A 72,089-nucleotide genomic window follows, 5' to 3' on the forward strand; every position below is an offset into this window, starting at 1 on the left:
ACCTAAAGAAATGTTCAACATCTTTAGGCATAAGGGAAATGCAAATCAAAACAACCCTGAGATTTCACCTCACACCAGTGAGAATGGCTAAGATCAAAAACTCAGGTGACAGCAAATGCTGGCGAGGATGTGGAGAAAGAGGAACACTCCTTCATTGTTGGTGGGATTGCAGACTGGTACAACCATTCTGGAAATCAGTCTGGAGGTTCCTCAGAAAAGTGGACATTGAACTACCTGAGTATCCAGCTATACCTCTCTTGGGCATATACCCAAAAGATGCCCCAACATATAAAAAAAACACGTGCTCCACTATGTTCATAGCAGCCTTATTTATAATAGCCAGAAACTGGAAAGAACCCAGATGCACTTCAACAGAGGAATGGATACAGAAAATGTGGTACATCTACACAATGGTATATTACTCAGCTATCAAAAACAACGAGTTTATGAAATTCGTAGGCAAATGGTTGGAACTGGAAAATATCATCCTGAGTGAGGTAACCCAATCACAGAAAAACACACATGGCATGCACTCATTGATAAGTGGCTATTAGCCCAAATGCTTGAATTACCCTAGATCCCTAGAACAAAGGAAACTCAAGACGGATGATCAAAATGTGAATGCTTCACTCCTTCTTTAAATGAGGAAAAAGAATACCCTTGGCAGGGAAGGGAGAGGCAAAGATTAAAACAGAGACTGAAGTAACACCCATTCAGAGCCTGCCCCACATGTGGCCCATACATATACAGCCACCCAATTAGACAAGATGGATGAAGCAAAGAAGTGCAGACCAACAGGAGCCGGATGTAGATCGCTCCTGAGAGACACAGCCAGAATACAGCAAATACAGAGGCGAATGCCAGCAGCAGACCACTGAACTGAGAATAGGTCCCCCGTTGAAGGAATCAGCGAAAGAACTGGAAGAGCTTGAAGGTGCTCGAGACCCCAAAAGTACAACAATGTCAAGCAACCAGAGCTTCCAGGGACTAAGCCACTACCTAAAGACTATACATGGACTGACCCTGGACTCTGACCCCATAGGTAGCAATGAATATCCTAGTAAGAGCACCAGTGGAAGGGGAAGCCCTGGGTCCTGCTAAGACTGAACCCCCAGTGAACTAGACTATGGGGGGAGGGTGGCAATGGGGGGAGGTTTGGGAGGGGAACACCCATAAGGAAGGGGAGGGGGGAGGGTGATGTTTGTCCGGAAACCGGGAAAGGGAATAACACTTGAAATGTATATAAGAAATACTCAAGTTAATAAAAAAAAAAAAAAGAAATATAAAAAAAAAATAGACATTCTAACAAAATTAATTAAAAGGCATAAGAAAGGACACTTCAGACTAAACAAAAGAAAAATTCACCAAGATATCATCTCAATTTTGAACCTTTATAATCCAAATGCAAGGGTATCTATATTCAAAAACAAAACAAAACAAAAACAAACCAAGAAACGAAAAACAAAAACAAAGAAAAAAACACTAGCAAAGCCTAAATCATACTTCGAGCTCCACACATAATCATTAGGGAGTTTTCAGTACCTTCAACCCACCAATGGGCAGGTAATTGAGACAGAAATTAAACAGAAATATAATGAAACTAATACAAGTTAGGAATCAAGTGTACCTAAGAGACATCTGAATATATTTTACCTAAACACAGAAGATTATACTTCCTTCTCAGTACCTCATAAAACATTTTCAGTTATTGACCATGCACCCAGTCACAAAGCAAATCTCAGAAGGTACAAGAAGATTGAAATAACAACTTACATGATATCATATCACCATGGATTAAAATTGGAATTGAACAAATACAGGAAAAGAGAGCCTTCAAACTCATGTAAACTGAAATTCTCTCTGCTCAATGACCACTGGTTCAAAGAAGAAAGAAAATCAACAACTTTTTAGAATTTAATGAAAATGAAGGCACAACGTACCCTGCCAACATTTGTCAAGTATTATGATTACATTTGTGCAGTGCATTGCCACACTTGGGTCGCTCTTTTATTGACTATAGTTGTATTAATTTTAATGATTTTGGCCTGTCCTTTTCTTTGTAATACATGCTAAAGCAGACAGAAGAAAACCCATGTGGTAGCAAATAAAGAACTTTATTTACTTAGTTACTTGTTATACAAGTAACTAAGAAATCCTGAAAACTGAATAGTGTTCTCAGAAAAGAGTAATTGGCTATCCAGTACCAAATAGCCATGAAAAAATACGTAGCATATTCAGATTGAACATTTCTATTTAAGAATATATAAGTATATACATATGCACATGTGAATGTCACAAAAATTATCCGAAAGTGTAGGCCATGAACTTTATAAAGAATAGACCTGGAATTATAAGATGATTTCAATGGTGTAAAAAATTATATAATTTTATTATAATTTCAAACTCTCACTCAATTGTCAATATATCATTTTACTTTTGATTTCTTTTTATTCTATAAATTACTAATAATATCTTTCTATGAGTTGTAATGTTTTTATCAGTAGCTCATTATAAATGTCAGGCAAAGAAAGGCATAAAAATTGATTCCACAGAAGTTCTTTTCAATTATAATTTAATTTTTTATTTGCAAAATCATATAAAAATTATACTACACCTAGGATATGTAAAACCTAAGACAATTTAAATTTTTTTAACTTGAGTATTTCTTTTTTTTTTTTATTAACTTGAGTATTTCTTATATACAATTCAAGTGTTATTCCCTTTCCCGGTTTCCGGACAAACATCACCCTCCCCCCTCCCCTTCCTTATGGGTGTTCCCCTCCCAAACCTCCCCCCATTGCCACCCTCCCCCCATAGTCTAGTTCACTGGGGATTCAGTCTTAGCAGGACCCAGGGCTTCCCCTTCCACTGGTGCTCTTACTAGGATATTCATTGCTACCTCTGAGGTCAGAGTCCAGGGTCAGTCCATGTATAGTCTTTAGGTAGTGGCTTAGTCCCTGGAAGCTCTGGGTGCTTGCCATTGTTGTACATATGGGGTCTCGAGCCCCTTCAAGCTCTTCCAGTTCTTTCTCTGATTCCTTCAACGGGGATCCTATTCTCAATTCAGTGGTTTGCTGCTTAGCTTTCGCCTCTGTATTTGCTGTATTCTGGCTGTGTCTCTCAGGAGCGATCTACATCCGGCTCCTGTCGGCCTGCACTTCTTTGCTTCATCCATCTTGTCTAATTGGATGGCTGTATATATATGGGCCACATGTGGGGCAGGCTCTGAATGGGTGTTCCTTCTGTCTCTGTTTTAATCTTTGCCTCTCTATTCCCTGCCAGTCCAGGATCTTCTGGCCTTCATAGTTTCTGGCGAAAAGTCTGGTGTGATTCTGATAGGTCTGCCTTTATATGTTACTTGACCTTTTTCCCTTACTGCTTTTAATATTCTTTCTTTATTTTGTGAGTTTGGTGTTTTGACTATTATGTGACAGGATGTGTTTCTTTTCTGGTCCAATCTATTTGGAGTTCTGTAGGCTTCTTGTATGCCTACGGGTATCTCTTTTTTTAGGTTAGGGAAGTTTTCTTCTATGATTTTGTTGAAGATATTTACTGGTCCTCTGAATGGGAGTCTTCACTCTCGTCTATACCTATTATTCTTAGGTTTGATCTTCTCATTGAGTCCTGGATTTCCTGTATGTTTTGGACCAGTAGCTTTTTCTGCTTTACATTATCTTTGACAGCTGAGTCAATGATTTCTATGGAATCTTCTGCTTCTGATATTCTCTCTTCCATCTCTTGTATTCTGTTGGTGAAGCTTGTATCTACAGCTCCTTGTCTCTTCTTTTGGTTTTCTATATCCAGGGTTGTTTCCATGTGTTCTTTCTTGATTGCTTCTATTTCCATTTTTAATTCCTTCAACTGTTTAATTGTGTTTTCCTGGAATTCTTTCAGGGATTTTTGTGACTCCTCTCTATGGGCTTCTACTTGTTTATTTATGATTTCCTGGAATTCTTTCAGGGATTTTTGTGATTACTCTATGTACGCTTCTACTTGTTCTCTAAGGGAGTTCTTCCCGTCTTTCATGAAGTCCTCCAGCATCATGATCAAATATGATTTTGAAACTAGATCTTGCTTTTCTGGTGTGTTTGGACATTCCATGTTTGTTTTGGTGGGAGAATTGGGCTCCGATGATACCATGTAGTCTTGGTTTCTGTTGCTTGGGTTCCTGCGCTTGCCTCTCGCCATCAGATTATCTCTAGTGTTACTTTGTTCTGCTATTTCTGACAGTGGCTAGACTGTCCCTATAAGCCTGTGTGTCAGGACTGCTGTAGACCTGTTTTCCTGTTTTCTTTCAGCCAGTTATGGGGAGAGAGTGTTCTGCTTTCGGGCGTGTAGTTTTTCCTCTCTACAGGTCTTCAGCTGTTCCTGTGGGCCTGTGTCTTGAGTTCACCAGGCAGGTCACTTGCAGCATACAAGTTGGTCTTACCTGTAGTCCCGAGGCTCAAGTTCGCTCATGGGGTGCTGTCCACGGGCTCTCTGCAGCGGCAGCAACCAGGAAGACCTGTGCCATCCCTTCTGGGAGCTTCAGTGTACCTGGGTTCCAGATGGCCTTTGGTGTTTTCCTCTGGCGTCCGAGATGTGTGTGCAGAGAGCAGTCTCTTCTGGTTTCCCAGGCTTGTCTGCCTCTCTTAAGGTTTAGCTCTCCCTCCCACGGGATTTGGGTGAAGAGAACTGTTTATCCGGTCTGTTTCCTTCAGGTTCCAGCGGTGTCTCAGGCAGGGGTCCTGCCGCTCCTGGGCCCTCCCCCACGGGAGCCCAGAGGCCTTATACAGTTTCCTCTTGGGCCAGGGATGTGGGCAGGGGTGGGCAGTGTTGGTGGTCTCTTCCGCTCTGCAGCCTCAGGAGTGCCCACCTGACCAGGCAGTGAGGTCTCTCACTTTGGATTTTGTCTTTAAGATCCTCATTCTAGCTGCTCAGAAGTCAATATTCTGCTAGAGGCCTTCCAATAAGGATGTAGAACTTTCAACTCCATGTGCACCATGCTTGTCTTGATGTTGCCATATTCTTGTCTTGATAATGGGTGGAATCTTTGAACCTCTAAACCCCAATTAAATGGTGTCCTTATAATAGTTGCCCTGATTATGGTGTCTGTTCACAACAGTAAAACTCTAAGACAGCCATGTAACTTATAAAGTCAGACATAACAGAATTATACCCAATTTCTCATGTTAAACTCTAAAATCAATAAAAGCCTGGGCAGAGGTCTTTTAGACCCTAAGGGACCACAGATGTCAGCCCATAATACTATACACAGCAAAACTTTCAACTAAAATTGATGGAGAAACCAAGATATTCCATAACAAAATCAAGTTCAAATAATACCTCTCCACTAAACCAGACATACAGATGATACAAGAAGAAAAACTCCGACCCAATCAATATATATGTATATGTATGTATGAATGTATATACATACACATATATATATACATATACATATATATATGAATTTGCACCATTAAAATCAATAGAAGACAAACATACACATGTACACACACACACAAACACACACACATTACTAACATCAAGATAACAGGACTTAACAATAATTGGTCATTAATATCTCTTTACATCAGTGTTTTTAATTCCCTAGTAAAAAGCCACAGGTTAACAGAATGGATTCATAAACAGAACCCATCATTCTTCTGTATACAAGAAATATATCTCAGCAATAAAGATAAGCATTATCTCAGTATAAAGGGTTATAAAAATGTTTTCCAAGCAAATGACACCAAGAAACAAGCTGAAGAAGTTATTCTAATATCTAGTAAAATAAAATTTGAACTGAAGTTAATCAAAAGAGACAGAGAAAGACACTTCATACTCATCAAAGGAAAAATATACCAAGAAGTCATCTCAATTCTGAGCATCTATGTTCCAAATCAAAGGAACCCACATTTGTAAAGGAAACATCATTAAAGATTAAATTACACATCAAACCCCACACATTAACAGTGGGATATTTCAACACCCCTATCTCAAGATGATTGAAACAGAAGCTAAACAAGTAAATAATGAAACATAGTTTATTACAATGAACTTAACAGATATCTATAGAACATTCACCCAAACACAAAAGACTACACCTTCTTCCCAGCACCTCACAAAACCTTCTCCAAAATTAACCATATAATGGGCACAAAAAATGAAATAATCCTATGCTTTTTATTAGATCAATGTGGATTAAAAGTGGACTTCAACAACAGGAACAACAGAAAGCCTACATATTAATGTAAACCGATCATCACTCTACTCAATTATGAATGGATCAGGGACAAAATAAAGAAAGAAATTAAAGAATTTTTGGAATTCAATGAAAATGAGGGCACTACATACCCAAACTTAGGGCATATAATAAAAACCATGCTAGGAGGAAAATTCATGGAATTAAGTATCCCCATGAAGAAATTGGGGCATTCTCATACTAACTATTTTAAAGTACATCTGAAGGTTCTAGAAAAAAAAGAAAGAAACATACCTAGGAGGAGTAGAAAACAGGAAATAATCAAACTCAGTGCTGAAATCAACCAATTAAAAAGAAAGAGACCAACACAAAGAATCAATGAAACCAAGAGCTGGTTCTTTGAGAAAATCAACAAGGTAGAAAAATACTTTGCCAAACTATCTAAAATACAGAGAGACAGTATAGTATACTAATTAACAAAATCAGATATGAAAAAGGAGACATAACAAAAGATATTGAAGAAATTCAAAGAGTTATTAAATCCTGTACTTCAGGAGTCCTTCAAAAGCCTGTTCTCCACAAAGATAACCTAAATAATATGGATGACTTTTCTAGACAGATACTAATAATCAAACCTAAGTCAAGTTCATGAATACCATCGGAATAGTCCTATTACCCCTAAGGAAATAGAAGCAGTCATTAAAAATCTTCAAACCAAAAAGGCCTGAGCCACATGATTTTAATGCAGAATTCGACCAGGATTTCAAAGAAAACTAATGCTAATACTCCTCAATCCACTCCAGAAAACAGAAACAAAATGAACTCTGCTGTACTTTTTATGAGGCCACAGTCATGTAGACACCTAAACCACACAAAGACTCAACAAGAAATGATAATTTCAGAACAATTTCCTTTATGACCATTGATGCAAAAATACTTAATAAAATGCTTGCAAACAGAATCAAAGAGCACATCAAAGAGAGCATTTACCATGATCGAGTGCGATTCATTAAAATGATGTGGTAGTGGTTCAATGTCAGATAATCAATCAGTATATTCTACCACATAAACAAATAGAAAGCAATAGAATACCTCTCAGTAGATGCTGAAAAATGGTTGACAAAATCCAACACTCCTTCATGATAAAAGTCTTGGAGAGAGCAGAGATACAAGTTGTATAACCAAACACAGTAAAGGGAATATACAGCAAGCCCATAGCTATCATGACATAAAATGGAGAGAAACTTAAAAGCATTTCCCCTACAATCTGGGACAAGACAAGGTGGCACTCTCCCCATATCTCTTTAACCTAGTACTTGAATTTCTGGCTAGATCAATAAGAAAACTTAAGGAGATCAAGGGAATACAAATTGGGAAAGAAGAAGTGAAGGTATCACTACTTGCAGATAATAGGGTAATACATCTAAGTGACACCAAAAATTCTACCAGAGAACTCCTACAGCAGACAAGTACCTTCAGAAAAGTGGTAGGATACAAAATTAACTCAAAGAAATCAGTAGTCTTTCTTTACTCAAGTGATAAACAAGCTGAGACAGAAGTTAGAGAAACAGTACCCATCACAATAGCCACAAATAACATAAAATACCTTGGCGTAACTCTAACCAAGCATTACCAATAGGATATGACCTTAAAGTACCAAAAAAAAAAAAAAAGAAAGGAAGGAAGATATCAGAAGATGGAAAGACCCCTTGCTCATGGATCGGTAGAATTGACAGTGAAAATGGCCATCTTACTGAAAAAAAAAATCAGTAGATTCAACATAATTCCAACAAAATTCCAACATAATTCTCCACAGATATTGAAAGAACAGTTCTCAACTTCCTATAGAAAATCAAAAACCCAGGACAGTCAAAATGATACTGAACAATAAGAAAACTTCTCAGTTATCACAATCCCTGACTTAAAGCTATACAACAATAAAAGAAACTGCATGGTATTGGTACAGAAACAGACAGGTGATCAATGTAATTGAATCAAAGACACAGAAATAAACCTACACATCTATGGACACTTGATGTTTGATGAAGAAGCCAAAACCATACAATGGAGAAATTTTCAAAAAATGGCTCTGGACTAATTGGATATCTGCATGTAGAAGAAAGCAAGTAGATCCATTTTTATCACCTGACACAAAACTCAAATCCAAATGGATCAAGACATCAACATAAAACCAGACTCACTGAATCTAATAGAAGAAAAAGTGGGAAAGATCATTGAATGCATTGGCACCGGTGAAAATGTCTTGATTACAACTCCAACAACTATGGCACTTCAATAGGACAGAATGGAAGCCTACAGATTGGGAAGAGATCTTCACTAACCCTTCACCCAAAAGAATGCTAATATGCAAAATATATAAATAACTCATGAAGATAGACTCCAAAAACCAAAAACCATACTAAACCAAACCAAACAAACAAAAGCTAAATAACACAACTTAAAAAGAAAACAGAGTACAGAACTAAAGAGATAATTCTCAAGAGAGGAATCTTGAATGGTCTAGAATCATGTAAAGAAAGGTTTAACATCTTTAATCTTTAGGGAAAGGCAACTCAAAACAACACTGGGGTTCTACCTTACCAATCAGAATGGCTAAGATCCAAAACTCAAGAGACAGCACATGCTGGCAAGGATGTGGAGTAACATTCCTCCATTGCTGGTGGGACTTCAAAATAGTCAAATGACTCAGGAAATCAATCTGGAGTTTCTCAGAAAATTGGAAATGGTTCTAGCTGAAGATCAAGCTATACCACTCCTGGGCATATCCCCAAAAGATGCTCCTCCAACCCCCAGAAAATGTGCTCCAGAAATGAGAAGCAAACTAGATCCCTCATTTGAAGAATGGATACAGAAAAGGTAGTTCATTTGCATAATGGAATACTATTTATCAAAAACAGCAAGTCATGAATTTTAAAAGTAAATATATGGAACTAGAGTGAGGTAACTGAGACCCAAAAGTACATGTATGATATGTATTCCCTGATAGGTAGATATTAGCTAAAAATTCAGAATACCCATGAAACACCACGCAGAAGGAAGGCCCAAGGGAGGGTGCTTGAATCTCACTTAGAAAGACAAGTGAAATAATTACTGGAGGCAGAGAGATGGTGGAGATTGAGTGGGAGAGGGTAGGGTGAGGGGAATATGAGAGCCAAATCAGGCATGTAGAGGGACAGGAAAGAGTTCCAGAGGTCAGGAAAATTAATGTAAATATGCAGCTGTAAGGGATGGGTATGTGTGTGTGTTCTGTAGGAAGTCCCAGAGTCCCAGGTTGAAGGAGCCAATGTAGGTGACTGTAGCCTAAAGGCAAAGCACAGGGCATATGGAACCCAAAGAGACCACCTCCAGTAGCCAGATATGACACTGGCTGAGGAATGGGGACACCAACCCTCCTAAAAAATATTTGACCCCAAATTGGCCCTGTCTAAAAGAAATGCAGGGACAAAGATGGAACAGAGACTGAAGGAAATGTCGACCAGTGACCAGCTCATTTTGTGACACATCCCATGGGTAGACACCAATCTGTCATACTATTAATGATGTTATGTTGTGCTTGCAGACAGGAGCCTAGCATAGTGGTCCTCTGAGAGGCTCGACTAAACAGCTCACTGAGACAGGTGCAAATACCTACAAACATTTGACAGTAGTCAGGACCCCTATAGACGAGATAAATGAAGGATTAAAGGCCCTCAAGGAGACTGGCAGTCCCACACAAGACCAACAGTATCAACCAACCTGGACCCTTGCAAGATATCAGATACAGCCATGAACCAAAGAGCATACATGGGCTAATCCAAAGCTCAGGGCACAAATATAGCAGAAGGCTGCCATGTCTGGCCTCAATGGGAGAACATAAGTCTAATTCTGTAAAGAACTGATGCCACAAAATGACAAGAAAATGGAGGCGTGGGTAGTGACTCCTCAGAAGCAAAGGATATGTGACTTGGGGGAGGAACTCTGAGATGGAGGACCAGACAGCATTTGGGATGTAAACAAACAAAATAACAAACTATACATGACTGTTCAAAAAATAAAAAGAAAAATTTCAAGTAAGAAATATTATTTCAAAAAGTGTTCAATGTTCACCATGCTTAACTGCTAGAATGTTGCAAAATAAAACTACATTTGAGATTGTACCTCACATCAGTCAGAAAGGCTAACATCAAGAAATTCAATGAAACCAAATGCTGGTAAAGATGGGAGAAAAGGAGAATTATTTTTTTCAATTGATAGGGGTGTAAATTAGTTTAACCAATTTGAAAATCAGTATATGGAGTTTTTACAAAGCTGTATGGAAACCCACAGAGCTAACTAAAAGCCAAAATTAAAAAGTGTTTGTAGGACTATATTCTGCATACTCTTCTTGGAAGCCATGGAAAACTTAAAAATGTCCTGTATAGGTTATGTTCCTATATTGGTCAAGCAGGCCCAAAGGACTCCAAAAGAAAACTGGCTATTGCCTTTCATCATGACTAGCAGAATTATATAATAATCTTGTCTTGATGAATAAGCTAAAACTTTGATTTGAAGATTAGATAAATCAAGCTAAAGGTGAAAATGTTCTCTTTACTGGCTAGATTCCATTGGCTAAAAGGGTTATATGTAGGTTCTTAAGAAAGAAAGCTGCTAACCACATAAGTTACAATAGCAACCTGGCAGTCAAGATATGGCCATTCATGCATGGCAACACTACTGTGACATGGGCAATCAACTACTTTCCAAATGTATTTGAAGCCTGTTCTACAGAAGGAATTTATAACACATAACTGGTAAAATCATATGCCCTAGGGAGAAGTATGTTATTATATTTTGATAACTGAACATGGTATTCTACCAAATAATTTTGTGTTTAAACTCACAGATTTGTGCTGCTTTCAAACTTTTTCTGAAACTTTTTCTCCTAGAAACATTAATTAGTGCAGATAGTGATAAACTGTTAAAGTATCAATAGCAAGTGATTTTTGAGAACTTAGGGAAAAGGTATAAAGGAACATCACAGAAGAAAGTGGAGAAAAAATATCAAAGCCTGGAAGTAGTACTGTGAAATATTATTTTCTTGATACTACGTGGGTATTGCATTTGTGAATTTACAGCTGTGGTGGTTTAACTGTATTAGACCTGCACAGGATTAGGCTCATGAAAGTTCCTATATGGGTTGGAAAGGGATTACAAAGTCCTACCAGTTCATGAAGAGCTATAGGCAGTTATTGTTTTCTGAGGGAGATGAGTCAATCACGTAAATACCCTTTTTTAAAACAGAAAATCTAAACTGAATTTACTTTGATATAAGCATAAATTTAGAGAACAAATTGAAGTGAATTGTGATTAATATATACATATTTGAATTAAGACTTTGAAGATTAGCTGATATATTCCCAAAATGTTCTAACGATAGGCCAAAATTAAATAAACTAATAATGAATTTGTTGCTTAATTACTGAAATATTTCAATGAAGAAATTATAACTAAGTCCACTATCTTATAATAGAAGAGAACACACTACATGTGCTACGTTGCTTTCTGTTGCTGTGGTAAACACAATGACCACAAGCAACATGGGGAATAAGTGGTTTATTTCACCTTCAAAGTTGCACTGAGCCAGCAACTTGTAAGCATACATTTTTTGCAACCTATATTTATAAGGGTTCAACTTCTTCTCTAGCCCACCATCCAGCAGAGGTGGCAGAAGAGATGTTATTACAGTATGGGGGAAGTGAACCTGTTCAACCACAGTTCTTTGGGGGCAAGCTTGGTCTTCTTTGACTGCAGTTCAGTCCCATAGCGAGAACCAAATATGCTTCAGCAGCTGCAGACCAGTCCTCTGGGCAGACAGACATCAGGCATGAACCAGTAGCTACAGTCCAGTCTTTTCAGCAAGCAGATGCCAGGTATCTCTAAGTCAATCCTGCTGAAACTTCCAAGCTTGTCGAGGCCTGATGCGAGACCACAGAAGCTGCAAGCTGTTACAGGATGCTCAAAAATAATACTTACATGGGTTCTTTCAATGAGAGCATCACCACAAGTTGAGCTCAAAAAGAATGTAAGGCAGATGAATACTCATGTGTCTTTAGCAATGAATAGTGAGGCAGACCAAACCAAACCAATGCTCAGTGCTCCTTTCCCACTGTCTGTCTGGTCATATTTATACTCCTTCATTACATGTCCTTCTTTGTGTTTGCTATATGAAAATGTTTTTGCCCTGTGTCTGCTTCAGGAAAACAGACTTTTACATGTTTGCTATAGCAAGATATCCCTTCATCTGTATACCCCAGCAAAACATCATTTAACATAACTAACTTTTAAAAGAACTAGAAAATTCTGCTTAAGAAACTGAAGTGGGAACTGGATGCAGGAATGGAAGCAGAGACTACAGAGGATCACTAATCACTGATTTATGTCCCTAGCTTACTCCACTATTTTTTAATACACACACACACACACACACACACACACACACACACACACACTTAGGGATGTCACTGTTCACAAATGGCTAAGCCCTCCTACATCAACTATCAATTTTTTAAAAAAAAGTTCACAGACATGTAATGGTTCTTTTGAGGTTCCCTCTTTTCAAGTGACTCCAATTTGTGTCAAATTGGCAAAACATAAAGAGTCCACTGGGCAATTAAAATAGAAAACAAATTTATTTTTTTATTTTTATTTTTTAGAATTCTAGAAGCTGACTAGCCAATATCACCAAAGCACCAACTTGGGAGAGGACTCTTAATATGGTATTATTTGGTGAAGGACAAGGCATGGAGAAAAAAATGCATAATCAAGAATGTATCTGGCATCAGTTGCATGATAAAATGAGAGAGAAATACTTTTATAGCAAAGTTCCCAAACTAAGCTTCTGTAGTAATAATGTCATTAAGTCATTCACCAGTTAGAATAAGACATTTTGAGACATTTTGCTATAACTCTGATCTATTTCATACCAACTTTTGTCTCCTTTAGTCAATACTGATAAACTATATTTGCAGTAGTAATTTTAAGCCTCCACATTTGAATACAAGGAAGCTTTTTAAATACTTAACCACTCATTTTATTTCTAGAGTTTAAAAAGTGTTGAGAGTTTTTGTCAACACAAAGTGAGTATTACCAAACTAAATGCTGCCGCTTGTAAACTTTAAACAGTGAAATTCCAAATAAAAAAGCAATATCAATATATAACATGCCCCAGATACACAAGTAAAATACAATTATGGAATTTTATGCCAGAGCATAATATAATGTTCTTTCTCCTTTCTGTCTAAAAATAGATTTTCTAATGGTTATGCTTTATCCAGGAACCTGCTGTTATATTTCCAAAATCATTTTCTTTAAAAAGCTATAATCCAGCTTGTGCACATATTTCCAATGTGGAAACATTACAGTATAGATGTTTACAATGATAAAATAATAGATCTAAGCTAACATTCTTGCAACTTTCCAACATCCACGGATACACGAAAATGGGAATGAGTTTAATAGTAATGAAATAGGCAAAAATCAATGTTGATATTATGGGTATGAATTCTTAAAGTTTGAGAAATAATCAACAATATATTCTTAAAATTAAATAATCTTTTCATGTTGTCTAAAAGGAACTGTTTTGTATCATTGTGATTACTTTTAATTGCTTTTGTCATTTAAACAGTTTTGTAATGCAAAATGTTCGTGTGTACTCATGTTTCAGTAACAATACTAACATTTACATCCCCGAAACATTGCAGTTGTACTATAATTAAAATATTCTATAAGAAAAGTATAATGGAACTGGTTGAGCCCAGGTAGAAAATCTGACTCTATTCATGGCAACATATCCTGATTATTTTCCAACAACTTCTTGTTAAGCTTCAATATGAGATGCTGACAAAGGTTATATCGAGGATATCTGATAGTCTACAGGTATTTTCAGACTCGAGTTACTGGTATATATCATGGTTATCCCAAATCTTTTTCAAGTGTACTCACTAATACAATAAGTAAACGTACTGCTTTTGGAGAGAAAGTCAGAAAAGATTCCTGTTTCATGTCTCTAGTGTTATCAAACCATTTGTTGTTTTTCTGTTTTTTGAGGTAGGATCTTTTAAAGTCAGACTCTTCATTTCTGAATGGTAACTATAACGGGAGGGACTTGGTTCAGAGGCTCAGTGTCTCAATGAGTAAAACGAAATGTGCTATACCTACCTAGCAAGGAACTTTTTCTCCTTTAAAGGAAAGTCAACTGTAAAACAAAATTTCATTTTTTCCTGCCAGGCTCTATGAAGTAAGGAAAAGAAGAAATGCCTGTGTGAATGGAGGTAAAAGTGGGAAACATGATAGTTTTCAACATCATGATGGGTGCTATGGCAGTCAAACCACAATGCTATCCTCTTGTACATGGATAGTAACAAGCCTTTGTTAATGATAATTTGAAATGTCCTCCTTGGCCTACTCAATGATCAATTTCTCCAGTTTTATATGCCAAGGAACAGTATCAGTATAGCTGTATCACCAGGTAGAACTATTTCTGAAAAACTGTCAGACTGATTTCCAGAGTGGTTGTACCAGTTTGCAATCCCACCAGAAATGAAGGAGTGTTTCTTTTTCTCCACGTCCTTACCAACATGGGCTGTTCCTTGAGTTTTTATCTTAGCCATTCTGATTCGTGTTAGGTAGACCCTCCTCTCATAGGAGAAGGAGAGGAGGGAAAGGGAAGGTAATTTTTAGGCAGACTGGGGACAGTGTTCAATGTAAATAGGTAAATATCATAAAACAATGAAAAAAAGGTGCAGATTTTTTCAGTTTAACCCATGATCGAAATTCCTGACCTACTCACGGTTAACCTTGTCTAGCCAGATCTACTCTCTGAATTTCTTAACAGGATTTCCAAAGTTTACTCTCCTCAGGTCTATGTATTTATATGGCTATATACGGGATATAATCTGAACCTCATTATAATGAGCAAATCCAAGACTCTTGTAAGTATTGCTCTCATATAGATCATCTTAAAGGTAATCATCCTCTTTTATTTTTACTGATATTAAAAGGACACTTCTCTGCTTGCTTTGATACAAATAGTTCTCTCGGTTATCTTTGAAGTAGATGCCATGAACACGGACCAGATGAGTGGTTTGATTGACAGGCAAGAGCAACAATTCTACCTTATCTTTGGCTACCTAAGTATGTTTATTTGACTTTAGATCTCCTCTATCAAGCTTTTTCATGTTTTAGTGATATGCTTTACATAATAAAATCTTTTAAAGATAAGATGAAGACACATGTTACTTATGAAAAGTGACTTTTCATCATTTAAAGCATGTTCTATGTGTCAAGCTTGAACATGTTAACAAAGAGATGTGATGCCCTTGTAAACTTGTCTATCTCCATTGTCAGTCACTGCCTTTGATGGAGTTGATGGCATAGGTATCTTGTAAAAATGGGTCCTTTTGTGAGAAATCTTGCCTCCAGGAGTGCTGACACACCTGAGAGCACAGGTAGGACCAACAATTCTGCTCTGAGGGACTTGCCCGGAGCCCTCAGGACACAGGGACCCAGGACCAGTCTGGGACTAGAAACCTCTGGTTTCCTCCTGTGGTCAGAGCTGACCCTGTGCCACAATTCTCTGTACCCAGGTCTCTTGAAGAAAGAGCTGGGTCCTCAGAAGTACTGACAATCCTGAGAGCACAGGTGAGACCACCACTTCTGTTCACATTCCTTGCCCAAGAGGAACCCACCTGGAGCCCTCTGGACACAAGAACAGAGGAACAGTCTGGGAGAGGATCCTCCTGGCTTCTGCATGTACCCGGAGCTGACCCTGTGACACAGCACTCTGTATAAAAATCCCCTTGGAAGAAAGCTGGTCTTCAGGAATGCTGACACACAGGCTTAAGGGAGGGGCAAGTCACTGTCAGAGACAGCAAGACCAGCTAACACCAAAGATAAGCAGATGCCTAGAGGCAAGGACAAGAACCTAAGCAAACCAAGGCCACTTGGCATCATAAAAAACGTAGTTCCCTCAACACAGCAAACCCTAGATACCCCAATGCGCTGGGAAAGCAAGATTTTGATTTAAAATCACAACTCACGATGATCTTGGAGGACTTTAAGAAGAACATTCCCTTAAAGAAATACAAGACAGCACAGGTAAACAAGTAAAAGCCGTTAAAGAGGAAACACAAAAATTCCTTAAAGAATTACAGTGAAACACAAAAGATTAGGTAAAGTAATTGAACAAAACCACCCAGGATTTAAAAATCAAAGTAGAAACAATTAAAAGATCACAAAGGGAAACAACCCTAGAGGTAGAAAACCTAGGAAGGAGATCAGGAGTCATAGATGCAAGCACTACAAAGAGAATACAAGACTTAGACAAGAGAACTTCAGGGGCAGAAGATACCTTAGAAAACATTGACATCAAAGAAAATGCAAAACACAAAAAGCTTCTAACCCAAAACATCCAGTAAATTCAGTGGACAATGAGAAGATCAAACCTAAGGATAATAGGTATAGAAGAGAGCAAAGATTCCCAACTTAAAGAGCCAGTAAATATCTTCATTAACATTATAGAAGAAAACTTCCTTAAGCTAAAGAAAGAGATGCCCATAAACATATGAGAAGTCTAAAGAACTCCAAACATATTGGATCAGAAAAGAAATTCCTCTAGCCTCATAATAGTCAAAACACCAAATGTATAAAATAAGGAAAGAGTATTAAAAAGCAGTAAGGAAAAAGTCAAGAAACATGTAAAGACAGACCTATCAGAGTTACACGAGACCTCTCACGAGAAACAATGAAAATAAAATCATCCTTTATAAAGGTCATAAAGACACTAAAAGAACACACATGACAGCCCAGGTTACTATATCCAGCAAAACTCTCAAATAACTTAGATGGAGAAACCAAGGTATTCCATAACAAAACCAAATTTACACAATATCTTTTCAAAAATCCAGTTCTACAATGAATAATAGATGGAAAAGTCCAACAAAGCGAAGGAACTACAACCTAGAAGAAACAATAAAGTAATCTAACTTCAACTAACCCAAAAGAAAATAGCCACACAAATCAAATTCTACTTCTAACAACAAAAATAACAGAAAAGAACAATCATTACTCCCTAATATCTCTCAACATTAATGGACTCAACTTCCCAATAAAAAACAGACTATAAGACTGGATACAACTCCCAGCATATTACTTCATAGAGGAAACACAGCTCAGTGACAAAGATAGACACTATCTCAGAGTAAAAGCCTGGAAAACAATTTTCTAAGCAAATGGTCCCAAGAAACAAGCTGGAGTAGTCATTCTAACATTAAATAAAATTGACTTTCAACCAAAAATTATCAAAAAAGGTAAGGAAGGACACTTCATATTCCTCAAAGGAAAAATCCACCAAGTTGAACTCTCAATCCTAAATATCTAAGCTCCAAATGCAAAGGCACCTACATTCATAAAAGAAACCTTAATAAAACTGAAAGTAAACATTGCACCACACACAATAATAGTGGCAGACTTTAACACCACCCTCTCTCTCATCAATGGACAGAACATGGAAACAGAAACTAAACAGAGACACAAAGAAACTAACAAATCAAATGAATTTAACAGATATCTATAGAACATTTCATCTTAAAACAAAAGAATATACCTCTTCGTAGCACCTCAAGGTACCTTATCCAAAACTGACCATATAATATGTCATAAAACACACCCCAACATATACGAGAAGATGGAAATAATCCCATGCATCCCATCAGATCACCATGAACTAGGGCTGGTCTTCCCTAACAACAAATACTACAATAAGCACATAAAACCATGGAAGCTGAACAATGTTCTACTCAATGATAACTTTGTAAAGGAAGAAATAAAGAAAGAAATTAAAGACGTTTTAAAAATTTAATTGAAGTGAAAGCACAACATAACCAAACTTATGGGACACAATGAAAGCAGTGCTAAGGGGACACTCATAGCTCTGAGTGACTCCAAAAAGGAACTGGATAGAGCATATTCTAGCAGCTTGAGATTATACATAAAGACTCTAGCACAAAAAGAAGCAAATACACTCAAGAGGAATAGAAGGCAGGACATAGTCAAAATCAGAGCTGAAATCAAGCAAGTAGAAAAAAAGGAACTATAGAAAGAAACAACAAAAGCAAGAGCTGGTTCTTTGAGATAATCAACAAGATAAATAAACCCTTAGCCAGAATAACCATGGGGCACAGAAAGAGTATCCAAATTAACAGAATCAGAAATGAAAAGGGAGACACAACAACAGAATCTGAGAATATTCAAAAAAAATCATCAGATCCTACTACAAAGGCTATGCTCAAAACAACTTGATAATTGGTATGAAATGGACAATTTTCTAGACAGTTACTAGGTATCATTGCTGATCAGGATCAGATAAACCATCTAAACAGTTGCATAACACCTAAAAAATAGAAAAAGTCTGTCTCCCAACCAAAAATAGCCCAGGACCAGATGGATTTACTGCACAATTGTATCAGCCCTTCATAGAAGACCTAATACCAATACTGTCCAAATTATTCCCCAAAATAGAAACAGAAGTAACACTACCTAATTTGTTCTATGAAGCCACAATTATGCTTATACCTAAACCACACAAAGGCCCAACAAAGAAAGAGAACTTCACACAAATTTCCCTTATTAATAGAGATGCAAAAATTCTCAATAATATTCTCTCAAATCAAATCAAAGAACACATCAAAACAATCATTCTTCATGATCAAGTAAGCTTCATCTCAGGGGAGTAGGCATGGATCAACATATGGAAATCCATAAATGTAATCTACTATATAAAAAACTCAAAGAAAAATAACGCATGATCATCTCATTCAATGATGAGAAAGTATTTGACAAAATTCATCAAACCTGAATGATAAAGGTCTTGGAAAGATCAGGATTTCAAGACCCATACCTAAATATACTAAAACCAATAAAGAACAAACCAGTATCAAGCATCAAACTAAATGGAGAGAAACTTGAAGCAATCCCACTAAAACCAGGGACTAGATAATGCTGCCCACTCTCTTGATACCTATTCAATATACTACTCAATGTCCTAGCTAGAGCAGTCAGAAAACAGAAGGATGTCAAAGGGATACGAATTGGAATGGAAGACGTCAATATATCACTATTTGCAGATGACAGCACAATATAGTTAAGTGACTCATAAAGTTCTGCGAGAGAACACGTATAGCTGTTAAACAACATCAGCAATGTGTGTGAATATATAATTAACACAAACAAATCAGTAGCCTTCTATTAAAAGGATAAACAGGCTGAGAAAGAAATTAGGGAAATGACATCTACACAATAGTCCCAAATAATATAAAATACCTCAGCATGACTCTAACCAAGGAAGTAAAAGATCTGTATGGCAAGATCTTTCATCTCTGAAGAAAGAAATTGAAGATCTCAGAAGATAAAAATGTCTCACATGCTCATGGATTGGCAGGATTAATATGGTAAAAATGGCCATTTTACCAACAGCAATCTACAGATTTATTGCAATCCCCATGAAATACCAATTCGATTCTTCATAGAATTAGAAAGAGCAATTTGAAAATTCATAAGACATAACAAAAACCCCAGAAAATCGAAAACTATTCTCAACAATAAAAATCGTCTTGGGGAATCATCATTCTTCACATTAAGCTATACTACAGAGCAGTTATGACAAAAACTACATGATATTTGTACAGAGACAGGCAGGTAGAACAATACAATAAAATTGGATATGCAGAAATGAACTCACACACTTATGGTCATTTGATCTTTGACAAAGGTGCTAAAACCATCCAGTGGGAAAAAAAAATGATAGCATTTTCAACAATTGTTGCTTGTTCAGCTGGAGATAAGCATGTAGAACAATGCAAATTGATCCATTCTTATTGCTCTGTAGAAAGCTCAATTCCAAGTAGATCAAGGACCTCCACATAAAACCAGATACCTTCAAACTAAAAGAAGAATTAGTGGGGAAAAGCCTCAAACACATGGGCCCTGGGGAAATTTTCCTGAACAGAACCAAATTGGTTTATGCTCTAAGATCAATAATTGACAAATGGGACTTCATAAAATTGCAAGGTTGTGTAAGGCAAAGGACACTGTCATTAGGACAAAATGGCAACCAACAGATTGAGAAAAGTTCTTTACTTATCCTACATCTGATAGAGGGCTAATATCCAATATATAGAATGGACTCAAGATGTTAGACTCCAGAAAATCAAATAACCCTATTAATAATTGTGGTACAGATCTAAACAAAGAATTCCCAACTGAGAAATTTTGCATGGCTGAGAAGCACCTAAAGAAATGTTCAACATCCTTAGTAATGAGGGAAATGCAAATCAAATAAACCCCTGAAATTCTACCTAAAACCAGTCAGAATAGTTAAGATCAAAAACTTATGTGTCAAGAGATGCTGGCAAATATGTGGAGAAAGAGGAGCTCTCCTCCATTTTTGGTGGGATTGCAAGCTGTTACAACCACTGTGAAAATCTGTCTTGATGCTCCTCAGAAAATTGGACATATTACTATCTGAGGACCCAGCTACACCAATTCTGGGCATACATCCAAAAGATGCTCCAACATATAACAAGGACACATGCTTCACTCTGTTCATAGCAGCCTTATTTATAATATCCAGAAGCTGGAAAAACCAGATTTCCCTCAACAGAGGAATGGATACTCAATTTATACAATGGAGTACTACTCAGCTATTAAAATCAATGAGTTCATGAAACTCATAGGCAAATGGATAGAACTAGAAAATATAATTCTGAGTGAAATAGCCCATTCTTTCTCTCTCTCTCTCTCTCTCTCTCTCTCTCTCTCTCTCTCTCACACACACACACACACACACACACACACACACTTACACACATAATATGCACTCACTAATAAGTCGATATTTGCCCAAAGCTTGGATTACCCAAGATATAATCCATAGACCACATGAAGGTCAAGAAGAATGATGACCAAAGTATGGATGCATCAGTCCTTCTTAGAAGGAGGAACACAAATATTCATAGGAGGAGATATTGAGACAAAGTTTGGAGCAGAGACTGAAGGAATGGCCATCCAGAAACTACCCCACATGAGGATCCAGCCCATATACATACAGCCTCCAAACACAGACAGTATTGCTGATGCCAAGGAGTACATGATGATAGGAGCCAGATATAGCTGTCTCCTAAGAGGCTTTGCCAGATCGTGACAAATACTGAGGTGGATGCTAGCTGCCATCCATTGAACTGAGACTGGTGTCCCCATTAGAGGAGTTAGAGAAAGGATTGAATGTGCTGAAAGGGGTTGAAACCCCATAAGAACAACAATACCAATCATCCAGAGTTCCCAGGGAGTAAACCACCATCCAAAGATTACAAGTGGATAGACTCAATGTTGAACCCTACCTTGGGGTGTTTCCCTTCCCCCTCCCTGAGCCTTTTAGCCCTGCTGTAGCAAGAAGTTGTTTACACCCTTGGCAGATGCTCTTGGCCCCTGATTTGGGGCTGGAACTTTCCATGGCACCCTTCCTCCACACAGAGCCTTCCAGCTTGTTGTTGTTAAGAAGTTGTTTATGCCCCTGATTGGTCCCGGAACTTTCCACCACACAGACTTTTCCTGTCTTCCTGGTTGGGGATTTTTACCTGCCTTGTTGTTTTTCCATGGCTTTTGCCTCAGGTATATAAGGAGATCTCAGTAAAGCCTTGGTGGCACTCTTTGAAAATGGGTGACCCATGTACGTTTTTTCTTTCAATGCTGCAGACCTATGCCTGATATTCACACACTGGAAGTGCAGGCGGCATCATTTGGAGGTTTCACCGAGGGAAAGAGAGGACAACCTGACGGGATCATTCCAAGAGGCCGACCAGCAAGGAAGGGGAATGTATTGGGAACATCAGCAACTATATGGCAAAACAGGAAGTAGCGCTACAAATGTTTTGTCTTAGCCATGGGAACTACAAGTTCTTCATTATTGGTCATAGATCAGCTTGTACGTTTATTCAAACAACAAGGGACTGCTACTAAGGTAAAGACAGCCAAAGATTTTGTTAAAACTATAGAACAAGTCAGTCCTTGGTTTATAGCTAATGGTGGTTTGAATATTCCAGATTGGAAACAGGTCAAATGTGATTTACAAAAGGCCCTCCAAGATGGGGGATCAGAGAGCATTCCAATTGCTACCTTTTCCTTATGGAGGTTAGTGAAGGATGCTTTACTTAGTGAAGATGCGAGGGTCAAAGAACAGATGATGGAAGTTGAAAGGACATTTGGAACTGCACAGGATGAACATGCTAAATAGTCAGTTGTAGGGACAGCAGTGACTCTGATTCAACTTACTATGAGTCTGATGCAGATGGGGAGATAACATTGGAAAGGGAGATTGAGAAATTGGGAGAAAATGTGCCAGGAAAGGCCCCAGTAAGTAGAAGTCAGAAGGACTGCCGGAATTGAAACCATGTGCAAAGAAAAATAAAGATTTGGGGTAATGGTGAGTAAACCTTGTAAAAAGGGACAAGGTAATAATGATAAAATGTTTTTGTATATTTGTTCTTTTAGAGTTATACTAAAATCTAGAGAAGCAAAGTTAATTCTCATAGATGTTTTTAGTCTTTGGATCCTGACTAGAGAACTGTTTACACCCTAGACAAGAGAGAGAATTGGGTTGAGAAAAACAGTCCTCCAGGACTCTCCACAGATGCTTAGGCTAGAGAAGGAAAATGAGCTTAAGCTTTTTAAGAGCTCTCCAAGGGACAGAAGGAAGGCAGGAGACGGTCCTGCCCCCTTGCTGGAGAAGTGCTTATTTCTGGTTCTGGGTCCTTTAGGTAGGATATCTGGGTCCCTTTGGTGGGACACCATCTAGTTTTTTCCCTGTATGTCTATTGTCTGTCTTTGGTGCACCAAGCTGTCCATGTAGGCCAATTTATGTCTGGGTTTTGCTTCTCATTGCTTGAATGTTTTGTGTTTCATGCTTAAAAGGAAAAAAATGGTTAAAACATATCTGGCATCAATGGAAAGGGAGGCACTTGGTCCTGTGGAGAGTTAATATCCCAGCATAGGAGAATGATAGAGAGGTAAGGCAGGAGTGGGATGGGTGGGTAGAAGAGTACCCTCTTAAAGGTCAGGGGGAGGGGGAATGGTATAGGGAGCTGTCAGAAGGGAGACCTGGAAAGGGGACAACATTTGTAATGCAAATAAATAAAATAATTAATAAAATAATGTAAAAAAAAAAGAAAACTTTGAATGCTGGTTGATTCACCCCTTGATGTAGTTTTAACTCCTTTCAAGAAAGGAACAAATAAATAAAAAGCAGTTTCAATTGGCTTTTGGAGCCCTGCATCTGTAGCTAGGAGCCTAGGTCTATTGTGGAAGCTCCCCAGGAGGCTGGCTAAATGTTTCACACTAGTCAATCCTAAAGGTGCCAGGAGCTTCACAGCTTCTATGATAATGGAACTGATGGCTGTTTCTCTTACAAAAATCTTTGACTGTGATTATTGGATTCAACAGGTGACAAGGTGCTTCTCTTAAAATTACAGTTAGAAAAGGTAAAAATTGTGTTTGATCTAAATAATAAAGATATGTGTAGTCACTTCATTTTTTGTTACTGATTAGTTTTAAATGTATAATACGCTCTATATGTCTTGGTTATAGTTTACTGACTTTTAAGTTATTGGGTATGGTTAAAAATTTGTAACATTGGCAACAGAAAGTTGACTTAAAATTGGAGTCATTCTAGACACTCAAGGTTCCAGGTGCATAGGTAGCAGATGGCCTTGTTGGACATCAATGGGAGAAGAAACCCTTGGTCCTCCCAAGGCTAGATCCCGCAGTGTAGGTCTAGGAATGTCAAGGCAGGGAAGCAAGAAGGGCTGGGTGGTTGAGTACAGGAACACCCTCATAGAAGAAGGGGACTGGAGATGGGATAGGATGTTTATGGATGGGAAGCCAGGAAAAGGGATAACATTTGAAATGTAAATTTAAAAATATCCAATATAAAAAGAAATAGAAAAAGAAAAGTACAATTTTGAGCTAGATAACACCAAAAACCGAGGGAAACAAAAGGTTCCTTTCATCTCTTCATTGACCATGGCCCTAAGCAAGTAGATGCTCATAGATAACAACAATATTTTAGGATGGCATATTGTTATATTTTACAACATGTATAATCTAAATTTTAGAGTTGTTTCAAAAGAAATTATTTATAGTTCTTGTAATTTTTGACTTCTCTTTAAGGATTCTCTTTAGATTCCAATACTTGTGATTTGGTATTGAATAATTCAGATATATATGTGCACTGTACCCATTACTATTCTTTTGTGATAAGATACTATGACAACTTAATAGAAGAGAGTGTTTGAGTTCATAATTTCAGAGGAATAAAAGTCTGTCAAGGCAGTTAAGCTTGGTAGCAAGTGGCAAGCATGGCTACAGGAACACAGATGGGTAAATTCACATCTTCAAATGCAAGCACAAAGGAGAGAGAGAAAACTGGAAATGGTGTAAACATTTGTGACTGTAAAGCTCATCCTCAGTGATGTACTTCCTGCAGCAATATATTACCACCTTAATCTTCCCATAGAACAATATCAACTAGGAACCAGATATTCAAATACTAGAGTCTGTTGGGGTACATTTCCCATTTCAATCACCACATGCATTAGACACTCTAGAAGAGCAAGAAAACCATAAAATTCAAACACCCAAAGCATAAGACGTAACAAAATGGTAAAATGTTAGAAAATTCATTTCAAATTAATGAATTAATTAAAAGTTAAAGAAACTTTGCTATGTAATAAAACTTTGAATATTAATAAGTAAAATATGTATACAACAGATATTTTAATGAAGAAATCCAATCCAACTAATATTGGGAGAAAATGAATAGTGTAATAAGAAAACAAAAACATTTAAAAGATTGTATTTTGTGCATTCCGTTAATAAAAGAAGAAACACAGAGCATACTGTTCAAAGCAGGTAGCATTTCCTACAGATGGGCAAAGAGTAGAAAATGGGCAAAAATGAAACATTGTTTAAAGCATACTTTAAGGAGAGAATTTTCAAAGAACATTATTTATCTCACCTTCTCCAGTAAAGAGATCACTGTCCTGATTTACATTTTAAGAAGAATTTATTCTGGTTCTTAAGCCCCACAAACAGACAGATCTCATTAGTGATATTTTCCTGTCCAAGTGATTGACAGGCCCATCTGGATTCAACTTGTATTAAAAAAAACCATCACCACCACCACCACTGACAAAAAGAAGAAGACAATGTTATGCTTTTGTGGTTTATCAGAGAGCTCCTGCTATGCAGTAAACAAATACAGTTTGCACCCCTAGTAACAGTTATGAACTAACATCCTCTGAGTAGTTTTGATATCATGCTTCTCCTATAAGGAACATACAGATAGATAAGACATACCTCTAAAACAGTACAATACAGCAGTTCGAATCGCTGGGTCTGTAAGTTCTTAATTATAAGGAAGAGGTCCAGCTCAGATATCCCCTGCTTTTACTAGTATCTGTTTACTTAACAATGTGAGGAACTGAGAATATGTGTGGAATTAAAAAGAAATTCTTGTTTCCTGGTTGCTGCCCCCGAGGAGAGCTCATAAGCAACACCCCATGAACAAACTTGAGCCTCGGGACCACAGGTAAGTCAAACCTTCCTGCTCCAAGCGACCTACCTGGTGAACTCAGGACACACAGAGGCAAAATTCCTCTAGGACCCAGACACTTCTGGTTTTTAGCGGGATTCCCAAAGCCACGGATCCCTGCCCACAGCAGCTCACTGCTCCCAAACCCCTTGGGAGAGAGAGCTCACCACCCAGACAGATGGGCACTCCTGAGACTGCAGAGCGGAAAAGACCACCAACACTGCCCACCCCTGCCCACATCCCTGGCCCAAGAGGAAACTGTATACAGGCTCTGGGTTCCTGGAGATAAGGGCACAGGAGCAGCAGGTCCACTGCATCTGAGACACCACCAGAACCTGAAGGGACCGACCAGATAAACAGTTCTCTGCACCCAAATCCCGTGGGAGAGAGAGCTAAACCTTCAGAGAGGCAGACACGCCTGGGAAACCAGAAGAGACTACATTCTGCCCACATTACTGATTCCAGAGGAAAACACCAAACGCCATCTGGAACCCTGGTGCACAGAAGCTCCCGGAAAGGACGACGCAGATCTTCCTGGTTACTGCCCCCGCGGAGAGCTCATAAGCAACACCCCACGAGCAAACTTGAGCCTCAGGACCACAGGTAAGACAAACCTTCCTGCTTCAAGCGACCTGCCTGGTGAACTTAAGACACAGGCCCACAGGAACAGCTGAAGACCTGTACATAGGAAAAACTACACGCCCAAAAGCAGAACACTCGAGACACCGCCGGAACCTGAAGGGACCGACCAGATAAACAGTTCTCTGCACCCAAATCCCGTGGGAGGGAGAGCTAAACCTTCAGAGAGGCAGACATGCCTCGGAAACGAGAAGAGACTGCACTCTGCACACATTACTGATTCCAGAAGAAAACACCAAACACTATCTGGAACCCTGGTGCATGGAAGCTTCTGGAAAGGGCAGCGCAGATCTTCCTGGTGGCTGCCACCACAGAGAGCTCATAAGCAACAACCCACAAGCAAACTTCAGCCTCGGGACCACAGGTAAGACCAACTTTTCTGCTGCAAGTGACCTGAGTGGTGAACTCAAGACACAGGCCCACAGGAACAGCTGAAGACCTGTAGAGAGGAAAAACTACACGCCCGAAAGCAGAACACTCTGTCCCCATAACTGGCTGAAAGAAAACAGGAAAACAGGTCTACAACAGTCCTGACACACAGGCTTATAGGACAGTCTAGCAAAGGTCAGAAATAGCAGAACAAAGTAACACTAGAGATAATCTGATGGCGAGAGGCAAGCACAGGAAACCAAGCAACAGAAACCAAGACTACATGGCATCATCGGAGCCCAATTCTCCCACCAAAGCAAACACGGAATATCCAAATACACCAGAAAAGGAAGACCTAGATTTAAAATCATATTTGATCATGATGCTGGAGGACTTCAAGAAAGACGTGAAGAACTCCCTTAGAGAAATACAGGAAAACATTAATAAACAAGTAGAAGCCTACAGAGAGGAATCGCAAAAATCCCTAAAACAATTCCAGGAAAACATGAATAAACAAGTAGAAGCCCATAGAGAGGAGTCACAAAAATCCCTGAAAGAATTCCAGGAAAACACAATCAAACAGTTGAAGGAATTAAAAATGGAAATAGAAGCAATCAAGAAAGAACAAATGGAAACAACCCTGGATATAGAAAACCAAAAGAGACAAGGAGCTGTAGATACGAGCTTCACCAACAGAATACAAGAGATGGAAGAGAGAATCTCAGGAGCAGAAGAGTCCATAGAAATCATCGACACAACTGTCAAAGATAATGTAAAGCAGAAAAAGCTACTGGTCCAAAACATACAGGAAATCCAGGACTCAATGAGAAGATCAAACCTAAGGATAATAGGTATAGAAGAGAGTGAAGACTCCCAGCTCAAAGAACCAGTAAATATCTTCAACAAAATCAAAGAAGAAAACTTCCCTTACCTAAAAAAAGAGATACCCATAAGCATACAAGAAGCCTACAGAACTCCAAATAGATTGGACCAGAAAAGAAATTCCTCCCATCACATAATAGTCCAAACACCAAACGCACAAAATAAAGAAAGAATATTAAAAGCAGTAAGGGAAAAAGGTCAAGTAACATATAAAGGCAGACCTATCAGAATCACACCAGACTTTTCGCCAGAAACTATGAAAGCCAGAAGATCCTGGACAGATGTCATACAGACACTAAGAGAACACAAATGCCAGCCCAGGTTACTGTATCCTGCAAAACTCTCAATTAACATAGATGGAGAAACCAAGATATTCCATGACAAAACCAAATTTACACAATATCTTTCTACAAATCCAGCACTACAAAGGATAATAAATGATAAAGCCCAACGTAAGGAGGCAACCTACACCCTAGAAGAAGCAAGAAACTGATCGTCTTGGCAACAAATAAAGAGAAGAAAAGCACACAAACTTAACCTCATATCCAAATATGAATATAACAGGAAGCAATAATCACTATTCCTTAATATCTCTCAACATCAATGGCCTCAACTCCCCAATAAAAAGACATAGATTAACAAACTGGATACACAACGAGGACCCTGCATTCTGCTGCCTACAGGAAACACACCTCAGAGAGAAAGACAGACACTACCTCAGAGTGAAAGGCTGGAAAAGAACATTCCAAGCAAATTTTCGGAAGAAGCAAGCTGGAGTAGCCACTCTCATATCAAATAAAAACAATTTTCAACTAAAAGTCATCAAAAAAGATAAGGAAGGACACTTTATATTCATCAAAGGAAAAATCCACCAAGATTAACTCTCAATGCTAAATATCTATGCCCCAAATAAAAGGGCAACTACATACGTAAAAGAAACCTTACTAAAGTTCAAAACTCACATTGCACCTCACACAGTAATAGTAGGAGATTTCAACACCTCACTCTCAACAATGGACAGATCATGGAAACAGAAATTAAACAGAGACGTAGACAAACTAAGAGATGTCATGAGCCAAATGGACTTAACGGATATTTATAGAACATTCTATCCTAAAGCAAAAGGATATACATTCTTCTCAGCTCCTCATGGTACTTTTTACATAATTGACCATATAATTGGTCAAAAAAACGGGCCTCAACAGGTACAGAAAGATAGAAATAATCCGATGGGTGCTATCAGACCACCACGTCTTAAAGCTGGTCTTCAATAAAAATAAGGGAAGAACGCCCACATATATGTGGAAGTTGAACAATGTTCTACACAACAATAACCTGGTCAAGGAAGAAATAAAGAAAGAAATCAAAGACTTTTTAGAATTTAATGAAAATTAAGGTACAACATACACAAACTTATGGGACACCATGAAAGCTGTGCTAAGAGGAAAACTCATAGCTCTGAGTGCCAACAGAAAGAAACAGGAAAGAGCATATGTCAGCAGCTTGACAGCACACCTAAAAGCTCTAGAACAAAAAGAAGCAAATACACGCAGGAGGAGTAGAAGGCAGGAAATAATCAAACTCAGAGCTGAAATCAACCAAGTAGAAACAAAAAGGACCAAAGAAAGAATCAACAGAACCAAAAGTTGGTTCTTTGAGAAAATCAACAAGATAGATAAACCCTTAGCCAGACTAACGAGAGGACACAGAGAGTGTGTCCAAATTAACAAAATCAGAAATGAAAAGGGAGACATAACTACAGAATCAGAAGAAATTAAAAAAATCATCAAATCTTACTATAAAAGCCTATATTCAACAAAACTTGAAAATCTGCAGGAAATGGACAATTTCCTAGACAGATACCAGGTACCGAAGTTAAATCAGGAACAAAGAAACCAGTTAAACAACCCCATAACTCCTAAGGAAATAGACGAAGTCATTAAAGGTCTCCTAACCAAAAACAGCCCAGGTCCAGACAGGTTTAGTGCAGAATTCTATCAGACCTTCATAGAAGACCTCATACCAATACTATCCATACTATTCTACAAAATTGAAACAGATGGAGCACTACCGAATTCCTTCTATGAAGCCACAATTACTCTTATACCTAAACCACACAAAGATCCAACAAAGAAAGAGAACTTCAGACCAATTTCCCTTATGAATATCGACGCAAAAATACTCAATAAAATTCTGGCAAACCGAATCCAAGAGCACATCAAAACAATCATCCACCATGATCAAGTAGGCTTCATCCCAGGCATGCAGGGATGGTTTAATATATGGAAAACCATCAAGGTGATTCTGTATAAAAACAAACTGAAAGAACAAAACCACATGATCATTTCATTAGATGCTGAGAAAACATTTGATAAAATTCAACACCCCTTCATGATAGAAGTCCTTTAAAGAATAGGAATTCAAGGCCCATACCTAAACTTAGTAAAAGCCATATACAGCAAACCAGTTGCTAACATTTAACTAAATGGAGAGAAACTTGATGCAATCCCACTAAAATCAGGGACTAGACAAGGCTGCCCACTCTCTCCCTACTTATTCAATATAGATCTTGAAGTTCTAGCGAGGACAATCAGACAACAAAATGAGATCAAGGGGATACAGATTGGAAAAGAAGAAGTCAAAATATCACTATTTCCAGATGATATGATAATATATTTAAGTGATCCCAATAGTTCCACCAGAGAACTACTAAAGCTGATAAACAATTTCAGCAAAGTGACTGGGTATAAAATTAAGTCAAATAAATCAGTAGCCTTCCTCTACACAAATGAGAAAAGAGCTGAGAAAGAAATTAGGGAAACGACACACTTCATAATAGACCAAAATAATATAAAGTACTTCACTGTGACTTTAACCAAGCAAGTAAAAGATCTGTACAATAAGAACTTCAAGACTCTGAAGAAAGAAATTGAAGAAGACCCCAGAAGATGGAAAGATCTCCCATGCTCATGGATTGGCAGGATTAATATAGTAAAAATGGCCATTTTACCAAAAGCGATCTACAGATTCAATGCAATCCCCATCAAAATATCAGTCCATTTCTTCAAAGAGTTAGACAGAACAATTTGCAAATTCATCTGGAATAACAACAACAACAAAAAAAAAAAACCAGGATAGTTAAAACTATCCTCAACAATAAACGGACTTCTGGGGGAATCACTATCCCTGAACTCAAGCAGTATTACAGAGCAATAGTGATAAAAACTGCATGGTATTGGTACAGAGACAGACAGATAGACCAATGCAACAGAATTGAAGACCCAGAAATGAACCCACACACCTATGGGCACTTGATTTTTGACAAAGGAACCAAAACCATCCAATGGAAAAAAGATAGCATTTTCAGCAAATGGTGCTGGTTCAGCTGGAGGTCAACATGTAGAAGAATGCAGATCGATCCATGGTTATCACCCTGTACAAAGCTTAAGTCCAAGTGGATCAAGGACCTCCACATCAAACCAGATACACTCAAACTAATAGAAGAAAAACTAGGGCAACATCTGGAACACATGGGCACTGGAAAAAATTTCCTGAACAAAACACCAATGGCTTATGCTCTAAGATCTAGAATTGACAAATGGGATCTCATAAAACTGCAAAGCTTCTGTAAGGCAAAGGACACTGTGGTTAGGACAAAATGGCAACCAACAGATTGGGAAAAGATCTTTACCAATCCTACAACAGATAGAGGCCTTATATTTAAAATATACAAAGAACTCAAGAAGTTAGATCGCAGGGAGACAAATAACCCTATTAAACAATAGGGTTCAGAGCTAAACAAAGAATTCACAGCTGAGGAATGCCGAATGGCTGAGAAACACTTAAGAAATGTTCAACATCTTTAGTCATAAGGGAAATGCAAATCAAAACAACCCTGAGATTTCACCTCACACCAGTGAGAGTCGCTAAGATCAAAAAACTCAGGTGACAGCAGATGCTGGTGAGGATGTGGAGAAAGAGGAACACTCCTCCATTGTTTGTGGGATTGCAGACTGGTACAACCATTCTGGAAATCAGTCTGGAGGTTCCTCAGAAAATTGGACTTTGAACTGCCTGAGGATCCAGCTATACCTCTCTTGGGCATATACCCAAAAGATGCCCCAACATATAAAAAAGACACGTGCTCCACTATGTTCATAGCAGCCTTATTTATAATAGCCAGAAGCTGGAAAGAACCCAGATGCCCTTCAACAGAGGAATGGATACAGAAAATGTGGTTCATCTACACAATGGAATATTACTCAGCTATCAAAAACAATGCCTTTATGAAATTCATAGGCAAATGGTTGGAATTGGAAAATATCATCCTGAGTGAGGTAACCCAATCACAGAAAAACACACATGGTATGCATTCACTGGTAAGTGGCTATTAGCCCAAATGCTTGAATTACCCTAGATGCCTAGAACAAATGAAACTCAAGACGGATGATCAAAATGTGAATGCTTCACTCCTTCTTTAAAAGGGGAACAAGAATACCCTTGGCAGGGAATAGAGAGGAAAAGATTAAAACAGACACAGGAGGAACATCCATTCAGAGCCTGCCACACATGTGGCCCATACATATACAGCCATCCAATTAGACAAGATGGATGGAGCAAAGAAGGACAGGCTGAGAGGAACCGGATGTACATCTCTCCTGAGAGACACAGCCAGAATACAGAAAATACAGAGGCGAATGCCAGCAGCAAACCACTGAACTGAGGACAGGACCCCCGTTGAAGGAATCAGAGAAAGAATTGGAAGAGCTTGAAGGGGCTCGAGGCCCCGTATGAACAACAATGCCAAGCAACCAGAGCTTCCAGGGACTAAGCCACTACCTAAAGAGTATATACATGGCCTGACCCTGGACTCTGACCTCATAGGTAGCAATGAATATCCTAGTAAGAGCACCAGTGTAAGGGGAAGCCCTGGGTCCTGCTAGGACTGAACCCCCAGTGAATGTGATTTTTCGGGGGGAGGGCGGCAATGGGGGGAGGATGGGGAGGGTTACACCCATAAAGTAGGGGAGAGGGACGGGTTAGGGGAATGTTGGCCCGGAAACCGGGAAAGGGAATAACACTCGAAATGTAAATAAGAAATACTCAAGTTAATAAAAAAAAATAAAGATAACAAAAAAAGAAATTCTCATTCTTTAAAATAAACAGCATAATGACATGTTAAAATGAGTACTTGAATGGGAGACAGAATGCGTAACACATTCATAAAACTCAATTTTTGTTCTTCATCTTTCTCAACTACATTAGTAACTTTATTATACTTTAATTTTTCAGTAAGCACTGTTACACTTAAAAGAAATCAAAGTTACTTATTGACCAGGGGGAGTGGGGAATGGGAACGGGAAACTGGGAGAGCAGATAACATTTGAAATTTAAATACATAAACTACCCACCCCCAAAAGAACCCGAACTATTTTGTCATTTTAAAAACTGTGCACTTGACAACAGTATTCCTCATGATGGGAGGCAAGTTTAGATATTTTGCTACACCTCAACTGTTGAGATCTTTCATGCTTGTCTCTATTGAGCAATGGAAAAAAATGTTAGATATTATTCTGAAAAGTTGAAAGCCGAATGTGTTTCTTTCCTAACAGTAGCTCTTACTAATAAGAGCCCTGTATTCTATTCATAGCAAGTACAATTCCTATTCCTGATAGTTTGGATATCCCACCTCCCCTTTCTCTATGCTACTTTTTCTTCATAACATATGGTAGTAAACAAGATATAAACAAAATTCATTGTTTTCATGTTTGCTAACAATTTCTTATCCCATTCAAAGGCATTCTTCTTGGATGAGGAGTAGCGAAGTCAACTATAAGCAAATAGATATTCATTGATTTCTAATCTTTGCTTTTCCATTCTTTTCTTTTTTAAAAAAAGTGTCTACTAAGTTGGACCCTGGAGCCTTTCAGGGACTAAAGTACCAAGCAAAGGGCATACACTGGCTGGACCTAGCCCTCCCTGCTCATATGTAGCAGATATGCAGCTTGGTCTTTATGTGGTCCCTGAAAAACCTGAACTGGGGCTATCCCCAAAACTTTTGCCTGTCTGTGAGATATGTTCTTCTGGCTGCGCTGCCTTATGTAGCCACATTGGAAGAGTATGTGCCTAGCCCTTCATTGATGTGCCAGGGTGAGGAGATGAGTGGGTGGGGTGCTCCTCAGTCTCTGAGGAGATGTGGAGAGAAGATGAACTCTAGAAGGGAAGGTCTGTGAGTGGGCTGTAAAGTGAATAAAAAAAGTGAGAATATAGGATACAATGTATAAAAATGATAAGTCAGAAAACAATTTCAAAGTGTAATACGGCTTTTTCCTTGAACCTCTAAAGTGTTTGGAATCAGAATTCTGACATAAATCTAGTAGCAAATTAGGTTTGAAAGCCTTTGATTTGCTGTAGTTTGGACAGAATGAGGCCTTCCTCTGTATCTAATTCATTCAATGTTTACACTTTCTGAGATGACAAGCATACAGGGTAGCATGAAAATGTCATAATCAATAATAAAATATTAACAAGAAAGTAGACATTTTAAAATGAAAGATGAAAAATAATGTGAAGAAGTATACCTGTCAGAAATTCACACTCTGGATAATAGTCTTAGATTTTTCTCTGAGTAAAGAAACAATTCATTTCATTCAAACCCTGTTTTTACTAACATTTAGTCTTTTAATACATTAAACTTTTGCTAATGTACTTTATGAATGAAAACCCTTACAAACAGTGCTTGGCCGGGCTGCATTTTTATTTTTATTTTATTTATTTATTTTTTTTTCAGAGTTGAGGACCGAACCCAGAGCCTTGAGCTTGCTAGGCAAGCGCTCTACCACTGAGCTAAATCCCCAACCCAGGGCTGCATTTTTAACTTGACACTGGATGTGAAAAATACTTTTGCTAAAAGTTTGAGAAACTTTTGAGGGGAATATAGTTTAACATAGTGTAACAGGACATTCCAACTTTTTGACATTGCAAAATGATGTCATCTTCTTTAGATGTATCAAGCTTTCTTTATAACTATCCTGGAGATACGTGGTTCATAAGCCCCAGGATTGATAGGACTGGGAGAATTATTATTTTTAACAACTCAAAAGTGTAAAGGTTTATAATTATAGGAGTACTGATTAATTTAAAATGAGCTTTTATTTTGTTTTGTTTTATTTTTAAGACTATGGTATAACATGCAACTAAAGAATGCTGAGACCCAGGTAAGATGAAACCAACTGGTGGCTATGTAGTACAAATTACTTTTTACTGCTTAGCTGAAAAAAACTTGACAGAACCCCCCACCTCTTACTTACTTGAAATTTGGAATATCTTAGTTTTTATTCAGGCAAAATTGTTCCCTAATTACATTCTAGTAACTTAATATTTTCATTGTGTAGAGAAGCAGAAACTTTCCATTCTAGAATTTTATCACTTCCAACTAAACAAAGTACTGAAATCCTGGTAAGCACTGTTGTTATATTCGCCAATAAGTTATCAAACACTATGATAGTGTACTGGTTAGTTTTCTGTCAACTTACCACAAGCTAGAGTCATTTAGAAAGAGACAGATTCAACTGAGGGAATGCCTCCATCTGATTGACTGTAAGCAAATCTGTGGGCATTTCTTTGATTAATGATTGATATGTGAAGGGTCACTCCTGGGCAGGTGGTCCTGGGTTATTTAAGAAAGCAAACTGAACAAGTTGCCATGAGGAACAAGCCTGTTAGCAGCATACAATATCTATGTGTGCCACTAGATTTCTGATTCTGTTACCCTGACTTCCTTCTAAAATGGCTGTGATTAGAAACATGTAAGCCAAATAAATACCTTCTTGAGTTTTTTTTGGGCATGGTCTTTATTACAGCAGTATAAAGCAAACTAATTTAGTTACTCTAATAAAGACTCCAAGAGGTCCTGATAAGTTCAGTTTTCTGTACTTAAAATGTTAGATGTGGGTTAAATGAAGAAATATTAGGCTAATATTTTTATTATATTAGACCAAATATTTATATGTATTTAACCAATTTATACACTGGCTGTTAAAAACAATGTTACCTGATATTTATTGAGAATTATTTCTTGGGCATTTTGAAGTTATTGTAGGTGTTATTACCATTTCAATATACATAATAAAAAAGTATGGTATTATTTTTACTTATATTTTATAATAAGAAAATACATGAACTGAAAAAGTTAACAATAGAAAATTATTTATTGTATATATAAACTTCATTGGCTGGTGAAATATTCAGGTATTTTATCAAATATTATTTTGCATGTTCCAAGAGGGGAAGGACTACTGCAAAAATAAAATTACCTTCTCATAGGGATGAGTTCCTCATTATTTGTTCACTGAAAAGTGATTAATCTTAAAACTAATACAGCAACAAGAAAAGTAGTGAAAACAGTTTATATTCACATATGTTTGTGGATGTACACATACACAGAAATATTTGTAACAACTCTAATGTAAAAATGATGTTATCAACTTAATAATGATGGTGGGCATGGGAAGGGAGTAAGAGAACATATTTGGCAGGACAGGAAGGAAGAAAAAGGAAGAAGAAAAAGTGATATACTTTTATTTGAAGTAAAAATACTACAATAAATTTAATTTAATCAATAAAATTAGCATTTAATTCAGAGTACTAATAAATTAATGTTCTTTTTAAACTCTATGGGCCCAGCTCAATCATTTTAAAGTCTGAATAGAACAAAATATTGAACTTGCACTAAATAAGGAAATATTATTCTGTCTCACAGTGTTTAGAGTGGAGTATCTCTAATTTTGCAATCAAATTTGACTCAAATTTGGATATGGGTTCTGAAATTTTGTCATTGTTCTGTTTCTGTAAGGACATACTCTAGTTTTTATTGTCTTCTTATCTATTGATCAATCTATCTATCAGTTTACCTACTTATTTATCAATCATCAATAAGGGTATATGTATATGTCCAAATATGTGTTTATTGCCCTGGAGAAGTTTCATACACCTCATATCAAACAGTGCATAAAGAAGATTGACAAAGAATATACACAGATTGGATCTAGGCCTCCTTGCACATATGCAGTAGATATGCAGCTTGGTCTTCATGTGGGTCCCAAACAACTGGAACAGGAGCTATCCCAAAAGCTGTTGTCTGTGCATTGGATATGTTCTAGTTCCACTGCCTTGTCTGGCCTCAGTGGGAGAGGAAGTGCCTATCCTCTCAGATACTTGATGTGCTAAAGTGTGTGTTGGGGGGGATATCCAGGGAGGCCTCCACTCTATCAGAAAAGGAAGGAGGCTGTGGGGGAAGAAGGATTGTGGGAGAGTGTGACTGGGAGGGGGGTAGAGAGTGGGATATAAAGTGAATAAATAAAAATAAATAAATAAATGGATACAATGAAGTTTAAAGACAAAAAAGAAGGTTGAAATTAAAATTTAAGGTGCAGGTTTACTTTCTTAGACCTTCCATTATATTATTTTGTAAATATGCAAAATAAGTTTATTTCAATATCATTTAATTGACTGTTAGATTCTTATAGCGATCATATTGTACATCTTTTTCCAATGAGAATATAGGGGAATCTGATTTGTATTCTGCTTTCTCAGAGGACTACGAAACCCTCTTACCCAGAAGAGATGTTTGACAATTTTACACTGGTTATATAAAACTATAAATAACATTATATCTTACACATTATATGTTATTTAATGCAGACATTCCTATTAAGCTTAATTTTAAATTAACTTGTAAACTAGATGGAGTATGAGTTTAATATCATAGAATATAAAATAGACATATTATGGCATGTTGAATAAAGATGGTATGAATACAACTTACTTTTCTTTCAAGAACTTTTCCTGCATTGTATTCACCTTTTTTCACTTGTGCTGCCATGTAATACAAAGCCTTGGTTGACAATAGGTAAGTACAATTGTGATAAGCAGAACACAGGTAAAAACAGTAATTCATCCCCCTCCTTTTTCTTGCATGAACATACCTATATGTACACTTTCATATTAAGTCTTGATACCCATTATAGATTGAGCCACATTCATACATTAAAGCTCTAAGTCACAAATTGAATGAATTTCAAGTTCAGTCTTTGAAGAGAATAAATACATAACTATATACAAAGTCAAAAGCATAGAGTCCTATTTCAGAATAATGACCTAAGGAAATCACTTCAGATATCTCTTTTTACTCAAGGGATATACATAAAAAAAAGAACAAGTGAAAACATAGTAAGTTAGTTGTCTGCAAAATAGGAAGAAAAGATCATCAGAGACTATCACTGTCATTTAGAATGGAGTCCACTACTTGAAAACCAAACTGTCAGGAGGCTCAGGAGGTTGGATGGGGAATTCCAGGTCAACTTGAGCCACATCATAGGACTTTAATGTCCAAAATAAAGGAAATAAAGCTTTCACAGACATTTATGGCGTACATGAAAAGAGTGGAAAACAAAGTTTATCTTACTGATAATATTTCAATACAAACTATTATTTCACAAATCAATATTGCAACCATTTACATTCTTAGACATATTTTCAAAAATATGTAAAACCAAAGTTTGAGAATTTTTAATAGTCATGAAAAATGTATACCTTAGGTATTGAAAATGATGCAAACACCAATTATATTGCACAAAAATTGGAAAACAGTGCTGCTTGAAAAGACAGCTAGATTATTAAGAATATTGATTGATCTTGCAGAATATCCATGTCCTATTCTATTCCTAGTACCAATATGGCAGTTCACAATTGTCTGTAAATTTAGTTTTTGAGGAGTTGCCTTCCCTTCTGATCTCTTTGGGCACTACACTGAAATGTTGCACAGATATGCATGTAGGCAAAAGCACTCACACATAATATAAAAATAAATCTTTTTAAAAGATAAAATTAGAAAACAATAATTCTAAAAATCTTAAATAGTGAGACATAATAGTAAAAGGAGAAAAATGACAAGAAATGATGTGAATCACTGTTCTATAGGATGTGAAGAGCTCAAGAGTTAACATTATGACTATATGAAAGGTGATCTTCACTACTTAAAATACCCTTTAGGAAAGGAGGCAGTTGGTTGGGGAGGGGAACACCCTTATAGAAGAAGGGGAATGGAATGGGATAGGGGGCTTATGTCCAGGAAATCAGGAAAGAGAATAACATTTGAAATGTAAATTTAAAAATATCCAGTAAAAAAAAATAGAAATGAAATACTAAATGAATAGGACAAAATTATCTTAAGCAATTTAAATAAATATGAATATATAATTAAACGTTATACCTGACCTAATATTATTGTGACTATTTATTAAAACTCTTGAAGGTTTGTGGGGCAAATACTTGTAGAGGGATTTTAATCCAGTGACGTGGCTACTCTGGCTGGCATACAGACATTCCCTTAGTACTCAAATTTAATCCCTCTGGTTGGAATAGCTATACACCCTTACTACATACCTTTAATATTAAATGAGGAAGGTAAAGTTAGTTTGTAAAAGGAAGCATCCATGTTGGAAAGTAATGGCTAACTGAATGGTAGACAAACTGATGAATCAGAGAAAGATTTGCTAGAATGGGTGCACTAAGGAGAGGAGGCGGTTTTTCTGGGAGAATTTTATAATGACAAGGGTTGAATAGAGAACAAGGGAGACACACGTAAGACACAATGAACCAGAGAATGAGAATGATCCAAAATATGAGAGCATATTGCAAGAGTTAGTTTGAGGCCAAGCAGAGTAATTCAGTCAGAAGCTAAGAGAACAAATTTGAGTCAGTCGGCTTAGAGAGGAATTTGAAGCAGAACAGCTAAATTGAACCATTCAGCCACAGATCAGAAAAAAAAAAAACTAAGAAGGGTAAGCTTATTCATTCTAGGCCTATATTAGATTTTATAGTGGCTAGAAGCTTAGGTTAACCCAAATAAAGACAGGCAGTAAGGCTTCCTTCCTGATGATAGTCACACAAAGTGAATAAAAGATATTTTCACAAATACTGGCCTTAAGTCTGAACAAAATAAACTACTAGAGTCTGCAAACAGAGAATAACCAAGATACATGATAATAACTGAACACTAAAATATTTCTCCATTTTTTAAGGGACAACCCATCTAATAGTTTCTGTGATTTTTAATTGAGTATTGAGCTATAGATTTTATTGTTCTTAACCAAAATATGCCTTAAATCATTTTATTTTGGAAAATATAAGTAGTTAAGATAATTTGAATATATGTTTCTAAATTTTTAAGTTCTTATTTTACATTAAAAGGGACAGACTGTGTTTAACTGTGCTAAAATAGTGTACCAGAATTAACTTTCATAATCATTAAGTATTATTGTGGATTTGGTCTAATGCTCCATGTATTATGTTAACTTGGTTCCCAAAGTTGCAGGTGAATACACACATCTGCATTTAAAATGCTGAAGTATCCTGTCCCCAGTTGATTTTGATTGATAAATAAAATTGCCAGCAGCTAATGGCTGGGCAGGGAGACAGAGGCAGGATTTTATGATTCCCAGGCAATGAGCTGAGGAAGGAGCAGGAAAGGAGATATCCACCATGCCAAGAAAAGAAGTAGAAGCCATGATTGAGATATGCTAGCTGTGAGATATGAGAAAACATAGCTGCCATGTAGATGCCAGGGAGCTCTGCCTGTATTGTGTATTGATAAAATTAGATCTATAAGCTCAATAATAAACATTCTTTATTCTAGAATTAATGCAAAACCAGGTGAAAATAAACCTTAGTTAAAATTAATTGCATATATTAGTAATAAGAATATAAAAGGAGATATGTATGTAATATTCTAATAAGCCATGTCATTACTATCATGAGCTTAAATAGAGGCTAGTCACTGTAAATACCCTAAGGAAAGATGATTAATATGTTTAAAAATATCTTCCTTCTAATCTTCATTTCATCATTATTCACAACTGACAACCTACCTGTTTCAAAAATAAGGAGAATGTGTTGTATATGTACACTTCAGTGTTCAATCCTTTAAGATGAACAAAATCCTGTCATCTTGAACATGATTGAATCTGTGGACAGAGTAATATGTTAAGAGGCCAGGGACATAAATGTAATTACCATATTACCATACTTACATATACTCATAGAAGCATTAGTATTTTGAACATCAGAGATTATCAAGTATTACTGAGGAGTAAAATAGGTACAAAGGAGGGTTTGGAATGAGAAGACGTGAGAGGATTTGGACAGAGGAAAGGGGGAGAGTGACATAATTCTATCTTAATTTAAAAAAATGAATATAAAAACTAATTTATGAAAAAACAAAATTAGACATTGTAAATCTTCTTTAAAATTTTAATTTCTTGAACTCTCAATTTGAAGCATCCTCTTATGTTCACTTTTATATAGCTAATTAATTTTCAAGAAATAAATAGCTATATTTACAGTACAAAAACAGAGCTACATTTATTGTTTCTAATCAACAGTATTATATAAAAGAAAACCAGAACTTTGTGGTAAAATGCTGGCATATAACATAATAACAAACATAAGTTTCACTAGCTTCCATATATTTGTTAAATTTTCTTACGATTAAGTTATTCCCCAGTCTAGGAAGAAATAAAGTTGTTCTCTATATTAACAGATTTATTTATTTCTTAATCAATTTTGAGGGAGTAACTAAACACATTTTGAAAGCATTTTAAAATCAACTGACTGTAGTGGTACATACCTACAACGGCCCTATTTTGGAAGTAGAGCTAAAGGATCATATCTTTAAATCCAGCTTCAGCTATACAAACTTGGGATCATAAAGGTCCTTGCTCTCACAGATAAGCACTAAGGAAACCAGGAATGTTAAATGTGTAGGATTATCTGTTTCAAAGAAAGATGTTTAACCTGCTTTTTTCACAAAATGAGATGGTTAATAGCATGCTTATTTGTTCCTATCTCTAAGGCCAGGCCATAACAAGATTACACAAGCAGGACTGGAGGTGGCGAATAGTCCCAGTGACCTCTACATTATCAGTATGGCCAGTGACTACCCCAATCTCCCACAACTAGGACCAAAGGTGGCTAATAGCCCAAATGACCTCTACACTATCTGCATATCCTAGACCACACTAGTTTCTCCACTAGGCCGTTTAGATCATACATGTAGCCTATCTATAAAAACCATTTTCATGGAGAAAGTAGCATATATGTTGAGAAGTTCTTTGATGTAATTATTCAACCTGGTCCACAGGGGATTTTTTTTATGCTGGGGAACTTTCTTCCAAATTGTACTTACTTTACTTAAATATTTCTATACTTGTTAAGGTTCAAGAAATTGCTGTACAAAACATAGGTACACCAATCTCAGTTAGCAAGAGTAGTTTATTGAATGCATAACATTGAACATACAGAACCATAAAAATGGACTGCAGGCCTAGTCTGCTCTCAGGGTAGGCTTTTTAAAGGGAAAAAAAGGTTTTAAAGTTTAAAGGGCAAGGAGGGAGCAATTGGCTTACTAGGAAAAGTATTATCAGCTAACCTTTAAGCTGATTGGTCCTGAGTAAGGTAAATGGGTTGGTGGATGAGTGGTGAACAGAAGAATTTTAGAACATTGAGATAACAGAGTATGAATACTATAATCATAAGTTTTTGACGTATTAGTAGCTATCATCAGTGTCAGCCACAAAAAATACAGTGAGTTCATATGTATGTACAGGAAGGACTGCCTGCTGTTCAGCTCTGATGCAAGATCTATTAGACAAAACCATTCATATTGACCTTTGATTTCATGGGTCCTAAGTATAGCTTTGAGGAATTTCTTAAGATTAGGAAACACCACACAGAAACATTCAGAACAAAACATGGTATATTGTCACCATGTCCTTGAGCCAAGTCACTTCTCTGAGTCAATGACTGGCAGGCATATTATAGGAACAATATGAAATAGCTAGCAAAGATTGAACAAAATGGCTATGGCTATAGTGGCATGGAAGGTGTTAGACCATAAACAGCCCAGTGTCAGACTCTAGAGATCTGAACCAACAATGGCTAAATCATGTTGAAACAGATTTCTTTCTTCCCTCATATGGATCATTTTTCTGTTGGCCCTGGTTTTGGCAGAGACCCATTAAAAAACAAAATAACCCTGTTTCAAAAATCCCTTAGTAAGAAAATAAACTACACCCGTCCAGACATTATCTGAGTGACAGTTCTTCCAAGTGTACCTTAAATTTTTTCATGTCCTTTTCAATGAAAGAAGCATCTACTATCTCATGTACTCACCTTATTCTAAAAAAGCTAGTCCTTTTCCCCAAGATTAAGGAAAATTATGTAAAAAAGGATGAGCATAAAAAAATCCATTCTAATAGTTCATTCTACATCAGTGAGATAGTAAGTTCTAAAGCAAGGATTAAAATTGCTTTGACCACATCATTGAATAAATAAAATATCTTTTCCCTATTTTCAGATGTTTTTGTTTTGTTTTGTTTTAGCTACTTTACATCATAGTAGCTATTTTAATAACAATTCCCTGCTGTTTTATCTATGGCAAGTTCTTGGTTTGTAACAATTTTGAATGACTCATCTTTAGATTTCTACATACATAGGGTATGCATAACCTCACAAACTTTTAAACACACATAAAGATTGATGAAAGATTGCAACAATTTATAAAATAAAAAATAGATAGCACTTATGATATAAATTACTATTGAAAAAAATGATTTTTACTTTGACTACCTTTGAAAGCCTAAAAACAGCAAAGCTAAGAAAAATAAAATTAATTTTGTAGTTATCAAAATGCTCAGAAAAACAACACATGCAAAAGATATGCCTACCAGCTAAATACTCTTATTTACATTTTAAATTCTTTTTATAGGAAGCCCATTATAAGAAAGGACTAAACTGATAAATCAGAATTAAATGAACAGATTTTTTTTTACTTTACTATTAATTATATACATAAAAATTGGGGAATATTAAATTTTTTCTTGATTTCAAATTCATCTCTAAAGAAAGGATTATGCTTAAGGAATTTCTGATTCCTTAGAGCCCTAAAATTAAAAATACTTTGTATTAAAGTTACAAAATTTTTGAAAATTCCTTGTGGTTACAAGCTGAATTAAATATCAGTTGAAGCACTGAAGCTCCCGGAAGGGGCGGCACAGGTCTTCCTGGTTGCTGCCGCTGCAGAGAGCCCCTGGACAGCACCCCACGAGCGAACCTGAGCCTCGGGACCACAGGTAAGACCAAATTTTCTGCTGCAAGAAAGCTGCCTGGTGAGCTTGGGACACACAGAAGCAGAATTTCTCTAGGACCGGGCACGTTCTGTGTTTACCGGAAGTCCCACACCCGCGGATCCCAGCCATCAGCAGCTCTCTGCTCCCAGACACGGTGAGAGAGAAACCCAACCGCCCGGTCACGTGGGCACTCCTGAGGCTGCAGAGCAGAAGAGACCACCAACACTGCTCACCCCTGCCCACATCCCTGGCCCAAGAGGAAACTGTATAAGGCCTCTGGGCTCCCGTGGGGGAGTGCCCAGGAGCCGCAGGACACCTGCCTGAGACACCGCTGGAACCTGAAAGAAACAGACCAGATAAACAGTTCTCTGCACCCAAATCCCGTGGGAGGGAGAGCTAAACCTTCAGAGAGGCAGACAAGCCTGGGAAACCAGAAGAGACTGCTCTCTGCACACACATCTCGGACGCCGGAGGAAAACACCAAAGGCCATCTGGAACCCTGGTACACTGAAGCTCCCGGAAGGGGCAGCACAGGTCTTCCTGGTTGCTGCCGCCACAGAGAGCCTGTGGGCAGCACCCCGCGAGCAAACTTAAGCCTCGGGACCACAGGTAAAACCAAATTTTCTGCTGCAAGAAAGCTGCCTGGTGAACTCAAGACACAGGCCCACAGGAACAGCTGAAGACCTGTAGAGAGGAAAAACTACACGCCCGAAAGCAGAACACTCTGTCCCCATAACTGACTGAAAGAGAGGAAAACAGGTCTACAGCACTCCTGACACACAGGCTTATAGGACAGTCTAGCCACTGTCAGAAATAGCAGAACAAAGTAACACTAGAGATAATCTGATGGCGAGAGGCAAGGGCAGGAACCCAAGCAACAGAAACCAAGACTACATGCCATCATCGGAGCCCAATTCTCCCACCAAAACAAACATGGAATATCCAAACACACCAGAAAAGCAAGATCTAGTTTCAAAATCACATTTGATCATGATGCTGGAGGACTTCAAGAAAGACATGAACACACTTAGGGAAACACAGGAAGACATTAATAAACAAGTAGAAGCCTACAGAGAGGAATCGCAAAAATCCCTGAAAGAATTCCAGGAAAACACAATCAAACAGTTGAAGGAATTAAAAATGGAAATAGAAGCAATCAAGAAAGAACACATGGAAACAACCCTGGATATAGAAAACCAAAAGAAGAGACAAGGAGCTGTAGATACAAGCTTCACCAACAGAATACAAGAGATGAAAGAGAGAATCTCAGGAGCAGAAGATTCCATAGAAATCATTGACTCAGCTGTCAAAGATAATGTAAAGCGGAAAAAGCTACTGGTCCAAAACATACAGGAAATCCAGGACTCAATGAGAAGATCAAACCTAAGGATAATAGGTATAGAAGAGAGTAAAGACTCCCAGCTCAAAGGACCAGTAAATATCTTCAACAAAATCATAGAAGAAAACTTCCCTAATCTAAAAAAAGAGATACCCATAGACAGACAAGAAGCCTACAGAACTCCAAATAGATTGGACCAGAAAAGAAACACCTCCCGTCACATAATAGTCAAAACACCAAACGCACAAAATAAAGAAAGAATATTAAAAGCAGTAAGGGAAAAAGGTCAAGTAACATATAAAGGGAGACCTATCAGAATCACACCAGACTTCTCGCCAGAAACAATGAAGGCCAGAAGATCCTGGACTGATGTCATACAGACCCTAAGAGAACACAAATGCCAGCCCAGGTTACTGTATCCGGCAAAACTCTCAATTAACATTGATGGAGAAACCAAGATATTCCATGACAAAACCAAATTTACACAATATCTTTCTACAAATCCAGCACTACAAAGGATAATAAACGGTAAAGCCCAACATAAGGAGGCAAGCTATACCCTAGAAGAAGCAGGAAACTAATCATCTTGGCAACAAAACGAAGAGAATGAAAGCACACAAACATAACCTCACATCCAAATATGAATATAAAGGGAAACAATAATCACTATTCCTTAATATCTCTCAATATCAATGGCCTCAACTCCCCAATAAAAAGACATAGATTAACAAACTGGATACGCAAAGAGGACCCTGCATTCTGCTGCCTACAGGAAACACACCTCAGAGACAAAGATAGACACTACCTCAGAGTGAAAGGCTGGAAAACAACTTTCCAAGCAAATGGTCAGAAGAAGCAAGCTGGAGTAGCCATTCTAATATCAAATAAAATCAATTTCCAACTAAAAGTCATCAAAAAAGATAAGGAATGACACTTCACATACATCAAAGGAAAAATCCACCAAGATGAACTCTCAATCCTAAATATCTATGCCCCAAATACAAGGGAACCTACATATGTAAAAGAAACCTTACTAAAGCTTAAAACACACATTGCACCTCACACAAAAATAGTGGGAGATTTCAACATCCCACTCTCATCAATGGACAGATCATGGAAACAGAAATTAAACAGTGATGTCGACAGACTAAGAGAAGTCATGAGCCAAATGGACTTAACGGATATTTATAGAACATTCTATCCTAAAGCAAAAGGATATACCTTCTTCTCAGCTCCTCATGGTACTTTCTCCAAAATTGACCATATAATTGGTCAAAATCAGGCCTCAACAGGTACAGAAAGATAGAAATAATCCCATGCGTGCTATCGGACCACCACGGCCTAAAACTGGTCTTCAATAACAATAAGGGAAGAATGCCCATATATACATGGAAATTGAACAATGCTCTACTCAATGATAACCTGGTCAAGGAAGAAATAAAGAAAGAAATTAAAAACTTTTTAGAATTTAATGAAAATGAAGATACAACATACTCAAACTTATGGGACACACTGAAAGCTGTGCTAAGAGGAAAACTCATAGCGCTGAGTGCCTGCAGAAAGAAACAGGAAAGAGCATATGTCAGCAGCTTGACAGCACACCTAAAAGCTCTAGAACAAAAAGAAGCAAATACACCCAGGAGGAGCAGAAGGCAAGAAATAATCAAACTCAGAGATGAAATCAACCAAGTAGAAACAAAAAGGACCATAGAAAGAATCAACAGAACCAAAAGTTGGTTCTTTGAGAAAATCAACAAGATAGATAAACCCTTAGCCAGACTAACGAGAGGACACAGAGAGTGCGTCCAAATTAACAAAATCAGAAATGAAAAGGGAGACATAACTACAGATTCAGAGGAAATTCAAAAAATCATCAGATCTTACCAGAAAAACCTATATTCAACAAAATTTGAAAATCTTCAGGAAATGGACAATTTCCTTGACAGATACCAGGTATCGAAGTTAAATCAGGAACAGATAAACCAGTTAAACAACCCCATAACTCCTAAGGAAATAGAAGCAGTCATTAAAGGTCTCCCAACCAAAAAGAGTCCAGGTCCAGACGGGTTTAGTGCAGAATTCTATCAAACCTTCATAGAAGACCTCATACCAATATTATCCAAACTATTCCACAAAATTGAAACAGATGGAGCACTACCGAATTCCTTCTACGAAGCCACAATTACTCTTATACCTAAACCACACAAAGACACAACAAAGAAAGAGAACTTCAGACCAATTTCCCTTATGAATATCGACGCAAAAATACTCAATAAAATTCTGGCAAACCGAATTCAAGAGCACATCAAAACAATCATCCACCATGATCAAGTAGGCTTCATCCCAGGCATGCAGGGATGGTTTAATATACGGAAAACCATCAACGTGATCCATTATATAAACAAACTGAAAGAACAGAACCACATGATCATTTCATTAGATGCTGAGAAAGCATTTGACAAAATTCAACACCCCTTCATGATAAAAGTCCTGGAAAGAATAGGAATTCAAGGCCCATACCTAAACATAGTAAAAGCCATATACAGCAAACCAGTTGCTAACATTAAACTAAATGGAGAGAAACTTGAAGCAGTCCCACTAAAATCAGGGACTAGACAAGGCTGCCCACTCTCTCCCTACTTATTCAATATAGTTCTTGAAGTTCTAGCCAGAGCAATCAGACAACAAAAGTAGATCAAAGGGATACAGATCGGAAAATAAGAGGTCAAAATATCACTATTTGCAGATGACATGATAGTATATTTAAGTGATCCCAAAAGTTCCACCAGAGAACTACTAAAGCTGATAAACAACTTCAGCAAAGTGGCTGGGTATAAAATTAACTCAAATAAATCAGTTGCCTTCCTCTATACAAAAGAGAAACAAGCTGAGAAAGAAATTAGGGAAACGACACCCTTCATAATAGACCCAAATAATATAAAGTACCTCGGTGTGACTTTAACCAAGCAAGTAAAAGATCTGTACAATAAGAACTTCAAGACACTGAGGAAAGAAATTGAAGAAGACCTCAGAAGATGGAAAGATCTCCCATGCTCATGGATTGGCAGGATTAATATAGTAAAAATGGCCATTTTACCAAAAGCAATCTACAGATTCAATGCAATCCCCATCAAAATACCAATCCAATTCTTCAAAGAGTTAGACAGAACAATTTGCAAATTCATCTGGAATAACAAAAAACCCAGGATAGCTAAAGCTATCCTCAACAATGAAAGGACTTCAGGGGGAATCACTATCCCTGAACTCAAGCAGTATTACAGAGCAATAGTGATAAAAACTGCATGGTATTGGTACAGAGACAGACAGATAGACCAATGGAATAGAATTGAAGACCCAGAAATGAACCCACAGACCTATGGTCACTTGATTTTTGACAAAGGAGCCAAAACCATCCAATGGAAAAAAGATAGCATTTTCAGCCAATGGTGCTGGTTCAACTGGAGGGCAACATGTAGAAGAATGCAGATCGATCCATGCTTATCACCCTGTACAAAGCTTAAGTCCAAGTGGATCAAGGACCTCCACATCAAACCAGACACACTCAAACTAATAGAAGAAAAACTAGGGAAGCATCTGGAACACATGGGCACTGGAAAAAATTTCCTGAACAAAACACCAATGGCTTATGCTCTAAGATCAAGAATCGACAAATGGGATCTCATAAAACTGCAAAGCTTCTGTAAGGCAAAGGACACTGTGGTTAGGACAAAACGACAACCAACCGATTGGGAAAAGATCTTTACCAATCCTACAACAGATAGAGGCCTTATATCCAAAATATACAAAGAACTCAAGAAGTTAGACCGCAGGGAAAAAAATAACCCTATTAAAAAATGGGGTTCAGAGCTAAACAAAGAATTCACAGCTGAGGAATGCCGAATGGCTGAGAAACACCTAAAGAAATGTTCAACATCTTTAGTCATAAGGGAAATGCAAATCAAAACAACCCTGAGATGTCACCTCACACAAGTGCGATTGGCTAAGATCAAAAACTCAGGTGACAGCAGATGCTGGCTAGGATGTGGAGAAAGAGGAACACTCCTCCATTGTTGGTGGGATTGCAGACTGGTAAAACCATTCTGGAAATCAGTCTGGAGGTTCCTCAGAAAATTGGACATTGAACTGCCTGAGGATCCAGCTATACCTCTCTTGGGCATATACCCAAAAGATGCCTCAACATATAAAAGAGACACGTGCTCCACTATGTTCATCGCAGCCTTATTTATAATAGCCAGAAAATGGAAAGAACCCAGATGCCCTTCAACAGAGGAATGGATACAGAAAATGTGGTACATCTACACAATGGAATATTACTCAGCTATCAAAAACAACGAGTTTATGAAATTCGTAGGCAAATGGTTGGAACTGGAAAATATCATCCTGAGTGAGCTAACCCACTCACAGAAAGACATACATGGTATGCACTCATTGATAAGTGGCTATTAGCCCAAATGCTTGAATTACCCTAGATCCCTAGAACAAAGGAAACTCAAGACGGATGATCAAAATGTGAATGCTTCACTCCTTCTTTAAATGAGGAAAAAGAATACCCTTGGCAGGGAAGGGAGAGGCAAAGATTAAAACAGACACAGAAGGAACACCCATTCAGAGCCTGCCCCACATGTGGCCCATACATATACAGCCACCCAATTAGACAAGATGGATGAAGCAAAGAAGTTCAGACCGACAGAAGCCGGATGTAGATCGCTCCCGAGAGACACAGCCAGAATACAGCAAATACAGAGGCGAATGCCAGCAGCAAACCACTGAACTGAGAATAGGTCCCCTATTGAAGGAATCAGAGAAAGAACTGGAAGAGCTTGAAGGGGCTCGAGACCCCAAAAGTACAACAATGCCAAGCAACCAGAGCTTCCAGGGACTAAGCTACTACCTAAAGACTATACATGCACTGACCCTGGACTCTGACCCCACAGGTAGCCATGAATATCCTAGTAAGAGCACCAGTGGAAGGGGAAGCCCTGGGTCCTGCTATGACTGAACCCCCAGTGAACTAGATTGTTGGGGGGAGGGCGGCAATGGGGGGAGGATGGGGAGGGGAACACCCATAAGGAAGGGGAGGGGGGAGGGGGATGTTTGCCCGGAAACCAGGAAAGGGAATAACACTCGAAATATATATAAGAAATACTCAAGTTAATAAAAAAAAATAAGAAATACCCAAGTTAATAAAGATGGAGGAAAAAAAAATATCAGTTGAATCAGTTGCAGGCCAGGAGTTGTGGTACACACTTTTAATCCCATTAGCTAGACCAAAGGAAATATATCTCCATGAATTTGAGGAAATCTTGGGCAAACTAATAAGACTATGTCTCAAAAACAAATAAAAGCGACAAACTTACATCAATAGCAGAAAGCAGGTGTGAAAAATATTACCATACAAAAATATTAATTCAATTATTCAGTTATAAATCACATAAATTAAGAAAAATATTTTTTCTTAGAACTCAGTGAATAATATATTTAATTTTTAAAATATGAAATCAAAGTATACAAAGCAAATTGCATTAAAATATTGCATTTTTAGGCTCATATATTACAGTTATTTGTGACTACTACCTTGTATGAATAAAACATATGACATACTTATGTTAATCATTGAATATAAAAAATTGTATTATATAAATGCATTAAATAAATATTGCTAGAGTTTTAAATAATTACAATGTTGATCAAGTGATATGCTATTTATTTTCAGTCCTTCAAAGCTGTTAATTATAAAATTAAAACTCATTTTCCCACAAGAACTCAGGTCATTTTATACAAAAGTGCTAAATTAAGTCCAAAAAAAATCTTAAATATTTATCTTAAATAAATATCTTAACTAAAATATTACACCAACAACTTTAAAAATAGCCTAAGTAAATTCAATTAAACCAATTTATTTCTAATAATTTATTTTAAATTTATTTTTTTATGTTCATTCACACTACATGTATACATTTAGAGAAAGTCTGGCTATTAAATAGATTTTAAATAGTTTCAATACATTACTTTGAATCACTTCCTAATTTCCATTTTGCACCATTTCTTTCTTTTTGCTTCACAAAGTGAAAAAAAAATTGAAGTAATGAAATAATATTCTTGGCTCTCACAAACTTCACACAGAGACTTTATGTTAGGCCACTGCCGATAGAGATCCCTAGACACATTTCTACCTCAAGGACACTGTGTCCAGAGAATAAATTGCTAGCCACACTGCTATATGCAAAATAGTTCATAGTCAGGTAGCAAAGAACAGTTTATGACTGCTAACTTTGAGTATGGAAGAACTTCAGCTGACATTTATAGAAAATGAGCAATGAGAAAATCGTTTTCTCTTGGTAGGAGGAAAAAATATGAGAAAATAAAAAGCAATGTTTTAAACATCTATCTTCTGGTATGCAATTTTTGTATGGTGAGGTATGCCCTGTACTTGGCGAAATAATGGCATTGGTTATCTGCATAAAAAATGTTCAGGTAGAAAAAAATATAAAATATAAAGTTTTCTTGAATTAATTTTTACTTGATTTCAGATAAAATAACATTACTTTCATGTATTAAAACTATTGAGTACACTAATGTTAAAAAAATACGAGGATAATCAATCAGATTTACAAATGAATACTTCATTGTACATTATTGTCATGTTTTCCTGTGCTCTTAGTAAGAACATTTTATCACAAAGTGGGTAAATTTTTTAACTTCATATATGGATCCAAGAATACCAGCTCCTGAGAAAAATTTGTGTGTGTGTATATATAGTTATTAATATTTATTAATATAAAAGAGCAAGATCTTATTTTCTTCTAGCAAATGTTATTTTTATTGGATATTTTATTTATTTACATTTTAAATATTATCCCCTTTCCCAGTTTCCCCTCTGAAAACTCACTATCCTATGCCCCCTTCCCTTGCTTCTGTGAGGGTGCTCCCCAACCCACCTACCCTCTCCCACCAGATACCGAGCCTTCACAGGACCAAGGGTTTCTCCTCCTAGATAAATGTCATTTTTATACTTTTATGTCTTTTAAAATCCATGAGTTTCTTGAAAGTAAACTGGACTACTAATCATCTTGATTATTCCAGAGTCAGATATGGTAATATATATTACACACACACACACACATATATATATATATATAATATGTAATATGTAATTACATATTTTATAAATAACAAATAATAAATTAATATATTCACATTCATGTGAAGTAAGGAGATTTTTAAAAATAAGGCAGAGATATATCAATCAATACTATAGTTATCTACTATTAAAGATGCTGCTTTTCTATATTAATTTGGTATTGAAATATTTTAACTGAATTATTGATGTTTCTAACTAGATAATTTTCTTTGAAGTTTGGTTTAGAAATTAAAATTTATAAATCATTTTTAAAATTAATCTTCATGATCAGTTCTGTTATTCATTTTAGGGCATGGGAATGTTTGAACTTCATACGTGGTCTAAAACTCATCTTTGCAAACATATTAAATGCATAAGAAAAATCATTTTTGCAGGTTTCTGATCAAAACAAGTTATATGTTGTCATATTAATTTTGTTTTGATTTTTATATAGGATAATAGTAGGCAACTCATAATCTGAACAGATCAACCTATCATTTTTATTTTCAGTACAGTTCAAATTACTTTTCTTTGGCTGAGAACGTAAAGGTTTGTACAAGACAAGCTACCAATTACTTTATAACTGAGCAGATCATGAAAGAAGATTCAAATGCTGATTACAAACACTTCCTTTTATTACTAAGCACAAATTATAAATCTTTTGTATGGGAAAAGAAAACCCCATTTTTATGTAAGCTTTGTAACACTTATTAAATATAAATATGTAATATTTATACACAAATATAATATTAAATTAACATTTATATACCAATACATTTTCAAATTATAAGGTATCTTGACTTTGATATTACATTCATGAAATAAACAGAAGTGTTTTCTCAAGTTAAAATGTGAAAAATATGAAATGTTTATCATAAGAAATGTTTCAACAGACTTTTCAAGAAACTTAAATAAGTTTTGTTTCAAAACAAAAGTGATCTTCAGTGTCTAAGTAGAAAAAATACGTTCAACAAATTTACAGTAACAGCAGAAATTATTAATATCAGTTCATTCCTAATTTAATGCTTCTGACTACTTCTGCTTGAGTTGAATTTGATGCACAAAATTTTAAATTTTTAAAATATTCATTACTCATTAATCTATGAATATTATTAAGAGTGACCTATATAGTACGGTGTTTGTTCATATACAATTAGAAAGAGATCTTACAGCACATTTGATAGATCAAAATTCAAAAAGTTCTTACTTTCATGGAAATTTCAATATATTTCAAAATGCATTTTAACTTTTTGAAATATATTTTTAATGAATATTTGATGTATTATTTGTGCTAGCAAATGCAATTCAGATGACATTTCTTTGGCAGTGACAAAAAATGTCTGTACAAACCTCAATTTGAATTGCATTAATTTGACTTTTTTCTATCCAGTCATCTGATTATCTACATGTAAATTCTGTCATTTAGCCTGTTCATATTCGGTTTCCAGACATCCACATTATGGTATTAGCCACTGTGCTGGGCACTAGGGATTCAAAGGTGAGGGTTAATCATGTTCATTTAGAATCATATTATCTTGGGAGATATGAGAACAAATAAAACAGAAAGTGTATGTATCATAAAATGAAAGCTCAGAAGAGAAGGAGTCCAAAAATGGTCCTCTGAAAGTGGCTCTGGAACTGTAAGCAGGAAACTTGTAAATGAGAGGTGTGAAGGTAGTAACATACTAAGATCAAATAAATGAACTTTGCTTAGGTCATATATATTTAGGTGAAGAAATTAACTTGAAAATGGAAATTGTTTTCTAGACATGCCAGAGACTGATTTTATTGTGAACTAAACTTGAAGCTTCTGAGACAGGAGACTTAAAATTGGTGTTCAAGTTTTTAATTTAAAAACTAAAATATCCTGGCAATTTCTTTGTTTGTTCATTTAAGACAAGGTGTCCCACCTGAGCTTTGGCTGGCCTGATACTATATAGCTTAGGCAGGCCTCAAACCTGTGGCTTACTTAAGAGTTTTGCAGGAAATGAATGGAATATTGTTTCAATCAGTATGTAACTTAGAAGAAATGGCATTCTCAAAGGGTTAGTGAAAGGTAGTTAATTATACTTTAACTCAGAATGTATTTACAACCAGTCTAATCAAGGAGCCTATTGCAAAGGTCCTGGTGCAGATATATATGAAGTTAAGTGAACAGGACCCACTTGATGATCTCTTAGGTTCTTCAGACCAGTGCTACTCATTTTGGTATTTTTTTTTTCCCTATAAAAATCAGTATAATGGTAAGATACCAGAAAAACATTACTACACCTTAGTGAATGACAGTAAATGCTAATAATAAATGTTTTATAAAAAGTTTAAGTACCTGGAACTTTAATATTAAAACACTGAAAGAGAGTGAAATAAAATAATTTTTATTGACTAGAATTGTATGTTATTTCTTGGACATAGTGGTTCATATTTTTGCCTCAGCGCTAAGAAAGTTAGGTAGAGTTTTCATGAGTTAAAGACCAGCATAGGCCACTTATTTTGCAATCCAGGCCAATTATGGTTCAACGAGAGGCCCCGTCTCAAGGAGAACCAGAGGGGGGGAAATTCTTTTTATAGAAAAACATGAAATCAATGTGCAATCTTTTGCTTGTTTTTGTTTTGTTCTTGTTCCGTACAAAGTCTCACCGTGTAGCTCAGTGTGACCAGGGTCTTATGAACCTCCAACTTTGGCTGTCTTTGCTGTGGTCATAGGCTTGAACCATTCAGGAAAGGCCTGACATTCCTATCCCGTTATAATAAATAATATACTGCTGTCTGTGTCTAGTATTAATAATTCCTGTTATTTTTATTGAGATAAGGGTTCACTCTATTGAACAGGTAGACCTTGAACTTACAGACAGCAACCTATCTCTGCCTCTAAAATGGGTGTGTCAGAATAAGCAGTGTAATAACTCTTCAGGTAAACTCCTTATACACAAAGATAATCCAGCTCAGTGTCCAGCTTGAATCCTAAACCAAAAACCTTGCACTGAGACCATACAATCAAAATACAAGATATTTCCATTCACACAGTTCGTCTGTCCCTAGCTCCTACAAAGTAATAATTTCTCCTCCATTTCTAAAATTTTCTCCTGTTAATAACATTATAGGAATCAAATCACTCATTATATATTACTGTTGAACTCTTTTTATTCTATTTCATAATGTGGAGAACAATAGCATGTCCCAATGGATTAAGTGGAATTCTTTTTTGAGAATAATATTCTAATGAGAAATATGTACAGATTATTTAGATTTTTAAAAAGAGTTCCTAACAAGATATCTTAGCTAACATAAATAAGCTATTTTCAAGCTATTTTCTAGAGTGGTTGTATCTTTTACATTCTCACCAAGAAATGTATAAGGGATCGTGATTCTCCACAGCCTAACTTTTCTATAGTAGTGTTACAATATTTCATTTAAATTAGTTGGATAGTTGTATAGGGAAATTTTGTTGTGGTCTTCATTGTCATTTCCCTACTTGCTCACAAATTTGAACACTTTTCACATGCTTATGGAGTAAGCATCATCTTAGGGAGTAAGAGGACATCTAATATGATTGAACAAAGATTTGAATGTGCAATGACCTCTGTAGGCTCTTGTATCTGAATACTTGGTCCCTGTTTGGTGATCCTGTTTGGGGAAGCCCTTTTGTCAAGTGGAGGCTTCCTGGAGAAAAAATAAATAAATGTCCCTGTGGGTAGTGAGTTAAAGTTAGCAGGCAAGAATGATGCTGATAACATAGCTAAGAGAGTTACATGATCTACTGGCAAAACAAAGAGAGACAAAGAGACAGAGAGAGAGAAAGAAAGACAGACATAGGGACAGAGCTCTTGAGAGACAGAGAGACAATAGTTCTGTCTTACTGACAATTGATCGTTTCATGCTGCTGTTTAAGATGGGATCTTTTAGCTTTCTGCTGCTGCCATGTCTCACTCCACTCCTGCCGTGACATGTGGATTCTTCTGCATCCATATTTCAGAATAACCTCTTTCCTCCTTAAATTGCTTGTTGTCATGGTTCTATTACAACAATAGAAAAGCAATTAATACACAGTGCCTAGCCTCTTATGTGGGTATTTTTGTTCACTGTCAATTTAATTTTGTGGTTTCATTTTTTGTTAGTTTGTTTTATTTGATCTACTTAGATTGTCTGGTATCTGTTTATTCTTACATTCATCCCACACAATTCTGTCTTCCATTTGCAAACAGATTCACTGGGTAAAAAAAAAATGTACATGTAAGTAGGGGAGAGGAATTTCTAACCCACATTGTAGAAAAGTGTTTATTATCCTATGAACTTGTTTGGGGATTTCCTTTTTTGAAAACAAACTGCTTTTAACAGTGGTTTGCTTTGGAGTAGGGATTTTCTTTGCCCATGTAACATGTCATCTTAGCTATTGTTCTACTGTTCTGAAAAGACAACATGACCAAAGCATCTTATAAAAGGATGCATTTAGTTGTGTAATTTCTTACAGTTTCAAAGGTTTTGTACATTATCATCATGGTAGGAATTGGTAGCAGTCAAGCATTATGTTGGAGACAATGCTATGAACTTTACATCTTTATCTACAGGCAACAGAGGGGAGAGAGAGAGAGAGAGAGAGAGAGAGAGAGAGAGAGAGAGAGAGAGAGAGAGAGATTGACAGATAGAGATAGCTTCACATAGGCTTCTTAAATTTCAAAGCCCATTTCCAGAAATATGCCTATTCCAACAAGGCCAGACAGCCTTCACCAAAGCCTTATCTAGTCCAATAAGACTAAACCTCCTAATTAGTTATAAACAATTCAGCATTCAGGTTACTAAGCATTCAAATAAAATGAGCTCATGAAGGCCATTCTTATTCAAACCACCTCATTTGTCAAGTTTCCCCTCATCATTCCATTGCTAGGGAAAGTGGTATGCCAGAAACAGTGATGAAGATGATAATAATAGTTGTCTTGGTTACTGCTTTATTGCTATGAAGAGGTTCTATGACCAGGGAAACTCATAGGAAAACAGAAACAAAACCACCACCACCACCACCACCACCACCACCACCACCAACAACAACAACAACAACAACAACAACAAATATTTAATTGGGGGACCTACTTACAATTTCAGGTTTGTCCATGGTCTTCATGTTGGGAAGTATGGCAGAAGGCAGGCATGGCACTAGAACTGGGAATGGCTTGGACTTTTGAAATAACACAGCTCACCTTCAGTCATTCTTGTACAAGGCCATATGCCTAATCCTTCCCAAAATCAATCCTACCAACTACTATCAAACATTCAAATATATGATCCTATGGGAAGTATTCTCACTTAAACCAACAGCACAGTGAGGAAAGGACTGCTCTTGGTGAGAGTCCTATTCTGATGATCAATTCATCAGAGTGGTCTTCTCTTGTGCTGTTTGGTGTCTTGAAGTTCTGATACATGTAGTATTCTTTGCTGGCTATATAAAGTAGTTGCTGAATGTTAGGATCAAAGAAGGTCCCAAAAATGGCAGTGCTGCTGGCAATGTCCTAATGGCAGTTGAACCTAGCTTCTACACTACTATGACTAGGGAAACCAAAGAACTAAAGGTGAATAAAAACATAAACTCAACATTCCTCAGAAACCTGGTGAAGTGGGCTTCTGTGAGGAAAAATCATTTCATTGCTGAGGTAGCTCAAGCAAAAACCTTTAATTCCTAATTAATCCAAACAGCCTGTGGTGGAACTAGGAGGCGCTTTAGATAAAACCACATTGTGCAACAGGTCTCACCTGGGAGGTTTATTCAGAGGGAGGGGCAAAGGTGACACAGAGGAGGGGCCTGGAATAATGTGGCTTTTTTATAGGGACTGCAGTGCATGAGCATGTGGACACATGACAGGGGTAACATTGTGTCATCTCTGGGCAAATAATGGTGACATGTTTTGTTGGCACTTGGTTGTCTGACAGCCCCATCATCACAATGTGGGGCTAGCTGCAGAGTTGGTCCAATTGCTAGCTGGTATAAGTTCAAAGATTTCTTCCTCTGTCGACTATCAGGTAAAATCTGCTTGCTTTCCTGCCAAGCTGCTGACCTTTATTCTCTGAGGCAGACTGGCAGTTTATTCCTATAAACATTTCTTTCTATCCATGGAGTGGTCCAGTTCAGTAGTTTCACTGCCCATTCATTTACAACTAAGTCATTTCCTTTGAGTAGCCTTTCAGTATATTATGTCCTATCCAGTTAATCTTTCTCTTACCAATGGTCTGAGATTGAAAAGCTCTCAGGGAGAACTTTCCCTCGGGATGGAGATCCTCTAACTCCAAAGACCAGACCGAGACACCACAGGATGCAATCAGCAAGAGGATTTGGTTTATTGTTGGGATACACAGGCACAGGCACCTGCGGGCGCTTCAGTCACTCGGGGGACTGGCGCGCCCCACGGAACCAAGGATGGGCTTTTATAGGATTTTGGGGAGCAGAAGCAAGCATACAGAAGCAGATGCATGGTTACAGGGATATAATTGGTGGATTCTAATATGGCAAGGGTTTAGCCCGGGGGCAAGTTTCCTAGCTACCTTCCTGAAACATAAGGACTGACTCGGCCCCCCCACCAGGGTGTGGGACCTCTCTCGGGGCTTTTTTTTCATTGTCAGGTGCTCAACCGAAGTCGTCCTGTTGCCAGGCCTTCAACCAAACACATCCTGCTTGGCAGCCGCTGTGTACTCAGTGTTCTAACCTTTCCCTGAACCAGTCATCTTAAGTACAGCCTTGCAAAATGGCGTTACTGCTGCTAAGCTGGGGTCTTTCATTCCCCCATTTTTTTTTGTTAACTTTGAGTGAAATCTTTCACTCGACTTGGTCAAGAAATTTCTGTCTGGTGGGGGCTTATTCCCCCACTGACTCTAGGCCACAAAAGGGCTAGGAGGAGCCACGTAGGAGTTTTAACTTTAAGGGGTTTGGAGTGCGCTGAACTCTCCATGTCTGGGGTGTAGTGTTGTGATTAGTCAATTCCTCAGACCGGACTGCCTTGACGTGTGGTGCGTGGATCTAAGCCGAGACTCCGTCTATCTTTAGGGCGGTCGGGGTAGTCAGGAGGACGGTGTAGGGTCCTTTCCACCGTGGCTCGAGATTCTTGGTCTGGTGTCTGCGCACCCACACGGTGTCTCCAATCTGGAACGGGTGTGGCACCACCGGATGTTCAAGCTTGTCCTGGTAAGCAGCGGCCAAAGGTCTCCAGACGTCTCTCTGCACAATCTGTAGGGCCTATAAATGGGCCCTCAGAGAAGCGCTGTCAGCAAAATCAGCAATGTTTGAATCAAAGAAATGGACAAATGGGGGTGGTGCTCCATATATTATTTCAAAAGGAGTTAGACCATGGGGGCCCGGGGTATTCCGGGCCCGATATAGAACTAGGGGAAGGAGGGCCACCCAATCCTTTGAGCCAGTTGCAAGCGTTAGTTTGGATAAAGTCTCCTTAATTGTTCTATTTATGTGTTCTACCTGACCTGAACTCTGGGGTCTATAGGCACAATGTAATTTTTAATCAATCCCCAGCAATTTGGCCACCAACTGACTTACTTGGGAGACGAAAGCGGGCCCGTTGTCCGACCCCAACGCTTGAGGCATGTCATACCTGGGAAAGATTTTCTCGAGGAGCTTCTTGGTGACCATTTTTGTAGTCTCGTGTTTCGTGGGGAAGGCTTTGACCCATCCTGAGAAGGTGTCTACAAACACTAGGAGATACTTGTATCCATATATACCTGGTTTAATTTCAGTAAAATCAATTTCTCAATGGATGTCGGGACGGTGTCCCCTAGGACGAACTCCTTGTCTAATCATGGTCCTTTCCGGGTTAACCTGAGCGCACGCTTTGTAACTCTCAGTCACCTTTTGTATCGCTTTGTCCCGATTTTAAAAAAAAAAACACAGATTTATCTCTTCCCGATCTAGTAAGGTTTTTATCTTCTTAAACCCCAAATGGGTTAATTTATGTAAAAAGGAGATCAATTAGACCCACTGTTTTAGTTGAGGGTGGTAGATGGCCCCCATTTTTTCTAGGAGCTCTATGTCCTCATGGGCATAAACCCAACTGGTTTGTCCCACTGGTGGGGGCGTGGGTTGGTCTGGGCTATTTAAGGGCAAGATTTGTTTGCTCATGGCCGCTTTTCATGCCGTGGCATCGGCCAGCCGGTTTCTTCGTGCCTCTGGGTTGTGCCCTTTCTGGTGTCCTGGACAATACATAATATTCAGTCTTTTGGGCAAGAATAGGGCTTCTAAGAGGGCCAGAATTTTAGCCTTATTTTTAATATCTTTACCCTTAGATGTGAGCAGCTCCCGCCTCCGGTAGATCTCCCCGTGGATGTGTGCCGTGGCAAAGGCATAACGGCTGTCTGTATATATATTTAGCCTCTTACCTTTTGTCATCTTGAACGCCTGAGTCAAGGCGATGAGTTTAGCCCGTTGTGCGGAGGTACCAGCAGGCAGGGCTTTCGCCCAAATCACTTTGTCCTCCGTAGTGACCGCAGCTCCAGCCTTTCGCTCTCCCTCTGCCAAGAAGCTGTTGTCATCCGTGTAGGCAGTCATGCTGTTTTGTCTCCTCTGGTAGAGGAAGCAAGGTGGCAGGATTGAGGGCGACTACGGGCCCAAACTGAACCCGTTCTGCATCCAGTAACAAGGCTTGGTGTGAGAATTAGAGAGCCAGCGGTCTGGGGGCTGCTTTACCAAGGCCTCCACTGCGTGGGGTGCTAGGATGGTGAGTGGCTGTCCCAAAGTCAATTTTCCAGCGTCCTTGATCAGGACAGCAATAGCAGCCACCATCTTTAGGCACGGTGGCCAGCCGGAGGCCACAGGGTCCAATTTCTTAGACAGGTAGGCCACAGGGCGTTTTCAGAGTCCAAACCTTTGTGTTAGGACCCCTTTAGCATACCCCTGTTTCTCATCGATGAACAGTTACTGAGCAAATTGTAAGGGTTTGGAACAGTCGGATGAATATCTTCTATCCTCTTGTTGACCTTTCTCAAGTCTTGTATTGGCCTATAAGCTCCAGTGCCGGGTTTCTTAACAGGCAGAAGAGGCGTATTCCAAGGCGACCGGCAGGGGACTAGGATGCCTTGATCTAGAAGCCTCGTAATGTGAAGCCTTATACCTTGATAAGCTTTATGTGACAGGAGGTATTGTTTTATGGAGACTGGAGTTGTAGTGGCCTTTAACTGTATAATTAAGGGGGGCTGTTGGAGCGCCAACCCCATCCCACCAGTCTCTGCCCAAGCCAGTGGAAAATTCGTGACCCAAGTGTCTATTTCTAGGGATTGTGGCTTGTCCTGTCCCGGTTCATATAGTCTAAATTCATCCTCTAGTTGTAGGGTTAGAACTTGAAGGGGAGTTCCGTGGGGGCCAGTTATTTGGGCCCCTCCTTCCTCAAAATGAATTTAGTTTGGTGAGCAGGTCACGGCCCAGCAGAGGGTACGGGCAGTCCGGAACATGTAAGAAGGAATGGGTCACCTTACCAGTAGCCAGCTGAACCCGGCGGTCCGTAGTCCATCGATATTGTTTCTCACCAGTAGCTCTTTGTACCCAGGCCGTCCGGTCGCTGAGTTGTCCTGAAGCTTGAGTGAGGACTGAATGCTGGGCTCCTGTATCTACCAGGAAAGTAACCGGCTGCCCCCCAACTTAAGCGTTACCCTGGGCTCGGGGGGGGGGGGGCTCCTGGCCCTGACCTCCCTAATCTTTATCTAGAGCCAAGAGGGAGGTTCGTGGTCGAGGCTTTCGGGGTCCGCCAGGCTTCTTGGGGCACTCTTTGGCCCAGTGCCCTTTCTCTTTGTAATAGGCACATTGATCTTTATCTAGCTTCAGCCCCTTTCGAGCTCCCCCCTATCTCCCTTCCTTTCTTGGCCCTGTACTACGGCGGCCAAGATTCGACTCAATTCTTAGTTTCTTTTTTATCTCTCTCTTATTAAAAATCTTTTCAGCTTCTTTAAGTAAATCCTGTAATGTATAGCCCTGTAAATTTTCTAACCTCTGTAACTTAGTCCTGATATCTGGAGCAGCCTGTCAGATGAAGGACATAGAGACACTCGTCATTTGTCCTGGGTCATCTGGGTCATAGGGAGTGTACATACGGTAGGCCTCCTTAAGTCTCTCTAGAAAGGCGGAGGGAGTTTCCCCTGCTTCTTGTAATACCTGTTTTACCTGAGCCAAATTAGTAGGGCGTCGTATAGCCCCTCGGAGACCCGCTAGAAGCAACTGGCGATAAAGGCGTAGGTGTCCCTTACCTTCAGCTGTATTAAAATCCCAGTTTGGTCCTCAGGCAGCTGGGTGGGACGCCAATCATCTCCCAGAACATGCTTTCTGGCCTCTAGGAACACTCCTTGTTTTTTTTTTTCTGAGGTTAAGAGGGCCTGTAAGAGCTGTTGGCAGTCATCCCAAGTAGGCTGGTGGGTAAGTAAAACAGATTCTATTAGGTCGGTGAGTGCCGCTGGATCTTTGGAGAAAGAAGGGTTGTGTTGTTTCCAATTGTAAATGTCAGCTGCTGAAAACGGCCAGTATTGGGTCTGGCCACCGGTTCCCTGTCTAAGTGGGAAAGCCTGGGAGGTTGAATCTGACATCACCTCGCGCTTATTGCGCAATCTCCCTGCGACAGGGGAGAAACCCTTATCAGACTGTGGCCCGGCAACTGATCTGGCCGGCGGCTCTGCCTCCTCCGTTTTAGCCGGGCCTGTCAGAGAGAAGATCTATGAGAGGGGAGTTTGGGTCTGCCGGGAGGACAGGTTTCTTAGAAGGCTCTGATTTCACAAAGGTAGAGAGAGGAAGACGTGGCCGGCGGACCGGGCGGGGCCGAGGGGACAGGCTGGGGGTTGAGGGGAGGCCAATTCGGGTCCACGAAGGGTTCCGCCCAGGGGGGGAGTTTTAAGGCGAGACTCTCTCAAGTGATAATATAAGGAACCTGGTCAGGATGTCCGTGGACGACCCGATCTTTAACCTGTAAAATAATGATCTTATTAAATGTGTCATTCACTGGCCATCCTGCTCCGAAAGTGGGCCTCTCGGATGTGTAGAGAGTCTGTCATTTTCCTTTTTTTTTTAACCTCGACGGACTGGTTGTGTGTCCGGCCGTGGACGTCTTTCCAATGATCAAGAGTGAGACTTAGGGGCGTTGTTAGGGACTGTCCCATGTTAGTTCTAAGGAAGATTAGAACACAGAGAAAACAAACAACACCAACAGTCAAACAAACAACAGACAGGCGTGCTGCACGGCTTTGGTACCAAACTGAAAGCAAAAAGTCAGATGGAGGTGGCAAAGGTCCGGGGCCCTCTGAAAGCCAAAAATACAGACAGAGGTGCCGTTAGTCCGGATCTTTCTCCTCTCCCAGATTGGGCCCCGAAAAGTCGGGCCCCTAACACCCTTGGAACGTCTTCCAGGGCTGCGGGGCAAGAAGTCCGAGCTCGTCAGCTCCTTCTTCGTCACGCCCAAATTCCAAACAAACTGGCTGAGCGCTCACAGAACAGACAGAATAAGGCAGAACGAGACAAAATCAGACAGACAGACAGACAAACAGACGCCGGCCGGCTTACCTCCCAGTGGGTGGTCGGTGGTCCCTGGGTGGAGGATCTCCTTTCCCGGCCAACGCACCAAATGAAAAGCTCTCAGGGAGAACTTTCCCTCGGGATGGAGATCCTCTAACTCCAAAGACCAGACCGAGACACCACAGGATGCAATCAGCAAGAGGATTTGGTTTATTGTTGGGATACACAGGCACAGGCACCTGCGGGCGCTTCAGTCACTCGGGGGACTGGCGCGCCCCACGGAACCAAGGATGGGCTTTTATAGGATTTTGGGGAGCAGAAGCAAGCATACAGAAGCAGATGCATGGTTACAGGGATATAATTGGTGGATTCTAATATGGCAAGGGTTTAGCCCGGGGGCAAGTTTCCTAGCTACCTTCCTGAAACATAAGGACTGACTCGGCCCCCCCACCAGGGTGTGGGACCTCTCTCGGGGCTTTTTTTTCATTGTCAGGTGCTCAACCGAAGTCGTCCTGTTGCCAGGCCTTCAACCAAACACATCCTGCTTGGCAGCCGCTGTGTACTCAGTGTTCTAACCTTTCCCTGAACCAGTCATCTTAAGTACAGCCTTGCAAAATGGCGTTACTGCTGCTAAGCTGGGGTCTTTCAAGATCATTTTGGTGATGTGAATGAACAGAAGCTAGCCTTTCAGCTGAAGCTTCTTCAAGATTTATTAAAATAAGTAGAGATGTTAGATTGTTGTAGGTCTGAAGTCTAATTAAAACAGACCTTGGTCTCCGTTTATTTCCCCCCTCCTTTTTTATTACTTTCCCACCATAGTGTCTAGTCAAATATCCTAGCAAGTATTAGGTAAATAATTTTGAAATGTATTAATGTAGCATATCCTAGTGTCTACCAACCCAAAAGATAGTAACGCCATCAGGTAGTATCTGAGACTAAAGATGAAAGGAGAATTATACGAATTCTAGGTTTGGAGATACAAAATTAAAAGAATAAACCCCCAAAGGCCACAGATACAAAATTAAAAGAATAAACCCCAAAAGGCCACAGACCGAGGGCTAAGCCCTACAGCCAGGACTAGCAGGCCATAAAGATAAAGGAGCACAGGAAACACTGTCTAGGCAGGACTGGCAAGCCATAAAGATAAGGAAAGGAATGCAGAACAGACCAGGGGTACCAGATCTGACTCACAGGCCACCTGGCAGGAAGAGATAAGCCCCCAGCCCCCAACATCCAGGACGCCCCAAACCTGCCAATGTGTATAGCTATACCTTATTACCTCATCATGTGAAATAGCCAATCATATGTGAACATGTCTATGTGCCTCGTTTGAATCCACCAATCCCCGTAACTATGCATCTGCTTCTGTACGCCCGCTTCTGCTTCCCCAATCCCTATAAAAGCCCCATGCTGGAGCTGCTGGGCGCACAAGTCCTCCGAAGAGACTGTGTGCCCGCAGGTACCTGTGTTTTCCAATAAACCCTCTTGCTGATTGCATCCGAGTGGACTCGGCTCGGTCATTGGGCGCTTGGGACTCCTCCTGAGGGAAAGGTCCTCTCCGGGGGTCTTTCAAAGATGTGATTTCTCTTGCCTTTCTGTATAGGTCTGCTTGATGTTTCAAATATATTTGAAAAAAATGCTTTGACTTATGTCATTCTTTATTTTCTTAATATGAAAAGCTGGAGGAAGCTGAGGAGGAGGGCCACCCTGTAGGAGGACCTTCAGTCTCAGTTAACATGGACCCCAGAGATCTCTCAGGCACTGGACCACCAACCAGGCAGCATACACTAGCAGACATGAGGCCCCCAACATGTATACAGCAGAGTACTGCTGGGTCTGGGTTCAGTCAGGGAAGATGCACCTAACCCTCAAGAGACTAGAGGTCCCAGGGAGTGTAGAGTTCTGGTGGGCTGGGAGGTAGAGGGATGGGGACATCATCATGAAGATAGGGGTGCAGGGATGAGGTATGGATGTAGAACAGTTGGAGGGTGAACCTGGAGGGGGGAAAATATCTGGAGTGGAAGAAAAAAGGTTAAATTAAAAGAAGAAGAAAAAAAAAACTTCTTCAAACTGTTACTTTTAAACATGAGATTTGGGGTAATTTAACTCTATCTTCTCAGGTCATGGCCACTCATATTTGGCTCTAGAATAAACTCTCTCTTAACTCATTTGATGAGTGATTTTTATTTTGTATTTGCAATTATCTTTCTGTTATTGGAGTCTGAGTGCCCTAGTACCTGTGTTCCTTATGGAAACAAAGTGGAACACAAAATTGCTGAAGACTTTTTATGTGTATCTAGGCTTGGGAAAATGACATAGAGACTATATTTCTTACTGGAATGTTTTCTCCATCTCTGAAAAATTGTTATGGCATGATAGGTTGAAGGTTCCTGTGTTTAAAGAACTCATTTGTCCTTCTGTTGAATTCCTTGAAGAGCAGAGACTCTCTTTTTTTCTTTAAAGTATATATTTTTCAGTCCCAACAATGTCCAGTGTTCCTATTAACATGCAAATAGGCAATGAGGGGATGTTTTACACCAGGTGAGAAGGATTAGTTTGGCAAGTGAATTAGGGAGATAGACAGAAGGAGGAGAAGTCAGTTTGGCAGTGCTTGCTTTATTTTGCATATCAGTGCTCAGCTAAAGAAAGGCTGCTGCTTCCAGATAAGACATAGTTCCTACTTTATAAATTTGTTCTTTTAATTTTTACTCTAATATCTATGCTTATTCTATTACAGTCTGACATTGTTTGGGACTTTCACTTGTGCTAATCGGAGAGGATGCTCAACTTGTCTTAACTGAAATGTGTTTTAATTCATAGGGTTTTCAAATATTACAAATATTTAATTTGACCAGCAACAAATGTATGTCAATCGATAAGGTCAAGTAATTCTATCTAAATATTATGTTACAATACAGATTTTCATTTCAAGTAAACAAGGAGTTAGAAGAACAAATATATAGGCTGTCATGGATCATGATCTTTTGAAGAGACATATTTGTATTATTTTGGCTATTAGAGAATTTAAACACTGAAGCTTAAGAAACTGTAATACCTCCAGGAATTTGATAGTGGAAGAAGAAAAAGCCTAAATCCTGGGCCACCCAAAGAAGAACTTCTTCTCCCAAATAGAGATTTACAACATTCTAGTATACCTTGTAGAACAGACAAGGATGCATTAATGGTGTGCACTACCACATACCTTAACAATGACTTCTTATATATGCCTATCTTTCTACTTAAAACACTCTTCGTAACACTGAAGATGGACTTAAGAGTTCAGTATATATTTGTGGATTTATTTTCTTTCCAATTTGACCACATTTAATAAATCTCCTTTTCTTCTTTCTCATTATTAATTTGGCTCTGAGGACAGGGAGCCAAATGTGGTTTGTTGGATCAAATGCTCTAACCTGGACACCAAGTAACAAAATTCCATTTGTAAAGAGTTCACCTGGATCTGAAATTATTCCTCACTGCTTCATAAAACATAATCACCTTGGACAAAATAAGACTTAAGAATTGGAGGGGGTGGAGAGAGGAGAGGAAAAAAATCCCAGTTTCCCTCTGCTTTGTTAGTAGCATTGCTGCAACTCATAGAAAAGAAGGACCCAAATACAGCAGATAAATGTCTATACACTTAGGAGTGATTTAAGGGACCACAATGTTATATTAATCTTTCCCTGGGAGACACTTCTTCCTTTGAGTCTATACCTTGAGACTCCTCTCCCTAATTTTGGGATCTCTGCAAAACCTTTGATTCTTTAGAGTACCCTTGGCACTCTGAAGATAGTAGGTAAGCAAAATAGATATTCTAAAAATGCCTGAAAATTTTGTTTCTTTGGATACAGAATCTTGAATACTTTCTGCAAAAATATCGGTTCCTTTTTAGTATGCAGCTCACTTGATGAAACTTTCGTTTATATCATGCAAAATGTAAATTCCAATATGAAATAGAAATCAAACTAAATTGCTTTTCAGTATGTTGCCATTTTGAAAATTCTGTTAACTTTTTCTTTGGAATTTAGAAATAAAGAATAACTGAATTTTGAACAGAACAGCTATGGAGTAAAGTATTCCCAGTATGGGAACATGATTATGTTGGTTAAATCTGTACAGTTCAAGTAAAAGTTGCAGTCAGGCCTTAAGTGTGTGCTAGTTTATAATTCCTGTTGTTCAGGTGAATGAGGAAAGATTTCAATTTCAAGACCTGCTCAAGCTATCATAAGAAATTCACAAAGATAATGTCTGCTTTGACCTTCATGGCTTTGGGGTTGATCTGACTGGTGTGATAGGGAACCAAAAAAAATAAAATAAAAAATAAAATAAAAAGAAACCAGATATAAAGAAAAGCTAGTATTCTCCTTACTAAAAAAAAAAAATAAGTGTGTATTAGGAGGAAAGAGAGGAAAAAAGAGGAAAGAAAGGAAAACAAAGAATTAAAAAAAAAAGAAATGAAAAGCAGAAGGTGACCTTGATGGACAAATATTGAAAAAAAAAAAGATATACTGTTAGAAGAGGGGAGAATCCCATTACTAATTATAAGGAGGGACCTGCTTTGAGGAGTAGGGGAAGGCCCAGTGCCCCCCTTCATTCTCTTTAGGCCTGCACAAGGGTAGGTGGGCACAGGTTGTAGGAGGGTTTTTTTTTTTTTTTTTTACTCAGGGCTCTGGAAGGACACCAAACTCTTCATCTTGATTCCTTCCTTTGTCTCTCCATGACTTTTGCAGTCCCTGCCTAACTGCTTCTGTCCTACCAGGTCTCCACCCAGCCCACCCTCCCTACCCTTCTTTCCTCCAGCTCCTAGTACTACATAAATAAATAAATAGATAAGGAAGGAAAGGAAAGCACTAGCTAGTTTTGAAAGGACAACATAAACGCCATTTGTCTCCATTTAAGGAGTAGGCCTAATTTCTAAAAGAATGCAATAAAAACACCTGCTCCAGGAACAGACCATAAGTCCCAGAAACTAGGCCATAAGGCAACAACTCCAGGAATAGACCGTAAAATCCACAAGCAAGGTCATAAAACGCCTTCCCAAAGAAGAGCCTGAGGATAATCATAAAAATGGGGAAATATCTCAGGATAGGCCAGCCTCGCTGGTCAGTTCTATCTGATGTTATGTTTAAACATTCATGACATAGGAATGCATACTCCTGACCACCTGTGACCCCCAGCACCCACTAATGAAATTTTAGATTGCCTAAACCTTCTAGAGAGTGCCCCTAGTTCTCTATAAGAAGGTCTGAGTGCTATTTTCTGCAGTTGACATTTCAAAAATATTTGACCCCTGCATGCTGGTTATTTCTGCAGAACAAATACCTTGTCTTTGTATACAATCTGAGCCTGGGTTACTACCTTCTGCGATTTTCAGACCCTTGGAGTTTCTGATTGTGATGGATTGAATTTTTTACCACCATGATCATTGTGAATCTTACTAAAGAAAAATGTTCAATCTCAGTCTCTGCTGTAGAAAAGTGAGAGGACTGTTTCAGGACACATTTGGAGTGAAGTTGTATATAGAACCCAGTTTTTAGTATGAAAATATGCACAAGTACAGAAACTGTCTTAAGTTTATAACTAAAACTTAAGTAGATTTGAAGAACAGCTATGAGTACTTTGGAAGAGTCCATAAAGATTTCTGGAAAAAAGTCTAATTGAAAATAAGTACACAGAGAAAAACTAATGCATAAATAAATAAAACTAGAGTGTGATAGTGTTTTGGCACAAAATAGAAGGTTGTTCTCAAACGTATTGGGTATTTGTATTACATGGGTCTAAGAAGATCCATAGAATTAATAATTCATGATTAAATCATAACATAGTTTATGTTATGACTAATACAAATAATATATTCACATTTAAAAGGATCTTACATATGATAAATTATTGTATAAATGTAAAGTATTAGTTTATATATTATAGCTAAAGGCTATCAAGTACATTTGGATTGTGTGTCTTTTAGTAAGATATTTAGTTACTCTTCTAGGGCAAAATGTCAAAAACTTCAAATCACTCTCCTCTCAGCACTAATATCTTCCATACTGCTACTAAGATAGCCCTTTAAGCCCCATTTAAAGCAATCTACTGATTTCCAAATCCAAAGTCCCCAAATCTGTATTTCTCCAAACAAAAGTATGATCAGGCCTATTATAGCAATATCCCAGTCCCTGATTCCAACTTTTGTCTTACTTAGGGTTTCAATTGGTATTAAGACACACCATAACCAATAAACTCTTATAAAGGACAACAGTTAATTTGGATAGTTTACAGTTTCAGAGGTTCAGTCCATTATCACCATGGCAAGAAATATGTCATTGTACAGGCAGACAGTATGCTGGAGGAGAGATCTACATCTTGATCCAAAGGCAACCTGGAGAGACTGGCTTCCTTCCACAAGCAGCCAGGTGGAGGCACTCTCTCTTACATTGGGAAGATCTTGAGCATAGAACCTCAAAGACCACCCCACAATGATGCAGATCATCCAACAAAATCACAAATACTCCTATTTCCACACATACTAACAGTGCCACTCCCTGGACCAAGCATAATCAACCCACCGCAGAGGTGGACCATTAGTTTCCATGGACAGTAAACTTGTATAAAATACAGGTTGGAGAACCTAAAAGAATATGTTTGTTTACATGGATTTTATGTTTTCTTAACTTTTCTTTCATTTTCCCTTACATACACTTTTCTGAGTTGTTTATTTGGGATTTTTGTTTGTCTGTTTGTTTGTTTGTTTGTTTGTTTGTTTTTGTCAGTCTTTTTTGTTTTATATCTTTGATGTTTGGGATACTCCTACTTTGTAGCTACCTAGATCCTTCAATGGTATTTAGTCTGTTGGTGCAAAGTGAATAGTGACACAGGTCAAATTGCCTGTCTCAGTACCCTGATAACATACTCTATCATTTAGAAACTAGACTTTAAGAGGCCTCAACTTTGGCCACATTGTGAATCTTGGCCTCAATGCTAGAAGAAAGTAAAGGAGTAATGAAACAGAGTTGAAAGTTTACTTAAATATATTTTAATATGTACTCAAGTATGAGGGTTAAGGGATAGAGAAGCACCAGATAGAAAGCAGTCTATATTCAACAGGGGTATGTGCTTCCTAACGGAAAGTAGGGGAAAGTAAAACAGAACCAGGTATGCATAGTGATTTCTCATAGACAGAGCAAGCAATTAATCATCTTTGCATTAATCATAAATACAGTGTTGCTGACTCTCAAATTACATCTATGAAATCTGTTCACAAACCATTTTTTTTTCATTTCTTTCCATCTGTTGGTAAATGAGGTATATGAAAGGACAGCTAAGATGCCCTGGCTACAATTACAATTTGATAAGGTAAAGTCGGAAATCAATAGGGTTATTCAAAGTGTTTAGTACATGAACTTCTCCAGTTAATGGGTTTTCTGACGAGAGTCAGCAAGATTTTAGACTTTAGCTGGGAATGGGGAAAAGTGTTAAGCAGCTGTTAGTTGTTCTAAACTTCTGGTTCAATTCCTGGTAAAGGCTTCAATCTGCATGAAGCACTTCTGTGCCCTGTCTCATCTTCCCATGATTTTCCTTGCCTGCTATCTTGCCTCATTCCTATCCAAGCAAACCTTATCATATGGAAGCTTGCTCTTCCTCATAAAAGCCTCCAAAAACCATTAACATATTTAAACTCATTGATTTGTAAGATGCTTGATAATTATTTTCAATACATAACACTCAAAAATTATTTAGAATATAAAACTTCAGTATATATATATATTAATATACATCTATATTCAGTTCTAGGTCAAAGAAATATTAAATATTTTAATTTAGTTTTATCCACTAAAGCACAGGACAGTTAATATTTATTAAATCTCTATTATGTATCAAATATCAAATCAGGTTGTTTTTATTATTTCACTTAATCTTCAAAACAGTTCATAGATTTAGATAATTTATTGTCAATATAATTTGGATCTTTACATTTTGTAACCTTTTAATAATAATTCAAAGTTTTGTTTGGCAGATAATCTTATTATGGGTTTGGGATCACTGAGAGATTCACCAATCTGACCATGAATACATTTTTAACAAATAAGAGGCTTTGTTAAATATGGCCAAGGTCATGGATAATGACCAGGTCTACACCCAAGAATGATGCTCATAATACAACACCAAATTTCAACAGTCAGGGCTTAAGAAGGCAAAA

This window comes from Rattus norvegicus, chromosome X (assembly GCF_036323735.1).
Source record: "Rattus norvegicus strain BN/NHsdMcwi chromosome X, GRCr8, whole genome shotgun sequence".
Taxonomy (NCBI): domain Eukaryota; kingdom Metazoa; phylum Chordata; class Mammalia; order Rodentia; family Muridae; genus Rattus; species Rattus norvegicus.